The following is a 65,008-nucleotide window of genomic DNA, read 5'->3' on the forward strand; positions in this document are numbered from 1 at the left end:
CTTCCTTCTCTTTCATCCCTCTCTCCCTTCCTTCTTTCCTTCTTCCTTCCTTCCTTCCTTCCTTCCTTCCTTCCTTCCTTCCTTCCTTCCTTCCTTCCTTCCTTCCTTCCTTCTCCTTCTTCTTTTTATTCTTTGTGAATTTCACATCATGCATCCCAATCTCCCTCAGCTCTCATTCCTTCATATCTGCCTTCCGTCCCTGCAAACTCCCTTCAAAACAAAACAAAACAACAAAAACCTCATCTTGCCGTGGGAGCTGCCATGTGTCACACAGTATACCCATTTGCCCAAACACTATTACTTGCAAATGTTCATCACAATGAGTCTCTGGTTTGAGGTCTTTTGGCTTCTACTACACCATTAATGCTGGATCCTCACCAGGCCCCCTCTCAGATATCTCGTTGTTGCCTTGTGTCAGGGGGACCCTGCAGTTTTGGATCTGTAGGACCAGTCCCTTCACATGGTCCAGCAGTTCACTGATGGGGTAGGTGTTGGGCTGGGCCAACTCAAAGCCCTGGATCTGGGCCTGTGTGTACACTGACTTGGTCTGTCTGCCAGCTCTCCCACTTTGCCCAGGCAAAGGCTGGCACCAGCTCTTCTGCTCCCCATGTCCTTGCATGGCAGATGAGGGGCAGGGCCAGATCTCCAGAGTGTGGTGGCCACCAATGGGCAGGGGCAGCTCAGGCTGGGCACACCTTCCCAGTCACCTTGGTGAGAATGTCAGAGCTTCGCTGCAGGCAGCAAGCGTGTCTGGAAAGCTGTCTGAACAAATAGCAGATATTCTGCATTAGGGGAGATCAACTAGATGCTCTTAGGACTGCCGCATGTGCTTGCTAAACCTGTGGCTTCAGTACTTTAAAAAAAGAAATCCCTTTTACCATTTCTCAAGCTAAGCCAAGGAGACTGTTGTTGAAATAGCTTTTCTGATAGCCTTACATTCTAACCCATAGTCTTTATTGCTTATGGCGTGCTTGCGTGCGTGTGCGTGTGTCTGTGTGTTTTGAGGCAGTCTCACAGTCCGCAGTCCTGGCTGGCCTCTAACTTGCTGTGTAGCTCAGGATGGCCTCAAATACCTAATCTTCCCACCTCAGCATTCAAATATTGGATTTATAGGTATGTGCCATCATGCCTGACTTAATATCTAGCCCTTAAAAGTATTAAAAAAACAACAACCCAGTATTATTAGCAATTGGTATGTAAAATAGAATAGAGTTCAGGATCCTGATTCTTCTGCCTCCATCTTCTGAGTGCTGGGACTATAGGAATGAGCCAGCTTGCCCTGCTCATTCCTTATTTACAATATAAAAACATTTTCTTAAATTATTTTTTCTCTGCTTCTTTCTTTTCTAGTTTTATTTTTTCTTTGGTCCTACAGATCTTATTGCTTCTCCTTCCCTCCCTCCTTCCTTTTTTTCCTTCCTTCCTTCCTTCCTCCCTCCCTCCTTCCCTTTCTCCCTCCCTCTCTTCCTTTCCTTCCTCCTCCTTTTCTATTTACATCTTTTGTGGTCCTAATTTATATTTTTCAGTACAGGGTTTCTCTGTGTAATCCTGGCTGACCTGAAACTCACTCTGTACACCAGACTGGCCAAGGCCAGAGAGCTGCCTGCTTCTGACCAGCTCTAATTTATTTATTTTGACAGATGTATTGAAATATAATTCAATTACCACAACACCTGTCCATGTAAGTTACTTAACTCAGCGGCTTTTAAAGCACCCACAAACTCTCAAAACCCTCACAATTATGTATTGGAGAACACTTGCATAACCAACTAGAAAGACCATATTCATCTGCACAAATTTCCTGTTTCATCCTCATAGCCCAGGCAATCTCTCATCCACTTTCATATGCATGTCTTCATGCAATATGTGGCCTTTCAGGTCTGACTCCTTTCACTTACTACAATAATTTAATGATTCATCCACTTTGTATCAGGGTATTCTTTGTGTTTCACTGTGTGGCTAAGACAGATTAAATCTTGTTTATAATTATTTATTTTGTGTGTGTATATATGGATTTCAGTGGACAACCTGTGAGAGTCAGTTTTCTCCTACTATGTGGGTCTGGGACATGGAATTCAGATTATCAACCTGGAAGCAAGTGCCTTTACCCACTTGGCCCATATAAGATTTTATCTATGTACTCATTGGTTTATAAACTTATTATTAGTTATGGCTATTTATATACATATGAATATTTGCATCAGCTTTTTTCTGTAGATGTGTTAAATTTTCCTGAGTATTTACTTTTATTTTTATTTTTTTTTCAATGCAGTTTATTCAGGAACCTTGAACAATCATCTGACCTTGGGTAAAGCCAGTCCACTTTAAATAGCCTCTGGGTAGCCAACCTCAGCATGCCACGTGGGCAATGCAGATAGGTCCACATACATGGAAGCAAGCCAGATCCTCAGCCTTAGCCAAATGTGGAGTTGTTTGTGACAGAGAGCACTCACCATCGGGAAGGTGGAAGGCGGAAACCAGCTCCATCTTTCAGACATGGCATTACGCAGCTCTCTACAGTTCCCCCTTTTTGTAATAAAAGAATTTAGTCAACATTTTATTGCACTTTATTCTAGGTGAATGGCTGTGTGGGCTTGTGTATCAGGTTGCCAGGCTTGGCAGCAAGAGACTTTACCCACTCAGCCATCTTGATGCTTTAGTTTCCTGAGACAAGATTTCATGTAGCTCAGGCTGGCCTTGAGCTCACTGTATAGCTGAATTTGAAGGAATGTCTCTCCTGAGCCAGGATTACAGGCATGCTCTACCATGACCAGCTATACATTCACATTATTGTCAAATTGTTGCAGGCTTTTTTCTTTTTTCTCTTTTTCCTCAAGACAGGGTTTCTCTGTGTAGCCCTGGAACTAGCTTTGTAGACCAGGCTGGCCTTGAACTCAGAGATCTGCCTATTTCTCCCTACCAAGTGCTGGGATTTAAGGGGTGTGTGACCATCCCTGACTTTGTTGTAGTCTTAGAAAACAAATAGACAAACTTCCAATTGTTTCTAATTTCCAGTTAGAATTTTTCTTTTTTCTGTTTTTTTTTTTTTTGGCAAGCTCTAACAAAGGCTTTAAGTAAGGATGTCCACTTTCTTCACTCTTATTAATACAGAGATAAGAACGTGTGTGTGTGTGTGTGTGTGTGTGTGTGTTATGGTTGTTGTTGGATCAAGCCCAGGGCCTCATGCATGCTAGGCAAGTACAGCCCCATCTTAGAATGTCTGTTTGTTTTCAGTGCCTGGAAATTCTTTTCAGTACACTTTGTGGGAAATTTATGAAGTATGGGTACAAAACTAGTAGGCAAATTGAGGTGGTGAGCAGAGAGGGCTACTGGGAGTGGGAAGAGGTAGAAAGTGGAGGGTATGGGAGTATGAGGGTGGGCATACTCTGTGTAACAGAGTGCCATGTACAATGAATGTGCATAATGAAAACAATTAATAAAGACCTTTTGTTTTATAGACCAAAGTAAAGCCAATCGAATCAAACCTACTAGTGTTGTCTGACAGGAACATATATCATTTTTTTGTCACCCCTAGAGGGAGTATATTATATTAATAATTTTTAAATTAATTCAATTTATACCTTGTCATGGGCCCCTTCCTCCTTTCCTCCCAGTCCCTTATCCCTTCTCTCCTATTCCCCAGAATAAGGGAGCCCCCACCCAGATACCCCAGTTCATCTATTCACATGAGGGAGGACTGAGTTTGTCTTTCTCCCCTGAGGCTTTATAAGGAAGGTCCATCAGGGGAAGTGATCAGAAAGCAGGCAACATAATCTGTGTCAGAGATATCCCCCGCTGCCCTAACTAGTGGACCCATAGGAAGCCTAAGATGCCAATCAGACTTATCATCTTGGGGTCTGTGCATTGTAGCATATCTATCCTGTACTATATGATTAAAATCTTCTTACAAGTGAGTATATACCATGTCTGTCTTTCTGGGTCTGTGTTACCTCACTCAGGATGATCTCTTCTAGTTCTATCCATTTGCCTGCAAATTTTATGATTTCCTTGTTTTTAATGGCTGAGTAGTATTCTGTTGTGTAAATGTACCACAGTTTCTTTATCCATTTTTCAATTGAGGAACATCTAGGTTGTTTCCAGATTCTGGCTATTATGAAAAAAGCTGCTATGAACATGGTTGAGCAGATGTCCTTGTTGTACAGTGGAGCATCTTTTGGGGGTATGCTCAGGAGTGGTATAGCTGGGTCTTGAGGTACGGCTAATCCCAGTTTTCTGAGAAAGCATCAGATTGATTTCCAAAGTGGCTGTACAAGTTTACGTTCCCACCAGCAACGGAGAAGTGTTCTGCTTTTCCCACATCCCCACCAGCATGTGTTGTCACTTGCATTTTTGATCATAGCCATTCTGACAAGTATAAAATGGAATCTCAGAGTTGTTTTGATTTGCATTTCTTGATGACTAAGAATGTTGATCATTTCTTTAAATGCTTCTCTGCCATTCAGATTCTTGTTTAGCTTTGTTTCCCATTTTTAATTGGATTATTTGGTTTGTTGGTGTTTAATATCTTGAGTTTTTTATATATTCTGGATATTAGCCCTGTGTCAGGTAGATGTAGGATTGGTGAAGATCTTTTCCCAATCTGTAGTCTGCCATTTCTTCATATTGATAGTGTCCTTTGCCTTACAGAAGCTTTTCAATTTCATAAGGTCCCATTTATTAATTGTACATCTTAGAGCCTGTGCTGTTGGTGTTCTGTTTAGGAAGGTCAAGGCCCTTCCCCACTTTTTCTTCTAACAGATTTAGTATATCTGGTTTTATGTTTAGGTCTTTGATCCACTTGGAGTTGAGTTTTGTGCAGGGTTATAAATATGGATCTATTTGCATTTTTCTACATGTGGGCATCCAGTTAGAGCAGCACCATTTGTTGAAGATGCTTTTTTTTTTTTTTCCACTGTATGATTCTGACTCCTTTGTCAAAAATCAGGTGTGCGGTGTATGGCTTTATTTATTTCTGGGTTTTCTACTTGATTCCATTGATCAACCAGCTTACTTCTATGCCAATACCATGCAGCTTTTATTACTCTGACATTAATACATTAAAAATCCCTCAGGTAGCAGCTTAACAGCAGTTTCCATGACTTTACAAGTGTTCATGATGGGCACTGCACCACTAGATTTACATCTGTTAGACTCTCACTGTATTGTTACTTCAGAACACATGAGTTTCATGTTGATTCAGGGACATGCTGCTGAGGAAGGTTGTTCCATTATGTCCTAAGAGGACAGCTGTGCTACTACAAGGCAGTTACTGATGCTGTTTTTGCTTGTTTGTCTTTTCCTTCCACCACGTGAGTCCTGGAATCAAGCTCAAGTTGACAGGCTTGGTGGCAAAGTGCCTTTATCTACTGAGCTACCTGGTCAGTCCCTTTTCGCCTATCAGGTGCTAGTTTTGTACTGATTTTTTATTCAGGCACAGTATTCTCAGAGATCTGCTAAATTTTACTTGTCTCCAAATATGAGTTAGGACAAATACTCAGGAAGACTGTAACTTCTCTAATACTTTTGTTGAGAAGACTGTCCAGTCTCAGTGAATGTTCATAGCAACAGTGTAAAAAATGTTGCTGGCTGTGGGTGCCCAGGTTTGTGTCTTTGCTGTGCATGTCTGCCTTTATGCTCACATTGTTTTTTTTTTTTTTATTACTAAAGCTTTAAGTTTTGGAGTCAGGTTTTTGAATGATTTTTGATAAAAATGGATTTGGCTATTTTTATTTTTTGGAAAGTTTCAAACAAATTTTTGACTTTGTTTTCTAGTTTTCTGTAGAATGTCATTGGTATTTTGATAAAGCTTGCATTGAAAATATAAATTTTGCTCTGTGTAGTCTGGTCAATAATATTTATTATTACTCCAATCCATGAACATAGGATATCTTTCAAGATTTTTGTGTCCTTTTCAGTTTTTCATTAATGAACTTTCATTTTTATTGTAATCTTTTACCTCTTTTCTTTTTATTTTTTGATGGTTACTGAAGTGGGATACCACTACAGTTCCGTTTCAGATAAGTGCTAACTGCACAATCTTTTTGTATGCTGATTTTGTATCGACAATTTTGTTATGCTGACTATTAATTCTGTAGTTGTTTGCTGGGGCTTGGTGCTCCTCTATGTAAGAAAACAGCACTGGAAGGTAGATGTGGTAGTGCTCAGCTGTAATCCCAATCTCTCATTTGACTCTGTAGAGTTCCTCACGCTCCCTCAGGTCATCACGCAGTCTCACGGCTGTCAACCTCAAGGGCACACTGAAAATCCCCCTGTTACATGTCTATCTGGAACCTTGTCTGCATTCCAGACAGATGTGTTTAATGGAGTAATTAGCCAAATCACCATGAGACAGCTAATAGGAAAATCAAAATCAAGAGGAAAATCAAAATGGGAAAATCAAAACCGTTTTTTCAAATACCTACCTTTTGGCTCTGATACAGTCCATCTTAGCATTTACACCATTCACACAGCTAACCTGACCATAGACACCTGTGGAATCATCCTTGATTACTTCTTTCCACCCTATACTTCATGACCAATTTATTAGAAAATAAGAGTTCAAAATATATTCATGACTGCCTGATTATTAACACTGCTTTTATTAACTAGATCACAACTGTGAACTGATTCTTGCAAAAGCCTCTTTAAGCTTGTGCTACCTTCTGCTGTAACATATGGAGGGTTCTGAAAGGCCTGAAGCTGCTTGTGTCTGCTCCTTCGATCTGTGTGAGCACTAGTCTCCCACCACCACTATCTTACTTCACTCAAATCTCTGCTAAAAGGTCAATTTCTCAGAGAGCTTCTCTGATCATTCTATCTTCTGACTTATCCAAATTTCACACAGAACACTGACAACTATATCACAGCTTACTTTAAAACTATATTCCCCATCTAAACTACAGCTCCTTATCTTCTTTTCTATATTTAACACAGAAGAGTGCCTATTTTCTACTTTGTCCATTATTTGGGTCTACCATCATGCATCCTATTTTAATTGCTCAGAGTACAGAAATGACAGTATGTCCTTCCCAGAAATTCCTGACCTAGAAGAAGAGACAAATACAACTACAAGTAAGTTCAATTGATGGCATAAAACACAATATTTGTTTGGAGTAAGGAGTAGTTATGATAATTTAAAAAGACTGGAGAAAGTTCAGCCCCACAGGATTTAAAACAGTGAATGAGTAACTTCTGGTAGGGTAATGATGGTGTAGCGAGGCCTTTCCAACACTGAATGAACAGGCACAGAGATATGAAGCAACAGGATTTATTTATTTATTTATTTTATTTACATTTTCTTTATTATTATTATTATTATTATTATTATTATTATTTTCAATGCAGTTTATTCAGGAACCTTGAACAATCCTCGGACCCTGGGGAAAGCCATCCCACAGCTTAAATAGCCTCTGGGTAGCCAACCCAGGCGTGCCACGTGGGCAATACAGATAGGTCCACATACATGGAAGCAAGCCAGATCCTCAGCCTTAGCCAAATGGGAATTGTTCGTGACAGAGAGCACTCACCATCGGGAAGGTGGAAGGCGGAAACCAGCTCCATCTTTAAGGCATAGCATTCCGCAGCTCTCTACAGTTCCCCCTTTTTGTTTTAGATGCATCAGGCAAGAGTAGAGGTCTGATCTCTGATATTAGAAATAAATTGGGACTTTGTACCGATGTTCGTTTAGGTGTCATCCACCCAAAGAGCATCAGACCCGTCCGATACCTTTTTCTCAGAGGCAGGACCTGGGGCATCAACCCGCATGCAACCAGACATGCTCTTCTCTGGGTCCAAAGCGGCTGACCCTGAGTGCAGTGCTTAGCCTCGCATCCTGAGCATAACATTTTAGCTTTTTATGGTATCCAACCATGCTTGGGGAGAATGTCCTGCTTCAATGGCTGTAAAGGCCTGAATGATCATGGCTGCATCACACTGTTGTGAGACTCTAATCTTGCATATATACCACAGGCAAACCAAGGAGACCAACACCAGAAGGCCTGCTAACGCTCCCATGCCCGCCCATTCCTTCAGATGATTCATGGCTGCAGCAATCCATGATGATAATCCTGTGGCTAGTCCTGTGTCCACTCTGGTAGAATTTACTGTGACAATGGCCACTCTCAGCTGCTCCATCGTAGTATCGAATTCTCCAGTCCAATTACCTAAAATATAGCTCCACAATTGTTTAGACAGATTTGCAGCACAGGAAAAATTCTCATGTTATATGCTAGTGACTCAAAGTCCAGCATATTTTCATTGACAGCCAAGTTGAGCGATTTGCCATAGGGTATCAATTTGCTCCTGCACGAGGTCAATCCTCTGATTGAACACCATCAAGCTTCCTTTTAGTTGAGCATTAATTCCTTTATGTACAACTAAGGCATGAGCTACATTGGCAGGGTCTGAGCAGTCTGCCCAGTATGACTCATGGCTAATGCCCTGGTGGTAGCTCCAACAGCCGCCAATGAGATGGTAGTAACAATGGTGGCTGTAGTTCCAAGATCCCTTTTCTGTCTGAAGAGAGTCATAGTGTGAGGGGCATCAACGGGCACAGGCACGCAGTGAGGCATGCGAGTAACCAGGGCATACCTAAATTTACTAGCAGTTACATTTTATTAACTCTGTATCCCAGCCGTGTCCCCATCCCTCATTCCCTCCCAGTCCCTCCCTCCCTCCCTCATCTCCACCATGCCCCTTTCCAAGTCCACTGATAGGGGGGACCTCCTCCCCATTCATCTGATCCTTTTTTATCAGGTATCTTCAGGACTGGCTGCAAAGCCCTCCTCTGTGGCCTAACAGGACTGCTCCTCCCTTCGGGGGTGGGGAGACCAAAGAGCCAGTCATTGAGTTCCTGTTAGAAATAGTCCTTGTTCCCCTCACTTTGGGAAACCAATTGGTTACTGAGCTACCACAGGCTACATCTGAGTGGAGGTTCTAGGTTATATCCATACATGGTCCTTGGTTGAATGTCAGTCTCAGAAAAGACCCTGTGCCCAGATACATTTGGTCCTTGTGGAGCTCCTATCCTTTCCCCATCAGACTAACTCCCCTTCTTTCTTATGATTCCCTGTACTCTGCCAAAGGTTTGGTCATGAGTCTTTGCTTTGAAAACACTGCTAGTTAGAGTCTTTCAGATGCGCTCAGTAGACTCCTGTCATACGTTCAATGCACATCCCATCTGTCTTTCTAAACGAGGATTGATCATCTTACCCCATGTCCGCTCAATTGATTATCTTTTTTAGGTGTATAGATTTCATTATGTTTATCATATCTTATAGGTCTATATAAGTGAGTATATCCCATGTTTGTCTTTCTCCTTCTGGGATATTTCACTCAGAATGATCTTTTCTAGATCCCACCATTTGCCTGCAAATTTCATGATTTCCTCCTTTTTGATTGCTGAGTAGTACTCCATTGTATAAAAATACCACAATTTCTGTACCCATTCCACCGTTGATGGACATCTGGGTTGTTTCCAGGTTCTGGCTATTACAAATAGAGCTGCTATAAACATGGTTGAGCAAGTGTCCTTTTTGTGTACTTGAACAAACTTTGGGGATATACCTAGGAGTGGTATAGCTGGGTCTGGAGGAAGCACTATTTCTATTTGTCTTAGAAAGCGCCAGATAGCTTTCCAGAGTGGTTGTACCAGTTTACATTCCCACCAGCAGTGGAGGAGGGTTCCCCTTTCTCCACAACCTCTCCAGCATGTGTTATCGCTTGAGTTTTTCATCTTGGCCATTCTGATGGGTGTAAGGTGATATCTCAGGGTCGTTTTGATTTGCATTTCCCTGATGGCTAATGAGGATGAGCATTTCTTTAAGTGTTTTTCTGCCATTCGATATTCCTCTGTCGAGAATTCTCTGTTTAGCTCTGTTCCCCATTTTTTAATTGGATTACTTGGTTTGCTGCTTTTCAGCTTCTTTAGTTCTTTGTATATACTGGATATGAGTCCTCTGTCAGATAAAGGGTTAGTAAAGATTCTTTCCCAATCTGTAGGCAGTCGTTTTGTTTTGATGACGGTATCCTTTGCTTTACAGAAACTTTTCAGTTTCATGAGGTCCCATTTATTGATTGTTGCTCTTAGAGCCTGTGCTGTTGGTGTTCTGTTCAGGAAGTTGTCTCCTGTGCCAATGAGTTCTAGGCTGTTCCCCACTTTTTTTTCCAATTGATTTAGGGTATCTGGTTTTATGTTGAGGTCCTTGATCCACTTTGACTTTAGTTTTGTGCAGGGTGATAAATATGGATCTATTTTCATTTTTCTGCGTGTAGATATGCAGTTGGTCCAGCACCATTTGTTGAAGATGCTGTCTTTTTTCCATTGAATGGATTTGGCTTCTTAAGCAACAGAATTTATTTGGGGGAATTATAGTTTCATATAACTGTCACAGTAAGAAAGGTGGCAAGGAAGATGCTAGACAGAACACAAGGAGCCAGATAAAGCCACCAAGGGATAAGGAATGAAGCTTCTCCAGCAGTGAAAGGTGTATCTTTTTTTTTTTTTTTTTTATCTTTGGCTTGCCTAGAGCTTGCTTATGTAGACCAGGCTGGCCTCAAACTCACAGAGATACAACTTCCTCTGCCTCCCAAGTGCTGGATTAAAGTGTGTAGTACCACACCTTCTGACAAGCATGCAATCTAGTAACTGGCTCTGTCATAGATGTATAAAACCTTTTGAAAGATCATGTAACTTGTGGCTTTGCTTCAATTATCAACATATCCATCTATCCATCCATTCATCTATCTATCTATCTATCTATCTATCTATCTATCTATCTATCTATCTATCTATCTAGTATGTGCTTGTGTGTGTGAATGTGCCTGCAGAAGCTAGAAGAGGGTATCAGATCTGTTGGAGCTCAAAACAGTTTCAGATTGCTGTGGGGCACCAAAAGCGGGTGATGGGAACCAAAGTCGAGTCCTGTGAAAGAACTGCAACGCTCTTAAATGCCAAGCCATTTCTCTAGCCTTTACTTTGAATTTTAAAATGTCAGATTTTTAAAAAAGTGATTTATATTTACTTTGTACCCGGTGTTCTGCCTGCATGTATGCCTGCAGGTCAGAAGAGGGCACCAGATCTCATTATAAATGGTTGTGAGCCACCAAGTAGTTGACTGGGACTTGAACTCAGCATCTTTGGAAGAACAGCCAGTGCTCTTAACCTCTGAGCCATCTCTCCAGTTCTAAAGTCAGGGCTTTTTTTTTGGAGCCTAATGACCCTTGAATAAAATGATAATATTAATGACAAGCATGCAATCTAGTAACTTAACTTCCTGGTAACATAAAAAGCAGAGATCCTACAAAGTCTTAAATAAATAGCTTTATTAGTTATGGAGGATGTTATTAATCATATGCTTCTTCTATACTTGTACAAAAATTTATTAGAATTTGAGAAAACAAAGATTCACTATCATACTTAATACATAATTTGAATAATAAAATAGCATCTTTTATTTTTAAATAGAGAAAATTTATATCTAGTAGCATGCTTATTGAAAACAATGAAATATTTCATTCATTAAAAATGTATCAAGAAAATACATAATAAAGTATAATTTTGTAGCATAAATATAAGCTAATAAATTCATTTCCATTAATTATATTATGATTTACTTTTATAAACGTAAGTCTAGTATTTTAAATCATTAATAAGTGCAGAATACAGCATTTATTTACAGGAATTCTTCAAAATAACGTCTCACTAAGTAGTGACTATCAGAGCTCATCAGTATTTTCTTTGCACTCTGGATCCAACATCAGGAGACAGACTGGCCCTGGGCTGGCTGCTCTGTAAGAGAGTTCAGAGGATTCTTTTATTGTCATGCCCACAGATGTTTGCAGGTCTAAAAAAAAATTAGTTTAGCCTCTTCTTGGGAGTCTTTTCCTCCTGCTGGGTTGCCATGTCAAGCACCGGTGTGAGAGATTTTGCCTTGTCTTATTGTATACTGTTATGTCGTGTTTGGTGGTTGTCTCTTGGATGCCTGATCTTTTCTGAAGGAAAATGGAGGGGAGTACACATGGGGGAGAAAGGAGGTATTGAGGGTGCACTGGGAGGAATGAAGGGAGGGTACATTGTGGTCAGGATGTATTGTATGAGAGAAGAAACTATTTTCAATAGAAAACAAAAAACCAAACCAAAAAAAAAAAAAAAAACAAAACAAACAAACAAACAAAAAAAAAACAACAACAAAAAAAACCCCAAACAAAACTAAAACTATCATGATAAAGCTATTTTTTTATAGGTCACTAAAATTAAGCGTGGACAGGGAGGCAGAACAGGTGGATTGCTGAGAGTTTAAGGCCAGCCTGGTCTACAAAGTGAGTCCAGGACAGCCAAGGCTACAGAGAAACCCTGTCCTGAAAAACCAGAAATAGGGCTGGATTGATGCTCAGAGGTTAAGAGCACTGGCTGCTTTTCCAGAGGTCTTGAGTTCAAATCCCAGTAATCACATGGTGGCTCACAACTATCTATAATGAGATCTGGTGCCCTCTTCTGGCAAGCAGGCGTACATGCAGGAAGAACACTGTATACATAATAAATAAAACCATAAATAAATAAATAAATTGGGTTTGGAAATATGCTAAAGACTTAAGTATCTCTGTCACAGATTTAATCTTCTAGGGCATTAATTGACACTTTACCATTGATTTAGATGTCCTTTGAGAAAAATGTACTTAAAAACTGAATTAAACAATATCTCATAGTACATGAATCAAAGTAAAGAGATTTAGAATTTTCACATTTTGGATCCATAAATTTTTGTTAGGAAGAAAAAAAAATCACTGAAAATATTACCAAATTAGGTTAACTACAAAAAATGAAGGGAAAACCCAAGCTAGTAGGAAACAAGTGATTGCCAATAAAGATGCTGTAAGCCTGTGTGTGTAGGGGTGCACAGTGAGGTGGAGAAGGCAGCAGCAACTTTCCCTGGCTCACTGGCAGAGCAAGCACAGGTGCAAATAATGTACTTGCAGAGGAGACATGACTGAGAGATGTACAGTTTTTGCACAACCCTACTCTTTTATGTCACGATTTTAGGACCAAGGGCAGTCAATCTTTATCCTCCCCCAAAAAACCTCCAAGGGTTCTTACATGTAAAAATGATTCATTTATTTCACTCTATGTTTTGCCTGCACACATGTATGTGTACTCATATCAGATGATGGCATCTGATCCCCAGGAACTAGAATTGCTGGTGATTGTGAACTACTACAGAGATGCCAGGAGTCAGACTCTGGTCCTTTAAAAAATAAGCACTCTTAACTGCTGAGCTGTCTCCCCAGCCTCCTCCAAAGGTTCTTACCTCTATTATGTCTACACAAAACAACCAAAGAAGGCACTTACCAGAAGTGGTATTAACTGTAAAGTATTTTTGATGGATGGGTTTTTGAAAATTGCTTCTTGGACATCTGAAAAATCGTACCATGACACAAAATAATTATTTATGTACAGAAAATCACTGAAGAATTAGTAATGAAATCCTGATGTGTTAAAATATTCAAAATTCAAAATAAGATTCCTTTCCTGCTGATCCCAGAACTAGTCCTTATGTGTGTATTTATATTAGGTCCAAAACTAAAAGCACTTTGATTAGGAACAGTTAAATACAACTGAAACTGGTAAGACAGAATTTCTAATATCTTGGTTTTATAAAACAATCTTTATTCAAATGTCATATTTTCCTTTTGTTTTATTTTTCCTCTCTCTTCTCTCTTTCTCTCTTTCTTGCTGGTCTTGGTAACTTATGGCCTTAAACTCAACAGTCAGAAGGCAGAGGTAGGTGGATCCCTAACAGTTGGAGGCTAGCTTGGTCTATATAGTGAGTTCTAGGCCAGCTAGCCAGCATTATGCAATGAGGCCCACCTCCCCTTCCTTGCTGGGCTTGAACTCAGGACCTGTCTCATACTTAGAGAAGTTCTTTTTATTTGTTTGAAATGTGCTGGGCTTTGCACTATGAATGTTGGTAGTGCACTCTAGGTTGGAGAACCTGGCAGCCATGACCCCTCAATTAGTCCCAGGTCTTCTTACACCTGTGTCACTGGAGCTCGTTTCACCTTTGTACTTTATTCTGGATAGGCCCTTCAGATGTCTATAGTCTGTTGTTTATAAATAATCATATCTTCCATTCATAATCCTTTAATGTCCTAAACAGGCTAAGTAATTTTATTTGCATATTTCCTTACTGAATTTTGAAACTTATTTCTGATTATTTAAAATATATATAAACTAGTTATTTTATAATTTTTTGCACCTGTTAATTTTATTACATAAAATCTTCTTTGGTATGTACTGTCACTTTTAAGTTTTTACTTAAATTTTTAAATTTGTGGATTAGTTTTTAAATGTTTATTGACTATTCATTTTCCTTAGATTTTATTTGTGATTATTCTTTGAAGATTAGAATATAGGCTGTATCTCCAAAAGGGATATTAATACACTTCCTCTCAATTTTTTTTTGAGGGTATTAGCAGATAAATTTAAGATAGTTTTCAAGTAAGTTCTTCACTTCAGGCTTTACAGACCACCTAGGTCTATGAACATGGGTTGGAATTACCTCGAGGAACACACTAGGCTACAGTCCTAAACCACCAGAGAGCTTTTCCTCTCTGCTCTCAGCAGCTCAATAGTGAAGTTTAGGAATGTAAACTTTTTTTTTAAACCTCCCACTTTTTGTGGTGGAAGGCACAGATCTTCCTATGGTACCTATTTTCCTAGTTAGGAAATAGTTCCACTGTTTTTCTCCATCCTAGAGCCAGCCCTTCAGGAACTGGACAGGTCATCAAGGCCAGCCTTCACTTGCACTGATCCTCCTGCTTTTCCCACCTATATGCTCATATTGTGGGCACTGCTACATGCCCCACACACTTAATTAGCTTTAACAATTCTCTCTGGGTTATGTATCCAACAGTGAGGTTTAAAAAAATATTCACGAAAGTTATTTTCATGATGGTCAGTATAAATACCTAGTCTATTTACTGTTAAAACACAAGTAATATGTTCATATATTTCTTTCAAGTCTTTTTTTTTTTTTCCCCTTCCTTGAAACAGGGTTTCTCGGCATAGTTCTGGCTGTCCTGGAACTCATTCTGTAGACCAGGCTGGCCTCAAAGTCAGAGATCTGCCTGCCTCTGTCTCCAGAGTGCTAAGATTAAAGGTATGTGCCACCATGCCCGGCTTATGTTCATATACTTCTAAATGACAGCGAAGTACAAAAATCGGTATCATCATTAAAAAAATGGTGTATCTACAATAATCTGAACTATTAACAATATTCTCATTTTTTAGATGATTTATTAAGGTGATAATCCAGATACATTTTTAATTTTTACTTCAAAGTTTTAAATTAAATAAAGATAATATAAACTGAAGAACAAAGTACCACTTTCTTACAAGGGCTGCCTTGCACACTTACAGTACAGCCTTTCATTGAGGCGATGGAGACTCTGCAGGACCTTCTGCTCCTCAGCTGACAGTGCACAGATATTATTCAGTTGGGCCTTACTTAAGGACAGATTTGGTTTCTGTAGCTGCTTGCTGTTCATGGCAGCCAGAATTTCATCCTCAGGCACTGAAGAATTCACAAGGTTTTCTGCCAGCAGAAATTCAGAAGTACTACCTGAAACTACAGAAGTGAACCTTTGACCTCTTTTGTCTTTGGGAGCAGCCTGAATACCTTAATATCAACTAACTGGAATGTCTGAATGTACTCATGTCACAAATAAAGGTCAGCAAATAATCTGTGTACTGTATAATTTGTTGACTAATTCATTTTTTTTTACTTTTGTTACATTTTTTTTGAGGATTAAAATTTATTTTAAATTAAAATATAATTACAACATTTTCTTCCTTCCCTTCAATGCCCCCCATCATAGCCACTTTTTCTTATTCTTACACACACACACGTGTGCACACACACACACACACACACACACACACACACAACCTGGGGAATCCGGTTAGTGTTGTTTGTATGTATATCTCAGGGCTGACCACTTGGTATTTGATAGTCAACCATGGCTCATCCCTGAGAAAGACTAATTTTTCCTCCTCTCAGCATTTCTTAGTTGCATGTTCTTTGTTTAGGAGAAGGGCCCTGTGAAATTTTCCCCTTTCCTGTCTGCTGGTGGTGTCCCTGTTCAAGTCTTAGGCAGCCATATTGATGGGATAATTTTATTTATTTATTTTATGTGTATGAGTATATAACACTCACATGCAGTGCCTGAGAAAGTCAGAAGAGTGTGGTTGATTCCTTGGGACTGGAGTTACTGAGGACGGTAAGTTGCCATACGAGTGCTGGGAATTGAACCTAGATCCTCTGAAAGAGCGGCCATATTCCTAACCGCTGAGCCATTTCTCTAGCCCAGCGTGCATTTTAATGGTCAGGACTCTCTATATCTGGTATTTCCCCATCCCCAGTTAAGAAAATATCTAAGCCTGGTATATTGGCACACACCTTTAATCCCAGCACTCAGGAGGCAGAGGCAGGCAGATCTCTATGAGTTTAGGCCAGCCTGGTTTCAACTCACACTGCCAGAGCTACATAGTGAGATCTTGTCTATTCCAATTTTTAATTTTGAAAATTTATTCTATAGACACACTTGACAAGTCAGGAGACAGTTTGCTGTAGAAAGAAGCTGAGTTAGTACATTATTGTTTAAAACAACAACAAACTGGGAATGAACTACTTAAGGAGAGTTCATATCTAAGGAACTGCACAATACAAGTACCTGAGAAAATACACTTAAGGAAAAAAACCACTGGGTACCAAGCTCCAAGTAGATCTTTACAGTAGCACTCCTCAGGCCAACCGCAGAGCTTTACTTCTCCCTCTGCTCCTAATCCCCCAGTCTCACTCCCATCTCTGAGGCAGATCATGTGCTGCGGCCTCCTCAAACATCTAGCCCCATTTCCAGTGGAACACGGATTTCTCTCCCAGCCTTTCTCTCTCTTCCCACTCATCCTGTTATTTCGGCCCCTCACTCCAGCAAGCTCTCTCTGGGAACACTCTAGCCAAGCCCACTAGAAGAGCAAGTAGGTAGCCAAGCAGGTAGCTAGCTTCAGATGGTTCCCCTCCCTCCTCTCCTCCATACCTAATCCCCCAGTCTTATATTCAGTTCTGTAGACCATGTGCTGTGGCCTTTCCTCATGCCTCATTCTCAGGGGACTAGGCAGATCACGGTGGAACACCCTGCCTTCCTGTACTATGTGAGACTAACATCTATTTATAGTAAAATGAGAGGAAAAAAAACAGTAAAACATACCTTCTTCAGTTTTGGGACCTCTCGTAGCTGGTATTGCTTCACTTGTACTTAGCGGGACACTTTGCCCATAATGCTATAAAATGGGTTAAATAAACATATAATTTCACATTTAAAATTCATTGTATGTTCACGGTCCTTAAAGAACTTTTGTTGTCTGTGTTTTTAGTTATCACTGTTTGTATAACTTGTCCATTTCTTTTGTTTTGGTGTAGAAACCAAGAACTATTGGATTAAAGCCTTTTCCTGGTAAATAAATATTTAAAAATGTCTTATGACTAAAACAAAATTTCCAGTTGGATAGCAAGAAAAATAAAATATGCTGAGTGGCATTCAACTGTTTGAAATAAAAGATAAATAGAACAATTGTTAAAAATCCTGTCATACTTTATAACTTAGATGGCTTTGTAAGTGCCATTCACTCTAGTCCAGATCTGACTGTGGCTGATGTGGAGGGTAAGAAAATCTCTACAACCTTGAAAGCAGAGGCAGCTGCCCCACTGCTGTGAAGAAGTGGAACACACCATCAGAAAGTGCCATTCCACAGGATCTGAAGGAAACCCAGGCCCTCTTCTGAACAGTCTATACTAGAGTGTCTGCCTATGACTGACACTTAACTATCAGTCTGATCTGAAGAGTGACTGACAGATGGCTGTAACAGTCCCTGCCACCCTGAGCCCTGCCTTAGCTCCATTTTATGCTTGACTGAAAATCTGCTGTAAAATGACAATTGTGACTTTTCAATTTCATCTGTTCTACATTCTTTGCACCAGAGTTGGGCAAAAGATGGGGTGATAAAACATATTTCTTAAGACATGGTGACAAGGACTGCTGTAAAAAATGAGTATTTCATTAGCCTCTAGATAAAAGAACAAAACCAAACAAAATAATGGTAACAGTTTTCAATTTTAAACTTGATTTTGATCCAGAACACTCATGCAATCTACGGGCAGCAAGGCCTTTGTGAGGTATCTAGGGAGATGTGTGAGTGAGAGGCATGTAAAAGGGAAGTGAAGTGTTGAGAAGTGGAGGAGAAATAAACGTGGAAGATCAGAAGAGTAAAAACAATTGAGAGGGCACCAATTTCAGGTATTTAAGAGGTGTTCAACACTTTGTGGTTTTAACAACTATCTGTCTGTAACTTTTAAAGTTGAGATCTATTTTTTTTTGAGACAGGGTCTCACTATATAGCTCTGGCTGGCCTGGAACTCTGAGATCCACCTCCCTCTGCCTCTTGAGTGATGGGATTAAAGGTGTGTGATACACTCATCAAATCTTATATAGCTTAATAAAAGTTTAAAAAATCTAATGTATTCCCTTTATATATTTTGGTATGTTTGTTGGGAATAATATGGAAGCTCAAAGAGGAAGGATTTACTAGTTATTACTTATCACATTTGTAATCTGGAAGGTATATTCACATCTATTAAGCTATAAGAATACATTGATAATGAGACCATAATTTACACAATCATAAATTAAATAATTTGCTTTGCTGGTAAAATTAGATCATGGTTATTATCTACATTAATAATCTTGTGCTTACTGAGCTATGTGTGTGTGGCTCAGTGTTTGCCTTGCATGTAAAAAGCTTGAGCCCCAAAATTGGGAAGACCTGTATAAAATAATTCCTATATTAATGGTAAGACCCTCAACTTTTGCCTCACAATGTACATTCTATATAGAGCACCCTATTACAGTTCTATAAAAAATCAGAAGTAGCTGGGTAGTGGTGATGCATGTCTTTAATTCCAGCAGTAGGAAGGTAGAGGCAGGGGGATCTCTGAGTTCAAGGACAGCCTGGTCTACAGAGTGAGTTCCAGGCAGCCAGGGCTACACAGAGAAACCCAGTCTCAAAAAAACAAACAAACAAACAAACAAACAAACAAAAATAACAAAAAAAAAAAAAAACAAACCAAAAGCAAAAACAAACAAAAAAACAGGCATAGGGAGATAGATGGCTCAGCAGTTAAGAGCACTGGCTGCTCTTCCAGAAGACCTGAGTTCAATTCCTAGCACCCATATGGCAGCTCGCAAATGTCTGTACCTCCAGTTCCAGAGGATATGACACAGTTACACAGACATACATGTAGCCAAAACACCAAACACATATAAAAATTAATATAAAAAATAAAAAATAAGTGATAAAGTAGGAGCTCCATGTAGAAGTAAAATGCTTTTTATTTAATTATCTCACATTTCTCAATATTCTAAAATCAATCCCTAATTATAGAACCCTGAAATGTGATATTGAACTATACTTATTCAGCCCTCATATTTCTGCATTGTATTAAAATTGTTATTTTGCTTTTACTTAAGATCTGTATCCCAAAAGTCATATTACGTTTTGTTGAACTGTTCTTGGAGACAAAACCATTATGAAATTCAAAATCTTTTATAAAAGGTGTCTAGATGAAAAAACGTGTTTTTAAAAAAAATATTGAGCTACTCACAATATTACTATCTTGCCTGTTTAATGCATACTTAAATAACTTAGGGGAATTTTGCTCCAAATGGTCTTTCTGAATTAGTTATAAATAATAAATTAAACAATACTTTTTCTTATTTAGAAAAAAACCTGTATCATGTATATTGATGTTTTGCCTAAATGTACGTATGTGTAACACTTGTGTGCCTGTGCGTTTAATAGGCTAGAAAAGGGCTTTGCATCTTCTGAGATAGGAGTTAGAAATTGTTTTGAGCCACCATGTAGGCACTGGAAATGGAACCTGGAAGAGCAGTTAGAGCTCTTAACTATCTGTCTGTAACTTTTAATAGCCCCAATAATAACTGCTTAAAGATAGTTAAAAGTTCTCACTGGTAACTGATTATATGGACTCAATATTTGAATATGAGAAGCTACTAACATAAGATTCCAAGATTGTATCGTGAATGGCTTTGGTTATATTCATATTTATACTGAGGTATATTTTACACCAAGAGCATCTGTCTTTTAAGCAGCTTTCCACTACTGAAAGGGAGTTCTGCGAAGACGATACTTACAATCGTTTGTTCAGTGTTCTTCATTCCTCCAGATCCAGAGGTTTTCCTTTTCTGCTCTAACAGGTTTCTCCAATTATTTTCAACAACTTGCTTTCTTCTTGTCACAGTAGAATCTTAAACAAATGTCAATATAAAAATTATGAAAGTTGAGTAGGTAGTATGTATCCATGAAACTTTCAAGTTACTCTCAAATAATGCAGAAAGTTCTGTATATCTCCTTCATGTGGCCAGCAGACTTCTGAAGGTTCTCTCAGTTCTACACATGACGCATTTGCAAGGATGCATTCTACACAGTTCCTGCTATGGAGCAGAGTATGGAGGATTCCTTAAAGATACACAAGTCATGTTATTGGTATGTAGGAGGAGCATAGAGGCATTCCAATTTACATTATCAAAAAGTCAGAAATGAAACTTATTTCACGGCACTGTTATTTGTTAGCACGGTAGAGGTATAATGTACTGTATAGTAAATTCAAGTATCCTGAAAGAAGTCCCCAGAGCAAGGGGTTGGCAATGGCACTGCCCTCCATCTGTGTTTTTTTTTTTTTTCTTCAGTAATGTGCCCAGGGAAGTGTATTTATGCATCTCAAGTACCATCTGAGCAAGTTCTCATGTGATGTTTTAGCATTTAGAATGAGTGGTGGGTACACGGGTGCGCCTCACATAATTTTCCTGTGATTTTTCTTAGCCTCATTCTTACAATGGCAATCCCCAAGATGATACAAATAACTTAAGGAAAACTGAGTTAGAGCAAGGCAGAGTTGGCACACTCATCATTGTATAGTCCCCTCAACAGTAATGACAGTTGGTGTATTGTCACTGTGTCCATTTCAGATTTAGTGTCATAAAGTTAGAAATTACAAAAAAGAGAAGAGTGAGTCCTACCTTACAGGTATATTTTCCTGTGAGATGTGAAGTAATGATATCATACTAAAGTCCTCATAACTGGCAAGACAGTTGAAAACTATGCGCTGAAACATGACTAATAACACGAGAGCAAAAGCATATTACACAGTTCAAAATAAAATGATATTTACAATTTCTTAAAATACATTGTGATGTAACAGATATATCCACAATTTCTTGGTCTAGAATTGCTGGGTCATAGATCTACATATACTCAAATTTTGTAGAGAATTTTTAGTTCATATAAAATTTTGCCACTGGTAATTTGTCTAATTTTAGCTACTCTGATGTATGCAGTTGTATCTGACAGTCTAAATCCACATTTGCATGTTTATTGTCCATGTGATGGCTTTTACTTATGAAAAGCTTCTAGTATTTTACTTTGTGGTTTTTTTTTTGTGTGTGTGTTCATTTTTTTGTGTGTATGTCCATTTTGTGTGTGTGTTCATTCACAAGAGGGTGCATGTGTGTGGAGGTCAGAAGACAACTTCATAAGGATTAAAAATATATGATATCACACTTGTGTTTTTTAAAATTAATTTACTGTTTTGCCTCCATGAAACTATCTTTACCACCTGTCTACTTACTGCCCATGGAGGTCAGAAAAGGGCACTGGAACCTCTGAACTTGAGTTCCAGGTGTTTGTGAATTACCATATGGGTGCTGGGAAAGAACCAAGGTCCTTTATGAGAACAACCAGTGCTTTTAATTGATGAGCCATTTTCTCCACCCTCTATTTTTATTAACATGGGTTCTAGGGACTGAACATAGGTCCTCATGTTTGCAAGTCAAACTCTTTACTGAATGTGCTCTCTTCCTAGTGCAGTGATAATTTTTTTTTTTAATTATTACCTGTGTAGTCTTCAGTTGCTCAAAGACCAATACAAATATTGCTGCGACAGTATTTTGTACATGCAGTTTTTTTGAGGAAGACAATCTAGATAATTGTGATGGGCTTTGACAGTGGTGCTAGCCCTTTTTTGCAGTCTTTTAGTCTGCCCTTTATATTCTGTCCTACAAATGTTAGCTTTGCCTAGCTGAGCTGCACACTAAAATCATTGCTTTGCAATAGACCTCCTTTTACCACTTTCCTTGGTACAGCTTCTCTGACTTAGCCCTGGCTGATATATGGCCTACACTTTTATATTTGTTGTAGTTCTTTTAGATGTTTTGCCTATTAGTCTTGATTAGGAAAGTGCATTACAAATATATTTTTTTCATTCAGTGGTTATTTTGTTGTATGAAAAAAACTTCAACTTTAATCATTGTTCTTGATATAGTTTTTACATAGACTACAAGAAATGTCTTATTACCTAAAAGTAAAATCATATTACTTCTACAGCTTTTTATTTTTCATACTTAAATCAACAATTCACATGGAATTTACTTCTGTATACGAGTGAGTAAAAGTGTCACTTTTACTGATTATATATAGTTACCAAGTGAATGATAAAAATGAACCTTTTTCCCTGCTATGAATTGCCACCCTTGTTAAAAATCAGGCAATTAATTATGTAGGCCTGTATTTTATTGATATATTGTTCTGCATATGCCACACTGTGCTAATTATTGTAGCTTTAGATATAATATTTAGCAATGAAAGTTTTTAATTTTGTTCTTGAGATTGTCTCAGCTATTCTTGATTTGTGCATTTAACAATGGAAATATTAGACAGCCTGACAATTTTCTCAGAGGCTGTTGGAACTTGTTAGCCTCAGCATGTACATAATTTCTTCTCTCCCCAGGCCTTCTTTCATTTCTCTTCATGGTATTTTTAGTCTTCTGTACAGGAGTCATTAAAATCTTTGCATTCAATTCAGTCTCATAGGCTTTTATTTTTAATGTTATTTTTAAAGATACCATTATTAAAATTTCTACGTCTGACCCTTTGAAATCCTAAAACATTTCTGTTATTATTTAGATGAGATCAGGCGTGTTCAGTGGGGAATGGCCATAGACTTCTGTTATTATTCAAATTTCATTTCAACTGCCCATTCCCACCCAGCTATGTATTTAGTACAGAACGCTGCATTGTTTGTGGAATAATAAAGCATGCTGCATTTATCAGTAGCAGGCAACACCATTCTTTGCCAGTGTCTCTTCCTACTAAGTTTCCTTTGGTGACATCCTTTGCTTGGTGTCTAATTTTATTTTTATCTGAGCCCCTTCCAAGTGGTCTTTTTCATTATAAATATTTGTTCACATTCGTATGAGGATAGGTATAATTATTTCGATGCAAGGAATTAGTCTGCGATTGAGAACATGATATGTGCTCCAGGATATATTATTCCTCTTGGCTTTATGACTTCCATAATCATTTTACTTAGCAACATTTTTTATTTCTCAGTCTCTAATCTTGCTTATATATTCAATCTCCTAACACTGAATTGATAAAATAGAAGCCATGTCAACCCACTCAATTCTGTCTTAATCCACTTCCTGTTTCTCAAAGTTTCTCTGTCTTTCGGTTCACCTTTGTCCCGAAAGACACCGATGTGAACAACACGCAGCTCACCCTGTCCACTTGGGCCTATGTCCTGGGGCCACAAATGGCCTTGGACTCAGATGCAAACGAACAAATTCCTACAGAACAAAAAACGCCACCTTCTAATGTGGAAATGGTTTGAATTAATCTTATTTTCTTAATTAGTGCAATCTGATTTATCGTATTTTCTTTTTTCCTTTTTATTTATTTATTGATTACAGTTTATTCACTTTGTATTGCAGCTGTAGCCCTTTCCCTCATCCCCTCCCAATCAAACCCTCTTTTCCTTATCTCCTCCCATGCCCTTCCCCAGTCCACTGAGAGCCTATCAGGTCTCATCAGGACTGGTTGCATTGTCTTCCTCTGTGGCCTGGTAAGGCTACTCCCCCATGAGGGGAAGGTGATCAAAGAGCTAGCCACTGAGTTCACATATTTTCTTAATAACCATTTATCATATGATTTTAATAGAAAAGTGCAGGATTTAGAATCATTGACATTTGGATAAAAATATCAATTTTTCTATTTATTGGCTCTTGATTTGAGACGATTTTATCTCCTTATTTACAAAATGAGATTAAAACAAACAAACAAACAAATCACTCTCTCTCCAAAAGAAAAACAGAAAAAAAAAAAAAAAAGTCAGATGGTGGTGGTGCAGGCCTTTAATCCCAGCACTTGGAAGGCAGAGGCAGGTGAATCTCTGTGAGTTCGAAGCCAGCCTGGTCTACAGAGAGAGTTCCAGGAAAGCCAGGGCCTACATGGAGAAACCCTGTTTCCAAAAAACAAAAGAAGAAAAAAAACCTCACTTATCTTTCAAGGTATCATAAAGTTTGAGATAACAAATGTAAAGCACTTAGCTCTACGATGGTTAGAGTAGAAACTCAAAAAAGGAATCCTTTTTAATTTATTTTATATTATCTAATCTGATACATCTGGTTTTTAGAGATTTTGTAAGATTAATTTCATGATTTTTGTCATGAAATAGCTAAGTACACAGAAACTTATAGTGAAAGAAACTTAAAACCTAGATTTCTGTAGAGAAGTAATGAAGAGATTCAGGTTACATTCTTTGTTTTTAATTTTTCATTTTTTCCCCCCAAGGTTTATTTATATATTTATTTATTATATAATGTTCTGTCTGCATGTAAACCTGCATGCTAGAAGAGGGTACCAGATCTCATTACAGATGCTTGTAAGCCACAATGTGGTTGCTAACAAGAATCTGTAATTCAAGTTGCATGGGGATCTGACATCCTCTTCTGGCTTCCATATATACTCCCACAAATGTACCATGGATATACACAAAACAACTGACAAATAAAAAAAATTAAAAATTAATTCGGGGGGGAGCAGTCCTGTTAGGCCACAGAGGAGGACTTTGCAGCCAGCCCTGAAGATACCTGATAAAATAGGGTCAAATGAAAGGGGAGGAGGTCCTCCCCTATCAGTGGACTTGGAAAGGGGCAGGGAGGAGACCAGGGAGGGAGTGTGGGGGTGGGGAGGGAATGAGGGTGCGGGATACAGCTGGGACACAGAGTTAACAAAATGTAACTAATAAGAAAAATAAAATTTAAAAAAAAATTAAGTCAGATGTGGTTTTACACATAGTATAGTCTTCATACTGAGTTCCAGGCAGCCAATGTTACATAGTGAGATCTTGTCTCAAAAAACAAAATACACTAATCAATCAAAGAAAAACATCTTCCAAGTTAGAAAGAAAGAAAAGTCAGGGTGCCTACTAAGTGTCAGGCCCTGTTGGGTACAATGAATGATGTGGTACACAGAAAATCCCTGCTCTTTAAAAGCTCACAGTCTAATTAAAGAGGATACCGAATATGAATATTTAAACTCTTTAAGCATATTATTACTAATAAGTAATAATTAAAGTAATTTACTTTCCTTCTCCCTCCCTCCATGAACAGTCTCAGCTCTTATTGGGAACTGATTTCTATCGGCATGAAGTTTTATAGGCTTCTAGTCCATCCCCTTACGGGAGGAAAGTGGCTTCACAAGTGGTGACAGGGCCAGTGGCATTCAACAGAAAAGGAAATCTCAAAACTGTTTAGAACAACACTATCTGTTCTTCCCCTACACAAAAACAGAAAACACAGCAGATGGCAGCAGAGCTGCAGTGTTCTGGAAAGGCATGGGAGAGCTGGGTACATACTTAAAAACATGTCTTTAAGTTTCAGGCATTTCACCTTTATTTTTTATCTTGTGTGTGCCATGCACACACATGTCAGGGTACCTATGTGGAGGTTGGAAGTCTCTTGAAGGAGCCAGGTTTTGCATCTACCCTGAGGGTTTCAGGGACTGAATTCAGGTTGTGAGGTTTGGCTGAAAGCACCTTTACCTGCCATCTTGACAAGGGCTAGTTATAGCTATTATTAGCATACAGTAATTCATATAAATATTTTAAAGTAAGCCAGGCATGGTGGCTCGTGCCTTTAATCCCAGCATTTCTTGCCGGAAGAACTCTGTAAACTTGAGGCCAGTTGGTCTACATAGTGAGTTCCAGGCCAGCCAGAGCTACACTCTGTCAAACAAAACAAAACAAAACAAAACAAAACAAAACAAAACAAAACAAATATGATAAATACGCAACTTATCTATTTAAATAAATACATGACAGAAAATTTAATTACAACAGCAATGACAGAGCTACTTGGGACAATGATCAGATGTTTGTTGTTTTCTCTTTTCAGACATCAAGGGAAGTTATAGAAAAGACAGAGCTAGCAAAAGTTTCCAATTTTAATTGAGCACAGATTAGGCAATTCTCTTAAGAACTCCAGGTACTAGAGCAAGTTATATATAGTATTGAGAGCCAAGTTATTTTCAGAAGGCTAAATTATAACTCACTATCTATACAGTACACATCACCATACACAATAAGAAAAATTTCACATGACTCTAAAGGGTTGTACTTTTTCTCATAAGAAGGTATACATTTGCCAGGCAGTGGTGGCACATGCCTTTAATCTCAGAACTGGAGAGGCAGAGGCAGAGGCAGAAGCAGAGGCAGAGGCAGGTGGATCTCTGAATTCAAGGCCAGCCTGGGCTACAAAGTGAGTTCTAGGATAGCCAAGCCTACACTGAAAAACCCTGTCTCGAAAAACCAGAAATAAAAAGATGGTATAAAGTTTATCCTTACCAGTGGCCCTCTCATTTTGGCGCCCGTTGTTCCTTTTCCATGAGACAACTGATTCTTCTTCGCTGTTCCTATGAGTCAAAGACTGGTAGCTTTCTTCACAAACAGGACTTCTTTGGGTACAATATACCATCCCGTCTTGCTGGAAAGCTGTGCCATTTGAATAGTTTCCTTTTGCTGAGGTTTGGCACTCAGAAGAGTAAGGAGATGGGAGAGCTGGGGTCACAGCAAGTAGGTTACAAGTGTCTGAGACTGGGAGAATACTTTCTTGAGTGCACTGGTTCAAATGGTACTCTGTTGGAAGCACACATGCAGAACTTAAACTGTTCTGTGTTGTGACATTCTGAGAATATTCAGGTATGGCTGATTGACATGGAGACACTTGCATATTTTTACCACTGTTTATATATGTTGGTGGTTTAGGTGGAGGATGAGGCATAATTAGTTTACCCTGAGTTTGGGCCAGTGTGTTGGCTTTGATTGAAGACTGTGGCTGGCTGACAGTGGCTTTTCTGTTCATATATATAAGGCCTTTCTGGTCCTTTGCAGACCCCGCTCGTCTAGTGAGCATTGCTCCTCTCAGAGACTTAGCCTTCAGAGTTTTTGGGTCACCAGCATGTACAGGGGCTTTGCTCTCTTCTCTTCTGCAGGCTGACCAGGCTTCTTTTGCAATGCTGGAGTCTGAAGGGAGAGAAGAGTTCACAGGCATACTGTCCGTTTCACAGTAACGGACATCAGTTACTGATGTTCCTACATCAGTAACATTTTCGGAGACAGAATCAGCCTTGGCCTTCTTTCCCCCAGCAGAAAGTATAGCAGAATCAGGAACACTTGTTAGGTTGCAGGTGCCACTGTTGGTGTGACAGGGCTGTAACCGCTGTGGGGCTATTCCAGCCTTGTTCCTCACTAGGTGACCTGCATCTACACTGTTTTCTGTGTTATCGTTTTCGTCAAACCACCGCAGTTTTTTAATAGTCTTGGGGGTTTCTGTACCTTTGCCTTTCTGTTTTGTTAACTCAATACTATCTCTAATAGTTTCAGCCTTTTGATGCCTAAACTTAAAATCCTGACTTATAACTAATGCCCTGAGATAATCAGGTTCATATCTGGATTCTTTCTTTAATATACTCTTAAGCAGCCCCACCCCATTTTGTTCATGGATGCTGTGTTTCATGCTGTGCTGATCAGGCAAGTCAGGAGTTACATTATACAGTGGTGCTGATGGTCCACCCGCTTTGTGTTTTCTATCTTGTGAATAAGAACTTTGAAGTGCACAGGTGGCCTGACAATTGTCTGAAAATAAAGGCAACTTTTCTTTATTATAGTTAAAACAGTTTATCCTCTCACATTTCATATCTTTCAATTCATCTAACTTATCAGAACACTGCACGGGGTTGATTTCTTTTATGCATGTGATGTTCTCAGCTATAGGCCCACCCGACTGTGCTTTAGGTGACAAAACTGGTACAAATGAAGCAGGAATTGAGGCAGTTCTGTTTCCCTGAGTTAATTCAGACAGTCTCTCTTGCATGGAAAATGAAGCTGCTTCCTGGGTTAGAGATTCTGGAGTAGTCCAGGCTCCACTGACCTTAAATGTTGGGCTCTTAATAACTGATGGCCTCTCCCGTTTGTGTGCTTCATCAGTGGGATCACTTGTCCTCACAGTACTACTTTCAGAGGTGCTTTCTCCTTTCTTATCTAGTGCATCTACAGGTGGACTACGTACAAAGAACACCGAATCATTAGCAGTTCTTGTGGTTCTTTCCACATTTCTGTTCAAAGGAGGTGGATTTTGTTCTTTATTATTAAAACATTCCCACGAGGGCAGAACACTAAATTTACTTAAAAAATCTGAAAAAGTTGTGGCAGGCTGAGCATTTTGAGCATCTAAGTTTGTAAGCCAATTGTTTATATGCTGAGTTTTAGAGATTGAGAGCTTATCTTCATCAAAGGAGTTTAAATGAGATGACTGCAGATTTGCTGACTTGAGGGGAGCAGAGTTCTGCTGGGTTGACGTGGAAGGTGCCATACTAAGTGATGAGTATATTTCTTCACGCTCTGCAGCCTCAAGGCTGTCTATACTTGAGAGAGTTTCAGAATTGGTTATCTGATTAACTTCATCATAAAATTTCTGAGGGAGGAAAAAAATGAAACTGTTTTATGCTGTAGACTCACACTATTGTTATTCAATTCTCCTAGACATAAAAAGATAATGTGACTATAAACAGTGTAGGTATAACATAAGCTACACCTCTGAAGCAGATCTCATGGTAAAAATAAGAAACAAAATCATAATAAAATTTACTTCCTTTCATTTCAACTCCCAAAGTAACTGTGCAATTATTTTGGCCACCATGATAGCTTAGAAATAATTGCTATCCCACTTATGGTATTGGAGTTTCTTTAAGGTTTCATAATACTAAATTCTGAAAAAATACTTGTTTATAGACTATACTTTCTTTTTGAAACCTTCATTGGACAGAAAAGACTCTTAAAATGGTTGTGACACAGCAGCTGTCAATTACCACTTGCTTATCAGCTAGACTGTGACTTCATGAACCATACCCCTTGCATGCTGAGATCGTGGGTGGTCCCAGAGAGGCTGCCCATGGTCCACTAGGTAATTCTACACATGCCCATATAGGCAGCACTATACGTCAACTCAGTGGGTTTAAGTTGGGAGGGAAAAGTGATGATCAGGAATAGGGGAGGAGCTAGAAGGAAAGGAGTATACACACTTATAAAATTCTCAAACAATAAAGGGAATTAAAAAAATAAAATAAAGTTCTGTGACCCTAATGTGTGAATGTCTGTTGGTAGGAATGATATTCTTTTTATAAAGGTCTGGAGTAAAGTTTTCAACACTGGTTGTATTATTATTCATAAAAATAAATAAAGTCAGGGTGAGTCAGAAGTTCAATGATAGTGTTGGTTATATAATGAGTTTGAGGCCAGCCTGGGCTAAATTAAATTAGACCCTGTGTCAAAACAAAATTCCAACAGAATCTATGCCAGGGCCTTGCTGGTTCAATTCCCAAATGAGATCCATGCAGTGGTCTTTTACTTGTATGTGGACTTAGGTTCAAGAACTGTTGGTTTAGGGGCTGCAGATATGGCTCAGCAGTAAAGAGCACTTTTTGTCTTTTAATTAATAACCTAACATCTATATGCGATGTGATTTTTAGGTCATGTTTTGTACTATAATCTCTAACAATAATACTGTACTTTCAAATAGCTCTTCTATTTGTCAGAAAATAACACTCACAAAACAGAATTTTTTTCAAAAAGATGGAAAAAGATAACGCAGAAAAAAAAGAGAGGTCAAGAAAACACTCAAGTTTTCTTTTAGCATCTGTGATAAAGTTGTGCTACTCAACTGCAGTATTTTTATAGTCTCCACAAACACTGACGAGGACAGAATTATTACTACAAATCAAAACACTAGTAACATAGTTATAGTTCATACTTGCAAATCGCTTAAATGTTGATTCTCTAGGAGTTTCTGTATTTCCTCCAGTTTAAGCTGGAACACATTTTTGTTAGTAGATAGGTTTGCTATGTTGTCGTCCTTCATTTCTTTCTCATGGTTAAATCTGTGTAAGAGATATTTCTGATGTTTGTGATCATTTTTTGACAACGTTGAAGGCAAGGCAGAATCTATAGGTCTGTGAACCAGATATGAAAAGATTTAGTACATTTAATGAAATTAACTTATTTCTATAAGTTTATAAATGACACAAATGTATACTATGTGCACATGTCCAGATAATTACATATAAGGATATTGGAGATATATATAGCTATAATAGGATGTTAAGACAATGGATAATAGACCAAAATGACTGTGTGACCAGAGTGCCAGTAAGGAAGAGCTGCACATCAGGATGCTCATTCATTCATGGTGCTGCCTACTGTATTCTCACTTTCTTAATCACTTGCGCTGGGGAAGAAATCCTGTGAATTTGAAGCCAGTTTCCATTTCTCTAGATACCAATCATCTAGATAATAAGTAATAATATTTATTAGCTTTTGTTCTTAGTTGGTGTCATGGCCAGTGTGTATTCCTATATTCTGAAAGATTGGCTGAGACTCAAGCAGATAGAAATTATGAATGCTGCTTTGTCAGTGTAGGTAGGAAAGTCCTCCCTATACAGCCTCCCTAAAGGAGTGTGGCTCTTGCTCAACAATGAACAAAAACCTTTGTTTTCAGTTTGTTTCAGGAATATAATCAGAAATATAAGCTTATTTTTTTATGCTACAGAAGGAGTATCTGCGATATAATATACTTTTAGTGTGTTCAATCAGGACTTTTTTTTTTTTTTTTTTAAGATTTATTTAGTGTTCTCCCTGCACACCAGAAAAGGGCACCAGATCTCATTATACATGGTTATGAGCCACCATGTGGTTACTGGAATTGAACTTAAGACCTTTGGAAGAGCAGCCAGTGCTCTTAACCTCTGAGCCATCTCTGCAGCCCAGGACATCATCTTTTTTTACAGTGTTGTGCTGCCTGGAAACTCAGGGCTCCTATTATTATTATTATTATTATTATTATTATTATTATTATTATTATTTTGTGCTGCCTATAAACTGACAGCTTGTTATAGTTCAGTATATATACCAAGTGAAAAATCCAATTCCTCCAAGGATACGGTGGGGATGAAGGATACAGCTGACTCCTGTGCTAGGGCCAGTTGTATGAATCCCAAGAACATGTATTACCAACTCATTTATTTCCAGTTAAATCAGAATACAGAAATGTTTTAGAAGGTGGCATATTGCCACATGTGACATATAACTATCTCCAATACCCATATATGTCTTTACCTATTAGACAGACCAGAATTGTCAAGTTCAACCATTACTACATTTCTAATTATTTCTTTGTTATTACCTGGAGGTCAGGGCTGGTGAGAAACTATTTAGCACGTTCCTGAACCGTGAGGGCATGTTTCTGAGGGCATGTTTCTGTTTTTTTTTTTTTTTTTTTTTTTTTTTAATACTTTTCTACCCTTATACAACCTTTTCCCTTTAGTCACCCTTCCCAAACAAAACAGCGCTAAATCTACAAAAGGTCTAAGAAACTCAATTCATTTACCTTTAAAGTTGTCGTCTCTCAACTTTTTCTTCTCTATTCCTTTCTTCTCTACTCCACTTTCTTCTCTTCTCTTCTCTACTTTCTTCCCCCAGTGAGAATTGAAGGGATGGATAGGAATAAAAGGAGATGGGGAGGTAGAAATCGAGATAGAGTGAAGCATGGGAGGAAAGGAAGAAGAAATCATGAAAGAAGAGGAAGCAGGAGATACTGGAGAGGGAAAAGCTAGATAAGTTGGAGGCAAACATGGAGAGGGAGATGAATGCAAAGGAGAGGGCAAAAGAGGGATAGATGAAATAGGTAAGGGAGGGGAGGTACAAGAAGATGAAGGAGAAGACACTGTGGATGAAGAGGAAGAAACTACTCCCAAGGGTGAAGAGGATGTGGAAGCAGAAGGTGATGAAGGCAAAAATGAGGATGGAGAATGATGGGGAGGTGGGTGGGAGAGAGCCAAGGCAGGCAGATGGTCTACAAAGGCCTGGCACTGATTTGACGAGTTTGTGGCTAGTGGAACAGATTTATGAATTGCCTGACACGCATCAAACCGAGCAGAATGTTCAGGTAAAGGAGTGATACAAGAGAGAGTTGGTGCTGGTTGAGTCAGATGACCGGATAAACTGGAAGGCTTCAAAACAGGGAGAGCTTCCAAGGGGCCTGGGGCAACATCCAGCCGAGTTGGAAGGGAACGGCGGTTAAGGGCAGGCTTTAGCGTTGCTGGGGTAGAATGCTGTGCTGCAAGGAAATGTTTCGGTCTGAAAGTTTTGTAAAATAATCTGCTCTGCGAGTCAGAATCAGGAATGTTCAGAGAACTTTGGGATGGATTAGTTCGAAGGACAGGTGGCCCAGAAGGAAGAGGAGCAGGTAGACTAGGAAAACTGCCTGGAAAGCCAGAAGTAACTGGGGCTGAAGGGGGAGGGAGAGATCTGATAGGATAAGATAGTGATGGGGCTTGTGAAACGGCCTTTGGAAGAGTAGAGGGAACAAATGGAAGGACACGGGTTTGGGGGGTGGGAGAAACAACCGGGTAGCTAGGAAGAATTTCGGGATGATGAGATAGCAATTGGGCCCGTGAAGCAGACAGCTGACCAGTTAAGTAGGGATCAGGATTGGAGATAGCTGGACAGGCAGGAATGGATCTGCATAGGTGGGAAAGTATTTGGACAGGCAAGTAGAAAGAACCTCATTAAGATTTAAAACACTCTATTACTGGGCTGCTTTGTACACTTTTGATTGATTTTGATTTTATCCTTTCAGGTCCATGCTTGATCTTCCATTGGTAAGTGAGATTCCTCTCTCACTGACTGAAACATGTACACAGATGATTTCCTCTCTTTTCAAAAATGTGGTGCATGGGTTATAAGCTGGACAGTCTAGTTTAAACCACTAGTGTGAAAAGCAAATGCAGATCTCTCAGGGCAGTAGGTAGTTCAGAATGGACCATCTCATCACAAATACATGGATATTGGAGATAGATATCTAACAAATAATTTTGTTAGATAGTTTATCCACCAAAAATGCCAAAAAGATTAGCTTTGTGATAAGAAATTGGCTGTGATGGAAGGTTGATTATTTGTGATATTTTAAAAGTTAGTACCTTATTAATATTATGTCTTATTACTTCCTGACGGAGTTTCTGGGTTCCTGAAAACCTATTGTCCTATTTAAATTGAGGCATAAGCATTAGTCTCCATTTTTCCAAATTTCTGTTTGGAATGACATTAGTATTTTAGATATTCTTATTCCTCATTAGCATTTTCTGTTAGAGCCACCTCTTGTGCTGAGGCTGTGGTAAGTGGTAGAGCTTGTGCAAAGGCCTACTCAGTTCCCAGCACCATGAGTGCTGCTATACTCTGCATTTCTGGAATTGATTCTTGGTATCACCTGATTTTTGTTTTGTTTTGTTTTTCGAGACAGCGTTTCTCTGTGTAGTCTTGACTGTCCTTTACTCACTCTGTAGACAGGCTGGCCTCAAATTCACAGAAATCTGCCTGCTTCTGTCTCCCAGAGTGCTGGCATTACATGCATGTACCACTGTGCCCGGTATCACTTAATTTTTTAACCCAGTTTATGTTTATATTCTACTGAATGTATTTATAACATAATAGCTTATTACTTCTTGCATAAACATTTGCAATAAATTTCCAAGAACCTAATATATGATCACTAATAGTCTAAAATTTCATACTTATATGACATTTAGTTTATAGACTATTTAGTATATAATATTTAACACTGTGAGTTATTTCTGTTTATTAGTTAACCATAGTATTTTCTCCCACAGATTATATCTATATGCTTTTCAAATGAAGATTTATGCTATATATATACACACACACACATACACACAATTCACAGTCAAAAGTATATTATAAAAACATGAAAGGTAGATATTTTGATACATAATGAAGGTTATGTCTCACAAAGACAATATATAATATTTAGTTATTTTTTAGTATAGATTTGCTAAAAGTATTTCTTTGCTTCAGAAGAATTGAAGTTATTTCAAGTGTTTAAACCTTAAGATTTTAAACAACTGAGCACTGCTGAGCAAGAAAAAGAACAATGCTTTCATTCTTTGTACAAAAGAGTTGTTTTTTAGATGAAAAATATATGATCAGCACAAAATAATAATTGAATACAGAAAAGGAAACTGGAAAGTGAAGGGTCTCTATAAAAATGCTAAGTGGTTTAGAAGCTTTTTTTTAAATATTAATCACAGGTTATTTACTTTGTATCCCAGCCGTAGTCCCATCCCTCATTCCCTCCTACTCCCACCATCCCTCCCTCATCTCTTCCCTGTCCCTTTCCAGAACCTCCTCCCCTGGTTTAGAAGCTTTAAGGTCAGTGTTCCCTATGAATCTTCCTGCCATGGCCATTATGTGCTATCTTCTGTGCAGACAAGCTTTCCCATAATATTCTAAAGTCATGCTGCCTGGATGTGTCCAACTCTGGTTTCTTAACATATTTCTAGCTTGTTTCACTTCAATATGTTGCTTTGCTTATGATGAAATACTTAACCCCATCACTGTACAACAGAAATGTGAACACTGTCTTTACTGGTTTAGTTTCCCAGCTATTACCTTTTTCTACCTCTCTGGTAGCCCCTTCTCATGCTCACACTTGAGGTCAGCCTTTTGGAACTTTTGGGTTTGGAGACCTTCCTCCTACTCTACTAGAACTTGTGGAATCTTCTGTAACTGACTGTGAGATTCTCTGCATCTGCATGTCTGTAAAAGGACTGACAAGATTCTTTTATTCTTCTCAATGGGATAATTCAGTATTGGGGGTACCTTTCTTTCCATTTACTTTATTATGGTTTATTCACTTTGTATCCCACCTGTAGTCCCATCCCTCATTCCCTCCCAATCCCACCCTCCCTCACTCTTCTCTTCCCATGCTCCTCCCCAAGTCCACTGATAGGGGAGGTCCTCCTCCCCTTCCCTCTGACTCTAGCCTATCAGGTCTCATCAGGACTGTCTGCATTGTCCTCCTCTGTGTCCTGGTAAGGCTGCTTCCCCCTCAGGGGTAGGTGATCAAAGAACCAGACACTGAGTTCATGTCAGAGACAGTCCCTGTTCCCATTACTATGGAACCCACTTGGAGATTAAACTGCCATGGGTTACATCTGTGCAGGGGTTCTAGGTTACCTCCATGCATGGTCCTTGATTGGAGTATCAGTCTCAGAAAGAACTCCAGGGGCCCAGATTTGTTGGTTCTGTTGGTCTCCTTGTGGAGCTCCTGGACCCTCCAGGTCTTTCTATCTCCCCCTTCTTTCATAAGATTCCCTGCACTCTGCCGAAAGTTTGGCTATGAGTCTCAGCACCTGCTTTGATACCCTGCAGGGTATCAAAGGCCCTCTGTGGTAGACTCCTTTCCTGTTCCCTGTTTTCTCCCTCTTCCTATGTCTGTCCTGTTTGCCTTTCTGAGTGAGAATTGGGGGATACCTTTCTAAGTTGTTTCCTTGGGAAGTAGCTCACCCACTGTGATGGCATTGTTTCTCAATGGTGCTGTCACTTTTAAGAGGCATGGACTCTGCAAAAACTAGCTTTCAACTGCTTTGTGGTCTGCTCTGAAGAATGTTCCTATCTAAGGATAATGTCTTGTTAACATGTGGCATTCTGACTGTTTAACTCAAAACCACCACTGATAGACACCACTGTTATCTGTGATGACTGTCACATCTGTATTCATGGCCTAGACTTCTTATTACAAGTAACTGGTTCCTGAAAACCCTACATTTCAAACTTACAACATACCCTATCTTGCTGTCAACTACTCTCTCCCTAAACCTGTTGATTCCTCCTTCATAGTCATATTCTTTTCAATGTGGCAAAATGCTTACCATGAGCTCTACCCTCTTTCTTATCCTCACCCTTCAATTTTGATAAGTGGCTTCAGCATTTCACCATCTACTTGCTGACCAAATTCTGTCTCTGGAATCATCCTTGACTCTTTCCCATCTTCTACTTCCCTCCTTGGCAGCTGATAAGCCTGACTCATCACTTTGACCGACTAAAGTTATCGAATTTTCCCACCTTCAGGCTGCCCCATTCATTTGGCAAAACCTCCAAAACATAAATATAGAGAGCTTGCTTTGATTCTTTCACTGATTATTTCTAGAACACATTACTTAAAGCTCTTCCTGGTTTAATTCTTGGCTTTCTTTCTACCTTTCCTACCCACAACTCCCTTTAAAAAGTTAAGCTAATTAACCTGCAGGAAGTGCTTATCTCTGATGAACGTCCTCCTCATTTGTTTCAGGTCAAGTTCTACCCTCAGTTCATTCACTTACATTTATGGTATTTTCTGCTTATTTCTGGATTTTTTTAAAAATATGAACAGCACTATAGGAAACAATGTATGTGTAGGACCTACCCAATATACTGAATGAAACCACAGTCTGATTTCATAAACAAAATATTAAAAACATTTAAGTAACAATAAAATCACAACCTTCGTTATCTCTTTTTAGTCCTCTTATAATCAATTTTTTTTTGTGTGTGTGTGTGTATGTGTGTGTGTGTGTTTGTTTTTGTTTTTTCTTTTTTTGAGACAGGATTTCTCTGTTTAGCCATGGCTGTCCTGGACTCACTTTGTAGACCAGGCTGGCCTGGAACTCACAGAGATCCACTTGCCTCTCCCTCCCAGAGTGCTGGGATTACAGGCGTGCACTATCACACCCGGCTTTCTTATTTCAATTTTGATAACAAGGTTAACATTTATAACTGGACTCCTAGCTTCTGATTTAAAAAGCTTAAGTAAAAAAAAATTAAAATATCACCAAATTCTCTTTTCAAGTGAAGTTCACTGTAAAAACCTCGCAAATAAATAAAAACATTACACATCAAAGTTAGTCAGACCCAAAGTCTATACAACTTAACAAACTTATATCCAGTTAGAATTGCTATTTGAAATGGAAATTGTGAAGCTTCACATGAAATTTTACATTTTTAGTATTGAATATACTTTATTCACATATCTACCAACAAATAAAAAAATCATGATAAAATTAGCACTAGAAAAACAATTGGTTTTATATTATTTTCATAACTCATATCCATTTCTGCAGTCACTTCTTTCTCATCACATATTTAGCTTTGTTTTCGTGTTAGACTGTACCCACATGTACATTTGTTTACATATGTACATATTATTGGTTAGATTCCATATATGAGAGAGAATATGTGATTTCTTTCTTTCTGAAATGGTGTGAACTCACTTGATCCATCTTTTTCCTGTACATTTAAAAAATTTTTTTTCTTTAGAGCTGAGCAGTGTTTCATTATATATGCATATATATAATTTTGGCCTTTATGTATATATACACACGTATATATATATATATATATATACACATATACACATACACACACACACATATATATATATATACACATATATACACATATACCAAAATTATCCATTCATCTATTGATGGATAACGAAGACGGTTCTTTGCGATCGTGAATAAAGCAGCAATAAACAAGGGGTGCAAACATCTCCCTGATAGGGTATGGAGTTGTTTGGGTACATGCCCAGGAGTGAAATAGCTGGGTTATACAGTGGTTTTATTTATTTATTTTTTTGAGAAGTCTCTAACTTCTAGCTACAGAATTCTCACCTTTACCTTTGCTGCTTTCATTTTCCTTACATTATCACACCAAACTCATAATGCATTCTTTTCATAAAATAGCTTTTCTCTTCTCCCTTCCTTCTTCTCTCCATTATCTGCTCTCTCTCCCCCCACATCCACAACTGTATGTAATGATTTTAATGGTATGTTTAAAAAATGATTTTGCTTAAAATTCTCTTAAAAATCTCAGGAATAAGTTTATATTTCACTTCCTTTAAAGTTATATTTGTTTATTTGTGTGCGTTTCTGTGTGGAGGTACACATACATGCCACAGAATGCATGTGGAAGACAGAAGATACCTTGCATTGCGTTGGTCCTGGGGATCGAATGCAGGCGGTCAAGCTTGGCTGCAAGTGTATTTACTTGCTAAGCCATCTTGATGGCCCCAAAGTTTCTACTTCATAACATACAGATCCACCTCTCTCTAATCACGTATCCAGGTAAGCTCTTAGTATGTGTATTCTCTTATTCGCCTGCACTACCAATATTTATTTTTATGGGTCTCTGTCTCTTCGCCCATTTCTGCCTTTTTCCTCTCTCTCTCCCTCTCTGTAGTGCTGGGGTGAAACCTGGGTCTGGTGCATGCTCAGTGAGCACACTACCCTGAGCTACAGTGCCAGCAGATTCCGCTACACTTTACCCTCAATATATTATTACTTGTGGACTTTGCATGTGCTGTTCATCACTGGTCCTTATGAACTCATGTTTTCTTCAAAGCCTGGCTGAAGCATTCCTAGATTCTTTAAAATAAAAGAGTCTAGTTCTTTCTCAGACTCTAATGAATACTCTAATTAAATTATTTGTTTTTAGCTCTAATGAAGAGGACTTTTGACCAGAGGAATTCTGAAAATGAAATAATATTCTAGATACATAAATAATAAGAACATTTACACCTGAATTATTAATATCTCCACACAAGTGTTCTGATTACTTCTACTCATTTGAATATAACTAATGTGATTTTTTTGTGGTGCTGGGGATCAATCCCAGCCTTACATATGTGAAGCTATGACCCCAGTCCTGATGTTTCCCAAAGCATCATTTAACTTCTTTCTAAGGTTATAGATTAAGGACTACATATATTTTAATTAAAAAAGATTTATTTTTATTCAAACTGACATACCTGCATGTATGTGTATAAGAGGGCATCAGATCCCTTGGAACTGTAGTTACAGTCATCATGTGGGTGCTGGGAATTGAACCTAGTTCCTCTGAAAAGCAGCCAGTGCTCTTAACCACTGAGACATCTCTCCAGCCTCCAGCACTGTATGTTTAACAGTCTATTCCACATTGCTTTCCAATGCTTCATCTAGTTTTCTGCATATACTAACATCAAAACACATTTATGGAGGAAGCCTGGTGCCTGGTGAATCCACGTAACTACTTTAATAAGAATTACTGTGCAATTCTGGAGAGAACAAGAGACTAGTTTTTACTGAGACAACAACAAAAATATTCTGAGTGAGAAAAAAGAACACTGCAACCATAAAATTATTCTTTTTAGAGTAAATTTCTACCAATGCAATGTAAAGAATTCTCTCTTCAGTATAGGCAACAACAAACATCAATATATTAAAACAGTTCTGATATTTTACATAAAATATTCAGTATTACAGAAAATTACAATTCTGACTTAATTCATTAAGAATTAAAAGGAATAAATTCTAAAACAAAAATAAGGATTTACCAGTGAAAAAGATGACAAATTCAGTGAGTAGAAAGCCACTGGTTATTATACTGAGTAGTAGCAGTTCAGTAATACTAACATAGTCATAATAAACTACTTACCGCCAGTCTGTTGCTGGCTTGCGGGAAAGAGGAATGTTTACTTCTGATTTTAAGTTGGAATCTTGAATTTGTTTAAGGGCCTCGTCTAATGGAGGAACTGGAGTTTGAAAAACTAATGGAATAGTAAACAAACAAACAGTAAAGAATCATTCTACCACCAGTGATTTCATGATATATAATTTACCTGGCTGATAAAATATTTCAAATCTCTTGTATAATATATTTGCAATAGAATAAAAAATTCAATTTTGACATATAAGTCCTAAAAAAGAAACTGTTACTTTGAGATTTCATCATCAATTTTATGAAAATATTTGGAAAAAAGAAAATTTGAAAAACATAGGACTTTCTGATATATAAAATCTACATTTGATCTCACCTTCTCAAATTTTTAACAATTTTTTAAATATTCCTGTGAATGAAATGAAATCAACTAATATTTGGGCATTTACTGCTATACAGCTTATTTCAAGCACTTTGTAAGTACGCTCATCCTGGCTACGACACAGGGACTATTTGAATTTTACAACCGAGGAAGCAGAGTTAAGAAGGAGGCAAGTGGCGTCCTCACAGTCACACGCTACATGGACACTATCTCATAGTGAGGTAAACTACCTCACTAGTTTACAGAGGTTTACTGCTCTGTAAACCTCTCATCCACCCTTGCTTTCTCAATACCTCCACGTTCAAAGCCTTTAAATGTCTACTATTATACTCAACACACTCTCTTTCCCTTGCTTCTAATGCTCTCCCTCTCACTGTTCATCCTGTTAAAAATATGGCTGTCTTTTAAGAATGTAGCCTCCTTGCATCCCTGGCATATGGAGATACTATGTTCCACTCATTAAATGCTATACATAATTCAAAGCCTAGGGATAGAGATGATTTTCCAGTTCTAACTCTTTATGGAAACCTAACTTTTTTTTTTTTTATAAAAGATTTATTTACTATGTACACAGTGTTCTGCCGCATATACACCTGCACGCCAGAAGAAGGAACCAATGGTTGTGAGCCACCATGTGGTTGCTGGGAATTGAATTCAGGACCTCTAGACATTCTAGAAGCACAGCCAGTGCTTGTAACCCCTGAGACATGTCTCCAGCCTCGGGCCTGAGTCATCTCTCCAGCCCCAGAGAGATGGGGCTATCATTTTTTTTTTTTTACAAGACAGGGTTTCTCTGTGTAGCCCTGGCTGTCCTGGAACTCTCTCTGTAGACTAGGGTGGCTTTAAATGTGCATAGATCTGCCTGCCTCTGCCTCACAAGTGCTGGATTAAAGGTGTGTGCCACTACTGCATGGCTTGAAACGTAACATTAAAATTAAAAAAAACCCAAACACCTTTTTACTTTTAAAATATTCATGTCAACATACTTCCCCACTATTCAACTGTCTGCAATTTTCTCCAAAATGTTTAAACAAAGCCAAATAACATGGGAGTTATTTCAAACTTGAATTTTAGACACGAGAGGGTAATGGGAGTAAATATGATAATATATATATGTATGAAAATATAAAAATAAAATTTATTACATATAATGAATATGTTGGTAAAATACTGCTATTTATTAATGCATATTATGTGTGATGCTCTGACATGTTTCCAAGGCATTGTTTTCCTTGTAGTTTTTCTTTTCCTACATGCAATAATCTTATGGATTGTGGTATGTGAATTAGATAACCTCTTATGTCTATATACAGTTACAGCTCAACTGAGGAACTTAACACCTCTTTCCAGAGTTAGTGTCTTCCTGGCCTTTTAGCTCCAGCATGTCTCTACTTCTGTCCACAGTGCAAGCTGTCACTATAACTATCCTTCTTACCAACACATTTCACGGCGAGAGGCCTCCCTCTATTGTCCATTTCCTTTCTTGTAAGAGCTCATAGTGTTAGGAGTAGAAACATACCTGATATCAAGAAAGTTTCAGGTTCCCTTACACATGGAGCCAAACAAATAAATAAAAACACATGCATGGAGGCTTCTAAGGAAAGATTTAAGGGGATTCAGTGGCATAACTTTACCTCTTCCTCTGTTTTTTTTCTGTCTAGAACACCAATCCCCTGGCTGGCAATTTGGTAGCCAGCATACACCCAAGAGGAAAGACAGAAACCATCTAGAAACTGGTTAGCTATAAGATAGCCAAGTCTGTGTCCTGACACCGTACAAACATTGAACCAGCTTTTGTCTCTGACATCTCTAGCATGTTTTGGTGTCTTTTGATTATGTCAGTGTTCTTTGTAGCCCCTGTTTATATTAAGATTCCTTACTGACCCAGAAATGGCTTGCTTTCCAGTTCTGAATGGCATTTTGTATATAAAGATAGCTTTCTAGCATGGCATACGACGTTCTCCAGGAGCTGGCACCAACTGACTTCTTTAGTTTCAAGTTAGTATTCTTCTTGTCTTATGCCCTAAGTTTCAATACTCTGAAAGACACAGTGCATTTACATGAGCTGTTTCTTCCACTTGGATTATCCTTTATTTTTCTCCTTGCCTGGCAAGATACTGATTCAAGAGTCACGTATGTCATTTTATGGAAACAATGGCCTAGGGTCCTCACATAGGTTGAGCATTCTTTCTTATGTTTTCACAGCTGTTAAACATTCTGCTATCACATCAATTATTGTGCCAACAATACTGTTTAAATTCTTATCCAAAATACACTGTGGTTTTTAGTGTGAGAGTATAATAACATATTTCTGTAGCTAGCCTAGTGCAGCTAGGGACAGAGTATAACACAGTACAATATATGTTGGCTGGGTACATGATGGTATTGCCAACCTTTCTTTAGTGAGCTTGGACATATTATTAGTTCTGCCTTGCTATTTGGATGTGATATAAAAGCATCAATCATATTCACACTTAAATTCTTTTTAAATATATTTGTATATGTGTGTGGGTGCAGGTGTGTGTGGGTGTGGAGGCTGATGCTGGGTGTCTGCTTCAATCGCTCTCCACTTTATTCAGGCAGGGTCTCATATCTGAACCCAGAGCTTATCAATAGTAGCCAGTAGCTTGCTCCAGAAATGCCCTGTGCTTCTATGTGCTGTGAGTACAGGCTGCCACATCTGCCTGATTTTCCTGTGGTTCTGGATATGCAGACTGCAGCCTCATGCCTCTCAAGGGCTTTATCCATGCAGCCATCTCTTCGGCCCAATTATATTTAAATTCTTAATTGGTTATGGGTCATAGATTATTAGATTGTATTACTTTGTAGACTTTTTGCCAATCTCTCAGATAAAAATTTGAAGCAAACCACAAGTAAACTGTCATAATGAATGTGACACTGATTTCTTCAACCTAACTGTTAATTTTCTTTCTGTGAAGTTATTTACAAAATTGACTTTAAAAAGACAAAACATTGTGAACTAGCGTGAAGTTGAAAGAAATTTGTGAATGAATAAAGAACTTACTAATGGAGCCATCACAATATTCTCTAAATTAAATTGAAATCAAATTCCCGTTTTTCATTTGGTTAAAGTACCTGTCACTCAAGCGGCACACCGGGCTGCTATGCTTTCAGTTTCTGCTTCACCTTTTTCTTAATGTATAATTTTATTTTTTCCTGAAATTTGAATGCAACTTTCATTTTTGTTTTCAGAATTATTCCAGGGCTGAAGTTACCTGCTCTCCTTCTTTGAAAGAGAGGAACATGGGCACGCTGGAATTTTTCAGTCACTTCTTCAAACTTCTGTTTTCTCTGCTGCAGGATTCTTTCTCTGATTTGATACTCTCTTTCTTCCTGTTCTCTGAGTTTCTCTTCGAAAGCTCTACATTTAACATATAAAGGAAATAGGAGAGATAGACAAGAAGCTGAATAAAACAGAATAGATGGTTTGATAAGTTTTTATTTTACTCAGAGGAAACAAATTTCAGATTTTAAACAAGCCATTGGCTAAGAATTTAAATGTTTGTAAAATAGTAATTTCAGACCATGATTCAGTTTTTTTGTAACTGAGAGAAGGTTCTGCAGTGAGGCCCCTTTCTGATTTTTCAGGCCTGCTAATGTACCCTGCTGGGCAAAAAGCCTTTTCTAAGTACTGATTCTGGTACTTACTAGTGACAAAACAGCCTTGCAAATTATGAGGGAGTAAAAAAAAAAAAAAAAGACTTTTTCCTTTTACATAAAAAGTTTAAAATTGGCTGTCATATAAGTTTTATGTGCTTATGTACAAAAGTTGGTTTTTATCTTCTTTTATAAATATGGAACCCAGAACTCTTTAGCAAAGTTACAAACATTTGCCCTGTAACGACCAGTTTTAAAAACTATTTACCATTGTTATGTGAGGTGAGGTGCCTATGCTACAGGCAACTAGTGGCGGTCAGAGGCCAACTCAGTGGCACCGGTTTGTTTCCTTCCATCTGTATGGGGTCCCAGGGGTCAAACCCAAGTTTCAGGTTTGCAAGGCAAACATCTTTATCTACTGAGCTATCTTGTCTGCCCCACGTCCCCACTGCTCTTAACTTTCCTCTTTATTTCCTCTAGGCACTTTTTCTTCTCTATTTCAGTTGTACTACCTTAGTTAATTTTACTCTTGTAAAATATGTGTTTGTATTACTCAAGAACTGTTTGATTAAAAGGAAGAATACACGTCAGCCTGACACTGGTAGGAAAGCATCCAAAGGCACTACTTTATTGTGTATGAACTTGGGGGGCAGCTGGATGAACTCTTTTAAGGTTCTTCCTGTTCCAGGTTACCATGGCCACTGTTAAAGGCCTGCCTTGTCTATGAAACTGGGGGACAGAGCTTTAGGTTTTCAAGAGATGCCTCAAAACCATATAAAATGAGAACTGATGCCCTCTTCAGTCATATAGTCATACATGCAAATAGAGCACTCATATATATATGTATATATATATAAATAAATTAATGTTTAAAAAGAGGTAAACATCTTTTAAAAATGCCTTTCTATGTACATCATTATATAATGAACCATCCAGAAAAGACATTAAGAAAATCCTTTCATTCACACACATACACACACATACATTTTAGGGATAAATTCAATCAAAGAGGCAAAAATGACATATATCAAAGGCTATATAAAGTACAGATGAGAGAATTCCAAAGGAAAGCTAATCTACAGTCATGGGTTAAAAGACCCAATGTTACTGAGATGTCAGCACTGCTCAAAGTTTTTACAGATTCTATGCATTCTCTCCTATGATTATGCAGCTCCTCCTAAATGAGTTTGGTTCTCTGATTCTCTTATAACCAATAGGCTGCTATGACAGTGATGTTGTCTGACTTCTCAGGCTACATTTGAAGTTTTGCAGCATTTAACTTGCTGTTTGAGAACACTCACTGTAGGAAATGACAGGATACAAATATTTTTATTGATGACCTTAAGACCACCACATTGGGATGCAGCCCAGGCTAGCTACAGAGAGACACAGCTAAAGGCAGAGAACCACTTGGCTAGTTTCCAGTAATATTAGCTAGTTTCCAGTAATATTAGCTAATCAAGCCCTGGAACAAAGCATGTGACTGAAGAAGCGTAGTGAATACCAAGCTCAACAGAACCTCTAGATCACCACAGACAAACCTTCAGGAAAATCACAGATGAAATCTGAATGAAACAGCCTTCTCTATGAAAAATCAACCAGCTTCACTAGTCAACACAGACAATCAGAACACGCGGTTTTAGGTTAGCAAGTATTAGCGAGGTGTTATACTGCAGCAAAAGATCCATATAAAATAAGTCTAAGCTGATAGTTTTTAAACCACTTACCTGTTATTTATTGGTTTGGGGGAATAAATATTTAAAGTAAACTATTTACTACTTTTGTTTCTTTGCTTTTAGAGAGAAGCTCTCACTACGTAACCTGGCTGGCCTGGAACTTGCTATGTGAGTCTGCTGGCTTAGAACTTAGTGATCTTCTTGCCTTTGTCTCTTGAGTGCTAGGATTAAAAGCATGTGCCACCATACCTGGTCCTATTTAAAAATGATAAAATGTATATTTAAAAATGATAAAACAATTCTGATTAAAACAAACAACACTAATTAGAAAGTTAGATTTCATTTCTCTCTGGAGACATGGCATTAGAGCTAGACAGGGGACATATGTGAAAATTATGGAGAAAGAAAGCACTCTAGGAGAAGTAACTGCAAGCAAGTGCTCAGTTAGGAAAAGAGACAAAACAGCTCCTGCACGTGGAAGCTGAGAAAATAGCCAGCTTAGCAGTAAGGAATGGTAGATTCTGAAGCCAAGAGGTGGTGTCCTCTTTGCTGTAATTATAGAGTTATTCTAATAGTAAAACATCATCTCTATTACTTTATATTGTTCCACAGATATTAAAATGTACCCAGAAAAGAATTTTACATTGTATTTTCCAAGACTGTAGAATATAATCTTTACTAAGTTGTAATAAATTAAAGCACTGACAGAACATGACCAGCAAAGCCAATGCTTCTACTCTTGAGCTCTGTGATAGGTCCGATGATGAAGTCTTAAGAATTATAAGTATAGCGATGTTACATGATAGCTCTTTCCTTTCTCTATCAGGAGTCACAGAGTTGCTTTTATTTGGTCATGTATCAGACCCTCAGTGGGAATGAAGAAACAGGTGATGAAGGTGAGAGGAAGACTCCACCACTTCTAGAATTTAGACTTGTATGACCATGTTGTCATTACCCATTGCCTCTGGGCTGAGCATTTTTCAGAGGACACAGTCTGCCTGGGTGACTTTTGAAGGGTCTGCTCAACATGCGCAGTTCTGCCTCATTAAATGACAATCATATGCCAACTATTTGTTTTGTTTTCCCAGGAGTCTCCCACTGTGCAGTGCCATTTACTTCTGCTGGAAGTATTCCTAACAACAAATAATGTGCCATGGTGACAGTTTTCTGTAGCAACATAATAAGCAGTAGCATTAAGAGTACCCAAGGCCCCAAGAGATAGCGTGTGGAACTGGAGAGACTGCCTTTTGTGATACCTTTCTTTTTCTTGTACAGAACTCTATTTCAGATATAGGTAGTTACAATCTTCAAACATGATACTTAACTTTTAAAACTCAACCACAGTTTGAGGTATTAGAAATTAAAAACTAGGGATAAAGTAGCCTTCCAAATTGAAATTGCAACAGGAAAATATTTTTCAAGGTTAAAAATATCAAATGATGGTGTTAACAGCCTGCAAGAGACAAACTCAAGAAAGCATCCCAAGCTTTCTAAATGCCAAGAGGCACAGCATGCTCATGTTCTTCTCAAGATGGAAAATTACTTGAATTGTCCCAAATCTATACTGAAATTCCCATCTTTTCAATGGGTTATTTTTTTTTTAACTTGGCTGGAAAAACAAACTAGTGAAGAAAACATCCAAATACAGGAAATGTATATTTGATTTATCAGAAGAAATTAATAATGTATAATACAAAGATAAAACAGTACTGCATTTCTTTAAAGGCTGTGATATCAGCCAAAAATAAGCATGTCACTATCAGTTAACTAAAGCTCATAACTTTCAATCCTAAGATTAAGGTCCCTAAGTCACATTCACATTTATCTTTAGGTTCAATTATAGAAAAAAAAATTCTACTTACTAGATCATAATGTATTAAAAATAATAAGAAAAAGGCAATGGTACTTCCGTAGAGACACACTAACATCAGCAAGGAATGCTTCTCTAGGTAGATACGGCTCAGGTAAGCACTGATGTTTACACTGCCATGAAATCACCTAATGAAACATTTCTGAGAACATGCTCTTACTGTTGAATGGTGTTCTATCTATCTATCTATCTATCTATCTATCTATCTATCTATCTCTATCATCTATCTACCTACCCACCCATCCATGTATTTATCTTACTAGAAGAGTCTTCTTAAAAGAGGAAGTTGATTGGCTAGGACTTTGGGACCTGAACATGGTGATAAGTTCTAGAATATATAAAGAACTTAAATACTTAACAAAACCCAAGCAATTTAGTAAAAAAAAGCAGAAAATGATCTGACTATATACTTCACAAAATGTGGACTACAAATATGCAATAAATACATTAGAAAATGCTCAATATTCTATAGTTCGAAGATACAATGAAGTGCCACCTTGCCCACTAGAATAATAAATTTTAAAAAGTGCAAGTAACGATGTTGTCCTAGTTTGGGCTTTATTGTTGTGAAGAGACACCATGGCAAAACAACTTTTTTTTTTTTCCAAGACAGGATTTCTCTGTGTAGCCATGGGCTGTCCTGGAGCTCACTCTGTAGACCAGGCTGGTCTCAAACTCAGAGAGATCTGCCTGCATCTGCCTCCTGAGTGCAGGGATTAAAGGTGAGCACCACCACCACCTGGCCCACCACCGCCTGGCCCACAGCATCTCTTATCAAGGAAAACATTTCATTGGGGTTGGCTTACATTTCGGAGGTTTAATCCATTATCTTTATGGCGGGGAACAGAGAGTTCTATATTTGGATCTGCAGACAGCAGAAAGTGAATGCTATACTAGGCCTAGCCTGAGCATCTGATACCTCAAAGCATACCTCCACAGTGACACACTTCCTCCAACAAGGCCACACACACTCCAAAAAGATGACACCTCCTAATAGTGCCACTCCCTATGGGCCAACATATGAGTCTTTGGGGCTATTCCTATTCAAACCACCACACAAGGAGAAACAAGACCCTTTAATGTTGCTGGCAGGAATGAAAATTAGTATAGGCTACTGATACAAAAAGCACAACTCTCACCTCAAAGGGAATAAGAGGTAATACTGGAGCCAAATATAAGTAGCCATTGCCTGGCAATATAGATTTGACTTACTTCAAATATAATGTTCTAATATGGCAGCAATTTTATAAAGTTTTCAGAAAAAAGGAAATAATAAATCAAGATACTTTAAAAATACATTGGTATACACATCAGGTAGGTGGCTTACAGCAAAGCAGGGATAGCTTAGATTCTATCTCATCTTTTGAGTTAGTGGAAGCTAGACGTCTGCTTATCTGTATATACACATTTTTCTTTTTAAAATTTATTTATTTTTAACTTTTATATTTTAGTTTTATTAATTACAGTTTATTCACTTTGTATCCTAGCTGTTGCCCCTCTCTCCTCCTCTCCCCTCTCAATCCCACCCTCCCTCCCCTCTTCTTCTCCTATGCCCCTCTCCAGCCCAATGATAGGGGAGGTCCTCCTCCCCTTCCATCTGACTTGCTTATATATTTTGAAAGGACTTATCAAATAGATATAGGTCAAATAAAGAAGTATGCAATATATTGTTCTTTAGAGAACTAATGGTGTCTAAAGATAATTTGGCTCTGGACCTGCAGTCTTCCAACTTTCCATAGTCACTGAAATTATAATAAAATCAATCAGCCTCGTAGAATGTTTAATGTGGGTGCAGATTTTTTTTTTTTTCATTCGGGAACTTTAGTTAACAAACTACTATGAAAACAGTGTGGATATCTCCCAAATATCCAAACAACTGGAAACAGAAATATCCCATGATCCAGCTATTCCACACATTGCAAAATATCCAAAAGAAATGAAGTTAGTATACAAACCAGTTATCTGCACTGTCAAGTTTATTACAGAACTATTCACATAAGCCAAGTTATGGGATCAGCCTCGTATCTACCAACAGATGAATGGACAAAGAAAGTATGGTCCATACGCACAATAAGTATGTATCTTTCATACAGAAGGAAGAATACAACCCTGTCATTTGCAGGAAAATGAATGGAAACAGAGGATACTATGCTATACAAATAATTCAGACATAGAAAGTCAAGTAGAATGTCTTTTCTTTTTCTCATATGTGGAAACTTAAAGGAAATACCAGGGTCTGGGATGTGACTGGAGACAGAAGATAGAGTACAGAGGATGGAATGGACATGACCTTTGCAAGCTGCATGTGTGTATGAAAAAACCCCACAGTGAATAAATTAATGTGTAAACAGTTAATGGTTAAAAGAATTAGAGAAAAGAACATGAAAGGGACAGGCAGATGGCAAACAAGCACATGAAGAATCTTCTGCACCACTAGCTACTGGGAGCTGTAAGCTTTAGCCACAATGATCTTCTTAAACACCTAACAGAATGGCTAACACAAAGAAGCGACAGAAGCAACCAATGAGCTCTGTAGAAAATCTGGATGCTTCACTGCTCTGGGTGCAGTGAACCACTCTGAAAAAAAGGCTACATGTTTTAAAAGACTAAACATGGAGAGAGCATACATATGAGTCAGTAATGTACTCTTTGCCATTTATTCCAGAAAAAGAAAAGCCTATGTTCATATGAGTGTTTACATGAATGCTCACAGCTTCTACCCACACCACCCCAAACAGAAATGACTCAGGTGCCCATCAATGGGCAGACAGTTTAAACAAACTCTGTTGTAGGACTGGGGATGTAGCTCAGTGGTAGAAGTATGGCAATAAACAAACAACCCAAATTACCACCAAAACCCAACAAACCACCACCACCACAACCAACAACAAACTCAACAACTTGAACCCAGCATATATTTGGTATTATGGAATACTGCAATAAGAATGAAAGAACTATTGATGACTATAACAATCTGGATGATTATCCCAGAATGTTCCGAGAAAATCAATCCGCAAAGGTTGCATGTGACCAGATCTTATTTATTTAACAGTGGAAAAATGAACAAAACCAAACCAGAAATGAAGAACAGTAGATTGGGGGCGGGGGAGGTGCTTAGGAAGAAAGGACTGCAACTATGAAAGGAACTATGTGTCTTGGCCATGTCAATATCACTAATCTGTTTTGACATCATACTATAATTTTATAAAATGTTATCATTGGAGGAAACTGGGTCAAAGACGTATGGTAAACTCACAATTGCCAATAAATTTGCAATTACTTCTTAAGAAAGTGTTGAGTACATCTTTAAGTATTTTACATAATTTTTATAGGTAAAGACAAGTTATATTTGGTATTTTTACTTTCCAATCTCTGCATTTTTAAATTACTGAGGTTAAAATTGTATTACTTCAGTGAAAAGAGTTAAATTTCAAAAAAGTTATCACAGTGAACAGTGAAGTTATAAAGTCTTCAATAGAATTCACCAATGTTACCTGTCAGAGCCCACTTACTGTACACTGCATGTATGTATGAGAAAAAAAAACAGCAAATAAATCAATGAGGAAACAGTAACTAAAAGAATTAGAGAAAAGACATAAAGAGGACAATAAAGCAGACTAGCTCAAGAACAATACAGTAATATAACAGCACTAGAGATTTCATGCTATACCAATAATTCTATCGTACAAGATCAAACTACCTTTATCAATGTGTATAAAAGCTTACAATGTGAAGTGATTTTAGAAAGATTTACATTAAAATATTAGGAATTTTCCTACTGTGTAACTCTGACCATTCTCTTTCTGACCCTGACTTTTGACAGTATCTCCTCAGTTCCAAGCCCATATCCATGCTCAGATACCTGCCTAGATAATCTAACAGTTTTCTACTGTGGTTTTTATCCATTTATAAGTGAGTATATACCATGTGGGTCTTTCTGCTTCTGGGATAGCTCACTCAGGATGATCTTTTCTAGTTCCCACCATTTGCTTGCAAATCTCATGATTTCCTTGTTTTTAATTGCTGAGTAGTATTCCATTGGATAAATGAACAATTTCTGTATCCATTCCTCAGTTGAGGGACATCTGGGTTGTTTCTAGATTTTGGCTATTATGAATAAATGAAAATGGTTGAGCAAATGTCCTTGGTTTTTGCCTCTAGTCTCTTTTGTTTTGTTTTCATCTGCTGCTTCTTTGGTATAATAAGCTAAGATATAAATTTGATCATTGAACAGCTCTACTTTTGTTTCTTTATTATAATCTAAAGATCATTTCTTTATGATCTAGCACAGGGCAAATTCTTTAATTTTTTTGATTTGTATACATATAATTTCATAAATTATCTCCTGTCATCTGATATTCATCCACATTTTCCCACATAACACCCATATACATACATTTTCTGTCACATTTTATTACATTAGACTTTTCTTGTCTTCTTCTGGCTCCCTAAAGCATGGTTCCTTTCATGCTTCTTGGCTAACATGTGGCTAACTATTCTAGGAACTCTTCCTGTCCTAGAGTCTAGGATACGTGCTTCTCTCCTACTTCATAAGCGAGTCAAACACAATATTATTTTTTGTTTTTTTTTTTTTTAAATGTCAGTTTATTTACTTTACATCCCAAGGGTGCTCCATCCCTTCTCCCCTTCCCCTCTCCAGCACATCAAGCCACATGAGGACTGAGCACATCCTCATCCCCTCACCACAGTGTTACTGTCACCTTTCATTACTGCACTATTAACAATTTGAAGGTAAGAATCACATTTTTAATTTTTTAATCTTCTAGAATATAAAATCTTAAAGATTCCTAGTCTATGACATTTTAAACAGTTAAAGAGAATTTCCAAAGATAACTGAAATAATGGAAGGTGTTTTCCCTCTATCTGAAGGGAAAATAGTAAATACTAAAACCCCTGTACTTCTTTGACTTCAACTTGAGTAGACAACAAACTAGATAAAAGACTACGATAATTTTTATTAACACTTGTTATATGCCTTGTATAGTCTTCAGGAGTCAAAAACAGAAACATACAAACAAAAACCAAAATAAACTTCATTAAATAATTTCAACATTGTTGGAGAAAGAACAGATTAAGCTCAAGAGAAATACAAAGCCAGGAAAAAAAATACAGGTAAACAATTTCATATTCCCCAAATGGGATTTGCAGCATATGCCCAATGATGTAGTTAATAAACTCTAGGGGTTTTCTACTACCATGGACTACAGGAATACGGGTAAGGCTGTAACAAAAAATTTTAAGAAACAGATAACAACTCTGTCTTAAAAGTTTAATAAAAAAATTAACAATCAGGTGCTGAAGATGGCTTAGCACTCACTGAGCACTGGGAATTTAGTTCCAAGCACCGACATGGTGGGTCACAATCTGTAACTTAGTTTCATGGAATCTGACAGCTTCTTGTGGTCTTGTGAGTACCAGGCATGCACACAGTGCACTTAGATACATCCAGACAAACATTCATACACATTGAAACAAAAAAACTGTATCTGTAAAATTTTAATAATTAAAAATCCCCAAATGTTAAGAAGTGACTGGATACTTTTCATTTGACTTCATTTTAGTTTATACGCTCCACAGAAAGGTTTTTGGTAATGGATTATAAAATTTGACTTTAACATTCTACCAGAATTCATCTCTCCCCTCTTTTTGCAACTGAATGAATGGCAGCACATAAAAAATTATGTAAGTTGAATAGTAAATCAAATTACAGTATTTGAAGTTAAATACTTGTTGATCTTTTAATTATGATACAAACCCCCAAAAGACATTAATGCATTTTGTAGTAATTTTAATAAACATTTGTGACACTGTAACAACTGCTCTGTATCAAGAAAAACTGTGATGGTCACAACCTATGAACTAGAAAATAGACTTGGTCTTTTAGGCAGAAAAAGAAAATTTACAAAATCATAAGACTCCTTATCATTTGTTCTATAAACAAACCATGGTCAATGACTCAAGTTTATGGAGCACTATAAAGTAGAGAAACTATTAAAATAACTTAACTTCTGTATTTCTGGATAAAATACAGTTACTTACTTTCTTCTCCGTTTTGACTCCTTGAAATATTTGCGTGCTCGATTCCGACATATTTTTTGTTGCTGTAGTAGTATTTGGCGTTCTTCCTCTAAATTTTTCTCAAGATGGATTTTCATATCTCTAGTGATGCCATTTAGTTAAGAACAACAGTTTATATCTTTAGTGTATAATATCAAGTAATAAAGTAGAACCTCATGGTAATGACATCATAAGGCTTTTGTGGGACAACTACATATTTGTGATAGCACATGATGAGCAAAAGTGATATATGTATATATGTGCATATACATATCATACACACACACACACAACACTCAAACTTGGTATAAGGATTTAAGGTATTTTTCACTTTTCCTGAGGGGAAATTAACTTTTTAGAAATCATAAACTTAAGATAACGAAAGTGAATATTTTTGTTAATTATATAGAAATTTGGATACTTCACTAGTATGGTTATCTTCTTAGGCATAAATATAAGGAAATGAAAATTTTAATAACAGGTTAGATGAGTTAAATGCTTCAATGGATCTTTTAGTCTACAGTGTAAAATTTATATCTAAAGATAAGCAATAAACTACAATGTTTGGGAATGTAGACTTTCTCTCCAAAGATCCCTGTTGGTAGCTCATGAAAAGATATGAGCCAACTATGTCATCATGTGCTTATAAAAATTTTCTAGAGGAAGCTGAGTACTTTGGTGGCCCTAATAATTTGAAGTTTACATAAAAGTAAACATTCTTTAAGCTGCACTAATACGGTTAATTGGCTTTTCCAATTTATTTGGGTTTTGACTGTTACCATATTTGTCACAATATTTTTGTATTTTTCATGATTTTGAATTTTTATAAATGATCAAGAATTACTACTTAACTCAGTGTTTTTCAACCTTCCTAATGCTGCAATCCTTTAATATAGTTCATGCTATGGTGACCCCCAACCATAAAATTATTTTTGTTGCTACTCCATAACTGTAATTTTGTTACTGCTATGAATTGTAATGTAAATATCTGATATGTAGGATATCTGTTACATGACACCTATGAAAGGGTCATTCAACCCCTGAAGGGGTCTCAACCCACAGGCTGAGAACCACTGACTTAATTCTTTAGCTCCTCAACATGAGATCTGGATATAAGTGAGATTACAGCCAAAGTTACAAACTGTATTGCATGAATACTTGTCTATTTTAGAGTAAACAACTGTTTAAAAGCTTTTCCCCAAAAATTGAGGTCCAAGTGGGTTATTAATGATAATGTAGACTGTAATAAACATATATAACATATACGGTTTTTAAATTCAAAATGTGTTCATTTTAGGATTCTATAGTGTTTTGGTATCAATATCATAAAGAAACTACGTTATAAATTTCAAAATAATAATATTTACTTGAACTTTTTGTTTGAGCCTCTTTTGTTTTGTTTTGTTTTGATGAGACAGTGTTTTTCTGTTTAGGATTGGCTGTCTACAAAGCCTCACTTTGTAGATGAGGCTGGCCTCAAACTCACAGAGATCCGCTTGACTCTGCCTCCCTGAGTATTGGGATAACAGGTGTGCACCACAGCACCTGGCTGTTTGAGCCTTTTATAATGGGAGATTACTGCTTTTAATGGTTTTGTCATTTTACAAACTTTCTTCCTCTATATGCTAGAATTCATTTTGCCTTCATTTCAACTAAAATTTTGTACCACATCAACACAAATTCAAAGACACACATATAATATCTTTAAAGGTGTCTTCTGAAGGATTTGTAAAAATTATGAAAAGGAAATTTGGTTTTTAGCAGCACAGAAACAGCTCTAGCTATACCTTTTTCTTCTCTAGTTGAACACTTTATTAGGTCCAGACTTCAAGAAGATATTAGCTGTTAAAAGTTACAAGTCAGCAGTAGAAATACAATGTTCTCCTTTCAAAAGAACACTGGAAAAAAATAAAGACAAAATAACAACAAAAAAAGGGGGGTTGGGGATTTAGCTCAGTAGTAGAGAGCTTGCTAGAGGCCCTAGGTTTGGTCCTCAGCTCTGAAAAAAAAAAAAAAAATATATATATATATCAAGAGAACAGTGCAGGAGGGAGAAGGCTAAGTTACTTCAGGTTGGATGAAAAGGACAGGGAATAATACATCAGGTGGGAACAAATTTGTTCAATATGTTTAAGATCTTATCCCAAGAACATATAGAAAAATTATAAATGTAATCTCCTGACACCTGAATTTAGCCAGGTAATTCTATTACACATAAAATCCAGTTCATACAGTAGTGTATATACTACATATAACACAAATAATAGTACAGTATTATTTTATTTACTATACTATAAAAATGTTTCTATTGTTCCATCATTTAAAAAAAGGCACAAAAATGGTAGTGAAGTTTGAAGATTTTAGATTCTTAAAATTTTTGTATGTATCATCATAACAATTAGCCCTAAATTTCTATCCCACAGAATGTAATTTTTATATAGTTAATATTAAAAAAATAACACTGTGGGCATTCACCTCATTTACTCTTTTTCTCCAATTAGGTTATCTACATAAGTACCTATTTATCATAACGTACTTCCTTTCTAGATGTATAAAACACTTTGGACTTAAACACCCTTAATCTCTTAGAGCTTGGACTACATCAGTACTTTTAAAATTTATTTATCTCCTTACTCTTGCTTGCTTGGTTCAAAGTTCCTCTCACATAAATTAAAAAACGGAATGTCACTAATAGAAATAATATGAGAGATTGGTGCTTTGTCAATGAGCCATTTCTTTGTATTTTGATTTAGAGACAAATTAGAACAACATAGTAAGACTTTAGTGTATAAGAAGATAGAACGCCAGTCAAACGGAGGTGGCGAATGCCCGTAATTCCTGCACTTGGGAGGCAGAGGCAGGCATTTCTGTGAGTCCAAGGGCAGCCTGGTCTACAGAGCTAGTTCCAGGACGGCCAGGGTTACACAGAGAAACCCTGGGTGGTGGTGGGTGGGGGGAAGAAAAAGAAAAAAAGATACAATGTGAAGCTTGAAGAGTCAAATTCGTAAGACAGTAACATTTACTTCAGAGCACTTTTCCGAGAAGGCAGTTTGTGACAGCAGCAATAGCAAAAGACAAGACAAAAGCTAGCAGCTGCTCCTGCAGGCTACTCTCCAGAACAATACAGAAAAGAACCAGGGATGGAGCCTGGGGATGTGCCATCGAGGGGGCGGGGGTGTTTTGGCATTAATGGAGGCCTAACATACCTGTTTTCTGCAGTAGATTTGCATTAGAACCCAGAGCCAGGTCCGCAGAAGAGGAGACCCTCAGTAAAAACTGATTATTTGCTGTTAAAATTGTAAGAATATATACATACATATACACATATATTCATAAACACATACGTCTGTATGTAAGGGACCTAAGGGGCTAAGGAAAAGGAGAGACGGTGGTAGCGGTGGGAGGGACCCAGGTTTGACTTGGAAGAAGCGACTCTATTCACTCCCTGAGAAAAACACAATGACTATACAATATCACCAGCAGGCAAAGTCTTTTGGAAATGCAAAGACTAAATTTCTAGTCATCATACCGTTCTCTGGGAGAATACTTTAAAACACAAAACGTGATGACATTTCCACAATGTTACCAACAGTAACATCAAATGAGGGTTCAACTATTTCTTAGGGAAAAATCGGACACAATCCAGATTGTCAAGGTTCGGGTCCCTGCTTTTCCTTTCGTCTGACAACAGAGTGGGCACAGACAGGAAACAAAACGATCAATCAACGTGCTAGGGGTCCCGAGGCTCCGGGAAGGGTGCGGGGTTAACTACTGAGGAGCACAAGATTTCACTCTGTGTGCATCTTCCCTGCGCAAGGAGCGCGACTCGGCGCGGAGGGTCTCTGTGAGCAGGGCGTCTAAGGCTATCCATAATTCGAGAAGGACCGACGCACTGGGGAAGTCACAAAGATGTGACAGGCAGGTCGAAGCGTGGGCAGAGCGGGAGGCGGGGGAAGCGGTGGCAAACGGGGAGAAGGCGACCCTGCGGGTCGGGGGTGGGTGACGGCCGCGCCAAACCTCCCTTGCCAGTTTCCCCGGCCCTGCGCGCCTGCGTGCCCCCGGGCCCGCGGCGGGAAGGATACAGGTAGCCGGCGGGGCGCGGCCGCCCGCTGCCGTCCCGGACGCCCGGCGGTTCCGAGGGGCCGGCGCCCAGGCCCGCGCCTGCGCTCTGGGCTCCCGGCCTGGCCGCCGGCATCCTCACCTCCGCGCCGCCCGCATGGCCGCTCGGCCTCCCTCCGCCACTCCCGGGCTCCGGGCCCCGCGTCACGAGCGTCACAGGGTCGGCCGCGGCAGTCCCGGCTTCGCGGCGGCCCCGGCGACGACGGCGGTGAGGGCGGCGACCTCGCGGGGCTGCGGCGGACGTGGCGGCCGCGACCCCGCCGCAGCCATCTTGACAACCAACCGACGCCGCGTCCTTCGCGACGGAAACCAGGCGGAACGCGGGGCGGAGCTGCCAGGGGAGGCGGCCAATGACGGGCCCGCTCCCCGGAGCCGGGCGAGGCGCGCCGAGGGGCGGAGGCGAGGCCTCAACAAAGCCCAGGCGAGCTGGGGCGGGCTGAGGCCAACCGAGACGGGCTGAGGCGGTCGAGGCGAGCTGAGGTTAACTAAGCAGAAGTAAACTGAGGCAAGCCGAGGCGAGAGGAAGTGAAAGGGGGTCACTGAGCTAAACGGAAGGAAGTTGAAATAAACTGAGGCAAGCGGAGTTAAACAGGTGTACTGAGGTGAGATGAGGTTAAGCCGAGGGAAACGGAGGCAAGCCGAGGCGTGATGAGGTTAGAAAGGCCAGCTTGAGGTTAAACTGAGTTCAGCAAAGCTCAGCTGACACAGACAGAAGTAAAAAGGAGGTACATCACGGCGTGATGAGGTAAACTGAGGCGATGTGAGGTTAAACTGAAGTATGCAGAGGCAAACTGAGGTACGCCGGGGTGAAATGAGGCAGGCTGAGGTTAAAGTGAATTAAGTGGAAGCGAACTGAGGCACGTTGGACTAAAAAAGTAAGCTGGAGTGATGAGGTAAACTGAGGCAAGCTGATGGTAAACAAAAATAAAGTGAGGTAAACTGAGGTATACTGAGTTAACTAAGGTAAACTGAGGTGAGTTGAGGTTAAATAGAGATTAGTTGAAGCAAGCTGAGCTAAGCAGAGGTAAGCTTGGGGGAATGGCAGATCCTTTATTTCTGGGACTCGAAGTCGTGAGAGCACAGCTGAACTATGCTTTAGCGCTTGATTTGGTTCTCCTATTTTTATGAATGTTTTCTTGAGAGTATTAACAGATGAAATACAGTGAATGGAAAATGCCTTGATATGGGCAAATATTACAGACAGTCTGGAAATGATTATTTGGGGCATAATTTGTTAGGTATGGAGGAGTCCTGTGCCGAATTTTAGGTGGTGAGACTTTCTGGGTACCACTTTCTTCAAAACCACTTTAAAAAAAAAGAGGAAGAAGAAAAGAAAAAAGGAAAGCTTTGTAAAGTGGAAACTTTCTTTCCCTACTTGCCTTCATCCATGCCTCAATACTTCTGCCATACTCTCTGTACTGCCCTACTTATAAAGACTTCACTTCAAAAGATCTTTATGGTTGTTGCTTGGCTGCCAGATTCTGCAAATGGACCATCACAGCAAAAGCAGCTGTGATGAAGTCCAGATTTAGCTTAATAATCTCCTGGGAAGATATGCCACAAGAGATCAGTGTATTGAAATGGTTTCTGTGTGGAAAATTAAACGGAGTTTTGAACCATTAGGTTAATGGCTATGTAAGTGAAAATTTGAAAAAAAGCTGAGCCTTTTTGTTGGAGCCCATGTAAAAACAAATTTTGACTGGATCTTAGTCACTGGATCTTAGTCACTTTTACATTTTTAATACTTTTTGTGCATAAAAATTATTTCCGGATTGCTAGGAGAATGTACAGACCAAAGAAAGATGACTAACTCACCATCCGTGTATCTTTGCCTTTGTGAACATCCAGCAATTCAAATAATAAACATTTTTAATAGAAACTATTTAAAATGGATTTTTTAAAATGGAGCTATAATTATTCCAATTGGAATGTGTTCAGGGTACTGAGCTTTTTAAAGCACCACAAGTCCAGTTTTGATTTTAAATGCAAAGTGCCGAAGTCTCATTTACTCTCATGGCAAGAAGACAAAACAAACATATAATCCTAACAAAGAAAGGACAAACATGTATGCTTGGACGATTAGCTATGTTGGCAACTTTTTGAATGCTCTAGCCATAAGCATTGGCCTTGATTCTGTTCCCAGTGCTATCCTTAGAACTCAGTCTCTCCAGGACTAGTTTGAACCGTAGCAAAGTAGGGCACTGTAAAAGGCAAAGAAAAGTGAGAAGTTTGTGGTTGTTATGTGCAATATTTGCATTTTAGCCTTCGTGAAAGTTTTGCTTAGACTGTCTTATTTAGTAAGTGGAAAACCCTAGCCACATTGCTCTGTTTTTGCATGGTATACTAATTAATATTAAAAAGCAGAATTTTACATTCGCATGGTGTTATCCAATTATCCCAGCACTTGGGTGATGGGGTCAGGAGGATCAGTAATTAAAGATCATGCTGAGCTACATAACAAAATTGACACCAGCCTGTGAGACCTGGGAACCTGTCTAAAAAACCTGCATACACACAAAAAGCATGATTTGTTCTCAATCATCTACAAATATTCTTGCTCATATTATTTTTTATTTAAGTGTTGCTTTACAAAGGTAATCAAAAATTAAAGAAGAATTAACTTGGGGTTATTATTTTAAAAAGTTACAAGTCTGTTGACTTAATTTTTTTTTTTGTTGTTCTTCAAAATATTAAGCAGGTTTTCTACATCCTATTTAAGAGAGTCAGTCCTAGATTTTAAAACAGAGGGAGTTGGGAAGCATTAAGGTTAAAGATGAAATAGACTTGGATAATACATAACTTGAGGGTCTTGATCAAGCTTATATTTTGCCAGGAAAGGTCATTGTGATTCAAGTAATAAAGAATAAAATGGGCTGAGGGAGGGTTTAGACTGTAAAATGTTTGTAAACTAGGAGCTGTGTTCAGATCCTCAGCACCCACAGAAAAAGCTAGGTGTGTGCAGTAGTCCTGGCATTGGGAAAGTTGTGGTGCTGGGGAAGAGGAGGAGGTCGATCCTGGGGCATGCTGACCAGCCAGGCTAGCTGAATTGTCAAGCTCCAGGTTCCATTAGGAACCCTTTGTTTCATAAAACTAAGGTAGAGAGTGCTGGAGAATATCTGGTATCAACCTCTGGCTTCTGCAAACATTTGTGTGCACCTGTGGCTTGTGGACACACACGCACAGGGGTGGAGGGACCAAAACACTATTGTTTTGTCATAAAAGACATGCTGATTAAGTATAATGCCTATTTTTAAAATATTTCCTAATACAACTCACGTATTAGGATTATGTATGTATGTGTCTGTGTATCTATCACATCACATCTATATGCCAAGTACTTTGTAGTTACTGGGAATTTGGTGGTAAATGAAACTTCAGAACAGGTCTACAGAAATGGCTTGGTGGTGGAGACCACATACTGTTCTTGAAGAGGACCAGAATTTGATTTCTGGCATCCACACCAGTGGTTTACAACCACTCATAAGTCCAGTTTGAGGGAGATCTGATGTGTTTGGCCTCTGCAGGCACCTGCCCAGACATCCACATAATTTTAAAAAAGTAAAAATTAAATTCAAAATGTTATGGATCTGAAGTTTATATTGAATTTTCTTCCCCAGTAGACCATATTAGGTACCAAAATCTACTTTAGAAAAAAATGTAGATGTGGGGACAGAGAGAAAGATTAATGCAGATCTATTTAAGATAGAATGCTCAAGAATGGCCTCTAAAGATGAGAAATTAGATTTGAACTAAAGAAAGAGATTGTGACTCAGATATTTGGATGATGAGCTTAAAGAAATACATAGCCCAAGTTTGGTAAGGTCTTCTAAGGGTCTAAAGTAAAACTAACTTTTATGGACATTTGGGAGTTTTGAGTTAATATCGCCTAACTTTCTAACTTTTGAAAGTATCACTGTAGTTGCTATGGGGAAGCTATAGTCAGAAGACAGGACTAGAAACAAAGAGGAATAGCCTGAAGACTGTCACAGGGTGTTGGGGGAAGTTGACAAAAAATTTGGTTTATGATTGCAGTGATAGAGATGACAAGAAGTGTTTAAAAATTTGAACCTTTAGCCAATAAGGTTGATAGATGGTTGTAGCAAGTGTGACCTTCATATATGACCTTCAGGGCATGGGTGATGGCTTAGCAGGTATTGCTGCCGTACAGGAAGACCTGAATGGAATCCACATGGTGGCAGGGGAGAACCTAGTTCTGAAAGCCGTCTTTTGGACTCTACAGGCATGCAAGGGCATGTTGCATGGGAACGCACATGTGTGAGCCCATCCACCCCCCCAATATAATAAGCATTGTGACTTAATAAAATGGGAAGAATAGTGGGAGTGGGGTGGGGCCTTATCAGCCCCATCCATGCTGGAATGCTGAGCAGCTTAATCCTTTGTGAGCTATCTCAGCTGCTGTGATAGGAAATAATTAAGGGTTAAAGAATAAGAGGTTTCAACTTCATTAACACTACCTTATAACTATTAATAATGTTCTACTTACAAAGGATCTAAAAGCCATTTTATTGTTATAAAACTATCTCAGTGGAATACTGTACTAATAGGAAAACTTTAGACAAATTAAATTTAATAGAGTTTATTGAGCAAAGTTTAATTTTTGAATCAGGTAGTTCTCAGAATCAGGAGCAGTTCAAAGAGCTTCAGCCAGCAATGTAGCCATGAGCTTTTATATGCTCCACAACAGAAACACAATTAGAGAAATCTGACTGGCACAGCTAGACTTTTTAAAAACAAGTTAAGAATGAAAGATGTATTTTATGTGTGTAAGCTTTTTTGCTTGCATGTTTGTGTACCATGTGTGTAGTAGTGCCTGTGGATCCCAGAAGAGAGTATTGGATCAACTAGAATTGGAGTTATGGATGGTTGTGAGCCACCACTTAGCTTCTGGGAACTGAACCTGGATCCTTTATAAGAGCAACAAGTGCTTTTAACTGCTGAGCCATCTTTCTAGTCCTATCTAGGCATTTGTTATATTTCTCATGATTTAATCTATTGGATGTCTGCTATTGGCTGAAGCTGAGATGTTTGTATTGAACTGAAACATTGCTATTCATCACCAAAAATAATCTAGGGTAGGTTATGGTATTTTAAATAGAGGAATTCTCAAAGTATGAGTCAGCCTTACCAATGACTCCTGCTTATGTAATCTAACAGCTGTTACAAACTTGCAAGTAATGTGGCAGCCTGTGATGGTCAAGTTTTTGTGTTTTCACTTTGATCTTGTTTGAAAATATTTTTTTCCCATTTTCTGAAGAAGTATTTTCTTATACCAATGAGAGTTTCCTGAGTTTATCTCTGAGAAAGCTGGGAAGGAACAAAGTATTTTAAGTTCTATCTGATTTATAGAGTACTAAAGATAATTTCTTTATTTAATTTCATCCTAATTTAACTAGAAGCTTAAAATGAAAAATACATGCTCACATATTATTGAGTCCACTCATATTGTTAATAGAGTTGGAACTGCATATAGATAATGTAAAAGTAAAAAGTGGCATTTCCACATATTTGTTTGTTGCTTCTAACATAGTGTGTTAAGTATGAATATATTTTACTTAATTTAATTTACATAATGATTCCAATTCTATAAAAGAGGTTGAGAGGACTTAATTCCATGAGCACCACCCAGTCCCAATCGGAGTCACATAGCCTCCATGGGCACCAGTCAATCCCAATCAAAGTCATATAGCCACAGTAGAAATTCTCCTTTCAGAATTTAAAAGGAAACTGCCAGCTCCCCTCATGGTTGCCACTATTTTGTGAAGGTGGTGACCCCAGCATGCTGGAATTCTCTGCAGAATAAACACTCCTTGTTTTTGCATACCATCTGAGTCTGGGGTCTTTCTTTGGGTATTCATGGACCCTAACATTTGGGGGCTTGTCTGGGATTGCTGTGGACCTCTACCCAGACTGGTTGAGTGTTCAAACAGACCATTTTTCCACCTGGCTGATCCGTAAGTTTTTGGGCGCCCTGTGTCTGGTCTGTTGTCTTTCTGTTCTGATAACTGTTTGAGTGTAATCTGGAGGCTGATGGGGACTTAGTGGACGTGCACACAGTTCAGTTGCCAGGGGTGTCAGAGGATGCTCCCAACCCCCGGAGAGGGCCCTCAGGTCTTCTTCTGGTTCTGGGAGAATTTGAAAATTTTCATCTGGTTCTGGTTGAATTTGGAGATTCTCATCTGGTTAGGTCTCTTCTCTTGTGCACAGAGAGTGAGACTAGGGGACACTGATTTTTGGTTTTTCTTTCATTTTCCCAGGAATGTCTGTCTGTGTCAGTTTGAGAGTGTCTTCATCCTCATCATTGTCTTGCTGTGGGTTTTTCTCATTTCAGTCATGGGTCAGGCTTTATTTACACCCTGAGTCAGTGCTGGATCACTTCAGGGTTTTCCACTGGGTTGCAGATAATTTAGGTTTTGTCATTTGCCCAGGTAAATTAACTATCTTTCGTAGGAAAGAATGGCCTGTGTTCAAGGTGGGCTGCCTGGAAGAGGGGATGTTTTACTTGCCTACCCATTTAGAGGATAAAAGCCTTGGTTTATGAGAATCCAGGACATCTGGACCAGATTAACAATATCACCACCTAGGACTACCTGGTTGACTGTCCCTGTCTTGGCTCAAACCTTTTCTGAACCTTGAGTCTTCTATACTTCTGGTTTGAGAGGTGCTGCTGCTCTGACCCCTCTACTTCCCACTTCAGCCCCAGAGGAAGACTACCTTTGTCCTCTACCCTATGTCCCTGCTCTCTTGCTGGCCCCAACTCTTGCACCTTGTTCCCAGGGAGGCCACCACTACAGGGGAAGGGGGACAGGCTCCCCCTTAACCAGACCCTCTGGTGGGCCTGACAGACACTAGAGCTCCAATGGCTTGCCAGGCAGAGGCAGAATCTATTGTGGTTCTTCCCTGGAGGGCATGGGACCTCATGTTTCTAATGGGAGACATGACCCATTTGCCCTTTGCTAGTAATGATTTATATAGCCAGAAACACTAGAACCCTAAGTTCTGAGAAACCCTTTGTACTCATTGACTTCTTAGATTCAGTGAAGCTGACCCACCAGCCCACTTGAGATGATTGTTAGTAGTTGCTCCAGGTCCTCTTCATTTGGAGCACCACATTCAGAGCCTGGCTCAGAAATTGGTTTTGGGTGCCATTGGGTTACCAACTCAGGTCCATGCTGATACTAATGCAGTCTTTTCATTTGCTCTGGGACTACAGCTCTGACGCCAGAGTGAGGCACCAGGTCTACCACCAGGTACTCATGGGAGACCTCTGAGAGGCCAATAGATGGCCCACAAATTTATCTAAAGTTAGATAGTTCAAGGTGCCAATGAGAGCCCAGGTACTTTCCTGGAGAGGCTGATGGATGCCTATCGGAAATGCAGGAGAACCAATCAGCTATCAACATGACTTTTGTCAATCAAGCTA

The 65,008-nt window shown here is 38.5% G+C and overlaps 1 protein-coding gene across 5 annotated transcripts; it reads right to left on the reverse strand.

The window, feature by feature from the left end:
• Positions 1–11,310: 11,310 nt before the first annotated feature.
• On the reverse strand, positions 11,311–57,833 carry Cep126 (centrosomal protein 126). 5 transcript variants are annotated; one of them, XM_021645873.2, is made up of 11 exons: positions 57,531–57,833; positions 53,431–53,550; positions 43,443–43,588; positions 39,822–39,933; positions 30,271–30,469; positions 26,808–28,935; positions 20,263–20,375; positions 17,263–17,335; positions 15,414–15,623; positions 13,346–13,410; positions 11,311–11,788 (listed from the first exon to the last, which is right to left on the reverse strand). In XM_021645873.2, exons 1-11 carry the CDS (start codon positions 57,641–57,643, stop codon positions 11,726–11,728), a joined length of 3,342 nt encoding a protein of 1,113 aa, XP_021501548.1. In that variant the 5' UTR covers positions 57,644–57,833; the 3' UTR covers positions 11,311–11,725. The 5 variants fall into 5 exon arrangements, with proteins under 5 accessions (XP_021501548.1, XP_060225208.1, XP_060225215.1 ...); XM_060369225.1 differs by lacking the exon at positions 11,311–11,788 and adding an exon at positions 11,811–12,047; XM_060369232.1 differs by lacking the exon at positions 11,311–11,788 and adding an exon at positions 11,812–12,047 and having other exon boundaries at positions 30,271–30,397.
• Positions 57,834–65,008: the final 7,175 nt, after the last annotated feature.

Source organism: Meriones unguiculatus, chromosome 1, assembly GCF_030254825.1.
Source record: "Meriones unguiculatus strain TT.TT164.6M chromosome 1, Bangor_MerUng_6.1, whole genome shotgun sequence".
NCBI lineage: Eukaryota > Metazoa > Chordata > Mammalia > Rodentia > Muridae > Meriones > Meriones unguiculatus.

Bases quoted from the DNA above. Each gene is read 5' to 3' on its own strand.
- Cep126 (XM_060369225.1), bottom strand. From the start codon at position 57,643: ATGCCGGCGGCCAGGCCGGGAGCCCAGAGCGCAGGCGCGGGCCTGGGC. The intron at 30,470-39,821 runs GTAAGTAGTTTA...TCTGGTTCACAG, and splicing joins AAGCCAGCAACAGACTGGCG to ACCTATAGATTCTGCCTTGC. The intron at 12,048-13,345 runs GTAAGTGCCTTC...CATTCCTCCCAG, and splicing joins TACAGTTAATACCACTTCTG to TGCACCCTCAATACCTCCTT.